The sequence below is a fragment of the Theropithecus gelada genome, chromosome 7a (genome assembly GCF_003255815.1).
Source record: "Theropithecus gelada isolate Dixy chromosome 7a, Tgel_1.0, whole genome shotgun sequence".
NCBI lineage: Eukaryota > Metazoa > Chordata > Mammalia > Primates > Cercopithecidae > Theropithecus > Theropithecus gelada.
In genome coordinates this window covers 47840918-47908751 of record NC_037674.1, presented here as the reverse complement: position 1 = coordinate 47908751, position 67834 = coordinate 47840918, and the positions used below count along the sequence as shown (strand labels likewise).

Sequence of the window (67834 nt, the reverse complement as noted above, 5' to 3'; positions counted from 1 at the left end):
CCCAGGCTGGAGTGCAGTGGCCAGATCTCAGCTCACTGCAAGCTCCGCCTCCCGGGTTCACGCCATTCTCCTGCCTCAGCCTCCCGAGTAGTTGGGACTACAGGCGCCCGCCACCGCGCCCGGCTAGTTTTTTGTATTTTTTTAGTAGAGACGGGGTTTCACCGTGTTAGCCAGGATGGTCTCGATCTCCTGACCTCGTGATCCGCCCGTCTCGGCCTCCCAAAGTGCTGGGATTACAGGCTTGAGCCACCGCGCCCGGCCCCAGCCACGAGTTCTTTATATATTCTGGATGTTAACCTCTCATCTTGATATGTTGTTTGCAAATATGTTCTCCCATTCCAGAGGTTGCTTTCTCATTCTGTGGGTTGTGTCCTTTGATGGACAGAAATTTTTTAGTTTTTTGTTTTTGCCCTCCAATATATCCTTGTTAAAGTTTATACTTTTGATGTAGTCAGTCCAATTTATTTATTTTTACTTTTGTTGCCTGTGCTTTTAGTGTCATATCCAAGAAATCATTGCCAAATCCAGTCATGAAGTCTTTTTCCCCTCAGTTTTCTAAGACATCTATTGTTTTAGCCCTTACATTTAGGACTCATCCATTTTCATTTAATCTTGTGTTTATGGTGAAAGGTAAGAGTCTAACTTCATTCTTTTGCATGTAGATACCCATTTTTCCCAGCCCCATTTGTTGAAAAGACTGTCCTTTCCTTATTGAATGATCTTGTCTCCCTTGTTAAAAATCATTTGACCATATATAAGAGGGTTTATTTCTGGGATTTGTGTTCTATTCCATATGTCTATATATTTATCTTTATGCCAGTACCATAGTGCTGATTGCTATAGCTGTGTAATACGTTTTGAAAACAGGGAGTTTTTCTTCTTCTTCAAGATTGGTGGGTATTTGGAGTCCCTTGAGATTCCATATGAATTTTAGGATGGATTTTTCTATTTCTGCAAAAAATGCCATTGGGAGTTTATAGAGATTACATTAAATCTCTAGATCACTTGGAGTAGCATTGACATCTTAGCAATAGTAAGTCTTCTAATCCATGAACACAGGTTGTCTTTTCATTTATTTGTGTCTTCTTCTTTTTTTTTTTTTTTTAAGACAGAGTCTCACACTATCACCTGGGCTGGAGTGCAGTGGCGTGATTGCGGCTCACTGCAACCTCTGCCTCCTGGGTTCAAGCAATTCTGCCTCAGCCTCCTGAGTAGCTGGGATTACACACACCCACCACCATGCTCAGCTGATTTTTTGGATTTTTAGTAGAGATGGGGTTTCACTATGTTGGCCAGGCTGGTCTCAAACTCCCAACCTCGTGATCTGCCCGCCTCGGCCTCCCAAAGTGCTGGGATTACAGGTGTGAGCCACTGTGCCTGACCTCTTAATTTCTTTTAGCAACATTTTGTAGTTTTCAGTGTATGAGTTTTTTTTTCTTTTTTTTGAGACAGAGTCTGGCTCTGTCGCCCAGGCTGGAGTGCAGTGGCTGGATCTTGGCGCCCGTCACCTCGCCCAGCTAGTTTTTTTGTATTTTTTAGTAGAGACGGGGTTTCACCATGTTAGCCAGGATGGTCTCGATCTCCTGACCTCGTGATCCGCCCGTCTTGGCCTCCCAAAGTGCTGGGATTACAGGCTTGAGCCACTGCACCTGGCCCAGTGTATGAGTCTTTCACCTCCTGGGTTAAGTTTATTCCCAAGGATTTTATTTTATTTTATCATTTATTTATGTATTTTGAGACTGTCTTACTCTGTCACCCAGGCTGGAGTGCAGTGGCTCAATCTCGGCTCACTGCAAACCTCCACCTCCCAGGTTCAAGGGATTCTCCTGCCTCAGCCCCTTAAGTAGCTGGGATTACAGGTGCTTGCCACCTACACACGGTTAATTTTTGTATTTTTAGTAGAGACAGGATTTCGCCATGTTGGCCAAGCTGGTCTCAAACTCCTGACCTCAGGTGATCCGCCCACCTCAGCCTCCCAAAATACTGGGTTTACAGGCATGAGCCACCATGCCCAGCCTCCAAGTATTTTATTCTTTTCAATGCTATTGCAAATAGAATTGTTTGCTTTCATCTCTCTCTTTTTTTTTTTTTTTTTTTTTTTTTTTTAGATGGAGTTCGCTGTTGTCACCCAGGCTGGAATGCAACGGCACGATCTCGGCTCACTGCAACCTCCGCCTCCCGGGTTCAAGTGCTTCTCCTGCCTCAGCCTCCCAAGTAGCTGGGATTACAGGCATGCGCCACCACACCTGGCTAATTTTGTATTTTTAGTAGAGACAAGGTTTCTCCATGTTGGTCAGGCTGGTCTCAAACTCCTGACCTCAGGTGATCTGCCCGCCTTGGCCTCCCAAAGTGCTGGGATTACAGGCGTGAGCCACCGCGCCCAGCCTTTTTTTTTTTTTTTTTTTGAGACGGAGTCTCGCTCTGTAGCCCAGGCTGGAGTGCAGTGGCCGGATCTCAGCTCACTGCAAGCTCCGCCTCCCGGGTTTACTCCATTCTCCTGCCTCAGCCTCCCGAGTAGCTGGGACTACAGGCGCCCGCCACCTCACCCGGCTAGTTTTTTTTAATGTATTTTTAGTAGAGACGGGGTTTCACCGTGTTCGCCAGGATGGTCTCGATCTCCTGACCTTGTGATCCGCCCGTCTCGGCCTCCCAAAGTGCTGGGATTACAGGCTTGAGCCACCGCGCCCGGCCTTTTTTTTTTTTTTTTTTTTTTGAGACAGAGTCTCGCTCTGTCTCCCAGGCTGGAGTGCAGTGGCGCAATCTCAGCTCACTGCAACCTCCACCTGCCAGGTTCAAGACATTCTCCTGCCTCAGCCTTGCAGTCGCTGGGACTACAGGCACATGCCATCATGCCTGGCTCATTTTTGCATTTTTAGTAGAGACAGGGTTTCACCATGTTGGCCAGGCTGGTCTCGAACTCCTGACTTCATGTGATCTGCCCGCCTTCGTCTCCCAAAGTGCTGGAATTACAGGCGTGAGCCACTGTGACTGGCTTTTGCTTTCACTTCATTTCATTTTCAGATTTTTCATTGCTAGTGTATAGAAACGCAACTGATTTTTGTGTGTCGGTTTTATTTCTTGCAACTTTGCTGAATTGGGTTATTTGTTCTAACAGTTTTTTGTGTGTGTGGAATTTAAGTCCCTCCTGATGCCTGTCACATCTGGCCAGGAGACTGCTCATCCTGGCTACTTCCTTCCGTCACTTTCCCCGTGGCTTCTTATGCTGCAGTCGTCACTAAGAGTATCAGGAGAGAGTTGCTTTGCTATAATACAACTATTGCCACCAGCAAGACTTTCTGGGTTGGCGTTTAAACCGAAAAATGGACCAGTATTTTTAGGATGTGTCTGGTAGTTGGTACCCCAAGGCTGGACCTTTCCCTACACTGTCCCTACAATCATTACATTTCACCAACATGGAGGTGATTTGGTGTGAGTGGCCTAGAAACCAGAAACTTGAACACCTCAGGAATTTCTTTGGAGCAACTTGAGGCAGAGGCTCCTTCCTTGAACAGCATCCTGGTGCCCTTTCTGAAGAAGCAGTCTGGACTGATTCTGCTATGATTACTGGGATGTCAACCCCATCATTTGCCGCATTCGAATCCCTGACCTATATGACCAGCTGCACAAGGCAGCTTCATGGAGATGGGCCTCTGGGAGCCTAAGCCACTTGTTTTGGATTCAAAAAGCTTTTGAGGCCGGGCGTGGTGGCTCATGCATGTAATCCCAGCACTTTGGGAGGCCTAGGCGGGTGGATCACCTGAGGTCAGGAGATTGAGACCAGCATGGCCAACATGGTGAAACCCTGTTTCTACTAAAAAATACAAAAATTAGCCGGGCATGGTGGCGTGTGACTATAATGCAGCTACTCAGGAGGCTGAGGCAGGAGAATCACTTGCACCCGGGAGGAGGAGGTTGCAGTGAGCTGAGATTGCGCCATTGTTCTCCAGCCTGGGTGACAGAGCAAGACTCAGTCTCAAAAAAAGAAAAACAAAAAGCATTTGATAGAAGATCAAGCAGTACACATCAGTTGCCAACGGGAAAATGCAGTTATACCATTCAACCATATGGCTTTCCAACTATGTCTCAACTCTACACTGATGCTGCTTTCTAATTCCTTCCAATCCAGGACGGTTGAGCCTCCATGTTTGATATTCCCATCTTTCTAGGATCCTACCCACCACTAATGGGATACTTTTATTCAGACATTTCTGATTTGCCTCTTGTAGCATCCACTCTTTACCAAAATGATAGAATTTGACCTAGAGGAAATTGAATTATTTGGGCTATATCCCATCATCATCTCTCTCTGGAGGCAATGATCAGCCATCAGAACCTTTAGATCTGTGGGTTTGGGGGGCTACTCTTAGGGGTCCAGCATGTACTTCTCTTTGACTGGGTCTCTTAAGAAACTTATCCCGGCCGGGCGCGGTGGCTCAAGCCTGTAATCCCAGCACTTTGGGAGGCCGAGACGGGCGGATCACGAGGTCAGGAGATCGAGACCATCCTGGCTAACACGGTGAAACCCCGTCTCTATTAAGAAATACAAAAAACTAGCCGGGCGAGGTGGCGGGCGCCTGTAGTCCCAGCTACTCGGGAGGCTGAGGCCGGAGAATGGCGTGAACCCGGGAGGCGGAGCTTGCAGTGAGCTGAGATCCGGCCACTGCACTCCAGCCTGGGCGACAGAGCGAGACTCCGTCTCAAAAAAAAAAAAAAAAAAAAAAAAGAAACTTATCCCACCATTTCTGGGTCACCTGAGGCTCATGACCACTGTGACCCAGCTTATCCTCCTGTCAAACACAATCAAGGTCCCTGTAAAGTGTCAAAGACGATACCAGGATTTAAGGTGATACCTGGGAAACAGGAGCCTAGAGCCCACCCCATGGTAGGTACTCATTTCCATTCCAAACTCTGTACATCCCAGTAGTCCAGAACCATAGGGTCAGTACCCTGAAAGAGAAAAGGAAAAAAAAATTTTTTTAGATGGAGTCTCACTCTGTCACTGGAGTGCAGTGGTATAATCTCGGCTCACTGCAACCTCCGCCTCCCGGGTTCAAGCCATTTTCCCACCTCAGTCTCCTGAATAACTGGGATTACAGGCATGTGCCACCATGACTGGCTATTTTTATATTTTCAGTAGAGATGGTGTTTTACCATGTTGGCCAGGCTGGTCTCAAACCCCTGACCTCAAGTGATCAGCCCACCTTGGCCTCACAAAGCGCTGGGATTACGGGCGTGAGCCACTGTGCCCTGTTGAAAATTCTTAACTTGTGAGATTCTCACTGGAAAAGACGATCAGAAAATTTCATGGGTCATGACATGAGTTTGAACTGACCACCATCAGCAGAAAAAGCAACAAGAGGCAGAGCAGATGAAGGATCAGATCATCACTGTCAGTACAAACCTCTTTTCTGTCTTATGGGCTCTATCTCAGCCTGTGATGTCTCTCTTCCTACACAGGGCTACCTGGATTCTGGTCCATGTGGTATGACATCTTATCTGGGTGCCATCACCGTTTTTCAGACCCTACCCAATGACACAGCTCCACTACAAATTAGGGCATTGTGAAGCCCCCCTTGGAACTATGAAGGCCCTAGACTCTTCTCCAGCCTCTCCCAGGCCTTCTGCAACCCAAAATAACTTAGAACAATGGCATGATCTTTTGGGGTTTCATTCTCTGGCCAAATGAGCCCATTTTCCAATGTCAAGGCAAAGCCATCAGGTTGGTCAAGAGACTCATGAAAGACCTTTCCTGTCTTCTCAGGCTCCTGAACAGGATGATCTCAGATCCCCCCTCATACACCAGCTGGAACTCTGTACTCTATCTTCTAGGTCAGTAATTTCAAAGGGCTTTCCTTGGAGCCCCTCTAGGGTGTATTAGGGGAGGATCAAGCAAGACGAACTCCACCCCTCCTTTTCTGGCTTCAGTCACAGCAGTTTCTACTTTTCTCTTACATTTTGAGCTTCATCCTAATATTTATGTTAGAACAATGTATTCCACTGATTTTTCAAAAGGTTGGGAAACCAGTGGTCTGTTCCAAGGGCACTATTCTATGGTCGACACCCGCAGAAGCAAAGCACACCCACTGGGTTGTACTCTCACCACAGAAGGTCAGTGCTGAGACCTTCTTTCCTCCATCAGAATTCCAGCCACAAGTCCATTATCCATCCCCTCCCCAAGGATCATCAGGTAGTACCTCTCTGGACAGAGGGCAGAATTTTGCTAAAACACATTCTGCCTGCCTCTTATGAACTGCAGCCCCTGCCCTCCACACAGACATAGCATTGTCAGACAGACAGACACCTCAGGATCCCCAGGGCAGCCTAGGCCAAACCCACCCACCTAGGCCACCCACACCACCTGGGTGACATATGGACACACACATAGTCTTGTTGGAGATTTCTCCCCTGCTAACTTCAGTCAGTTCTGAACAGTCTGTTCTTCCTTTGCTGTCACCCAGGCTTCAGTCTATGACCCCCCCACTTGCCTTGTTTCCCCTGCACTCAGAATCCAAGGACCCCCATCTGCCTAGTCAAGCTGGTCAAGGAGTAGAACCATTTAGGATGGGTTTTCCTGCACTCCAAGCTCTTGAAGATAAAGCCTGAAGCCAGTTTCCTATCCACTCCTTCTCTCCCAACTTGTATTGTCCCCTACATGATCAAGCCCCATCCCAAATTCAGAGATTTACCTTGGTGCAGAGAAAAAAGCCAGACTTTAACAGCAGGCTGAACCCCTCTACCCCAGGCTCCCAGAGAGTGTTCCTGAGGCCTAACTTGCTGGATGTGCAACAAAACCCTAGTTTCCAGCCCCAGCTCTCCAGTTTTCTTCGAGGTACACAGGCCCAGCATGCCTTTCCTGCATTTCTGCCACTCCCATAAAAAGGGTGGACACAGGGAGGAATCAGACTGGTTCTCTGATGGCAATCCAGGTCTACAGGCAGAACTTTTTCTCTAATAGCATGAACATTTTGGAAGGCATTAAGGGCAAGAGGACAGGGGAATCAGAGGGAAGGATACAGAGACGGCACTAGAAGCTTGCTGAAGGGACAGGGTGGTGGAGGTGGGAGTTAAGGAAAGGGGTCAGAGGTTCAGCAACTGTAGTAGGGAAAATGCTAATGTTGGAGGCTCAGGAAACCAAGGTCCTGCTCTCTGTAGGCCTTTGGGAGGGGCATCCAGGTTGGATGTGGTGCAGAGGTTAAGGATTCATCATGCCAGTGCTCAGTGCCTAAAGATGAGGCAGTAGGATGAGAGGACTGTTTTGTGTGCTGTTTCTAAATCCAGAACCCTCCTTGATATGAGTAGGAAGGGGCATTGATTCTAGCCAGCACTATCAGGCTGACCAGCAAGGATGTACTTCTCTTCTCTGGACCCAGTCTGAATAGAAAGGCTTTCTCCGAGCACCCTCTTCCTTAATACTACAGAAATGGTCCGAAACAGCATTTCCCAAACTCTAAGAACAGAAAGGTCAAACATGTAAAACCATGCATATAGGGCTCTACCCAGTCAAAGAAATCAAGACTGCATCACTCCCCACAAGAGCAGCCCTGAGACTCTCTGGGTTTCCCCAGGACCCAGGTTTTCCTGAGGGAAAGCTGAGCTGAGCTCCCTTCTCCAGATCCTTTCCCCAGATCCTGCCCCTTAATGAAAACCAACCCTGGAAGCCCAGGGCCTTCTCACTCTCTCTGCTTCACAGAGTGAGACTGGTGAGCTACCTTCCTAAGTTCCTCGGGCTACTCTTGGGGGATCTAGGAAGACTTGGGGTCCCCAGGTCATTCCTGGCTTTGTCCCCAGAGGACCGAAAGCTGTTTGTGGGGATGCTGGGCAAGCAGCAGGGTGAGGAGGACGTCAGACGCCTGTTCCAGCCCTTTGGCCACATCGAGGAGTGCACGGTCCTGCGGAGTCCTGACGGCACCAGTAAAGGTGACCTGAGCTGACCCCGGGATTTCCTGGTGACCCTTCCTCACTCTGGGCCACATGACTCTTTGGCCTCTGTGGCCTGAGCCACCCGCTCCCTCTGTCCTGTCCCAGGCTGTGCCTTTGTGAAGTTCGGGAGTCAAGGGGAAGCTCAGGCGGCCATCCAGGGTCTGCACGGCAGCCGGACCATGGCGGTGAGGGCGGATTCCCCGGGCTGAGGGTGAGACCAGTGGGATGGGGACGGGCTTCTCCTTCCCGAGTGTGCTCGGTGCCCCGCGAAAGGACCTGATGGGGAAGGCGCTCGGCCCCGGGCCGGGGCCAGGGTCAGAACCGGTCACCACGGTCTTCCCTGCCCTGCCCAGGGCGCCTCGTCCAGCCTCGTGGTCAAGCTGGCGGACACTGACCGGGAGCGCGCGCTGCGGCGGATGCAGCAGATGGCCGGCCAGCTGGGCGCCTTCCACCCCGCGCCACTGCCGCTAGGGGCCTGCGGCGCCTACACCACGGCGGTAGGTACCGGGCACCTGCGTGCAAGGGCGCGCAGGTGGGTGGGCCAGGCCTGGGGCTGGGAGCACGGGCAGCTGACTGCCCCTTGGCCCTCCACTCTCGCCCATCTTTCCTCCCAAAGATCCTGCAGCACCAGGCGGCCCTGCTGGCCGCGGCACAGGGCCCAGGCCTAGGCCCGGTGGCGGCAGTGGCGGCCCAGATGCAGCACGTGGCGGCCTTTAGCCTGGTGGCTGCTCCTCTGTTGCCCGCGGCAGGTAGGGTGCCCAAGGACTGGGGCGCGCCTGGGAGGGCCGGGCGGGGCCGGGCGGCGTCCTGACTCTCCGACCTCTTCCGCCATCAGCAGCCAACTCCCCGCCCGGCAGCGGCCCTGGCACTCTCCCAGGTCTTCCGGCGCCCATCGGGGTCAATGGATTCGGCCCTCTGACCCCCCAGACCAACGGCCAGCCGGGCTCCGATACGCTCTACAATAACGGGCTCTCCCCTTACCCAGGTGGGCCCCCCGCTCCGCCCAAATCCCCCCGAAATGGAGTGGGGAGCGGGGGGGTGGGGGGTAGGGCCTGGCTTCCCTGGGAAGAGATCTCCCTCCTTCCCTGCTGCCTCTCACAGCCGCCGTCCACCTCCCACACTCCCTGAGCTTCTCACCCACTCCGCTCGCCCGCTTGCCTTCACCGTGGGCCTTGCGCCCCTCTCTCCCCAGCCCAGAGCCCCGGCGTGGCTGACCCCCTGCAGCAGGCCTACGCTGGGATGCACCACTACGCAGGTTTCACTTGGCGCTACGCGGCCTGGGGGAGGTTGAAGGGCCCCAGAAAGAAATAGGGAGAGTTGTGGGGGATTTAGGCTCTGTTCCGAGGAGTTGATCCTCCCATCCCCTCCTACCCCCAGAACGACCTCTCTTGGGGTGAGGGTTATGGTGGACTGGGCTGAATTGGTCAAAAGCGGCCAGACACTTGGGGCCCTGCTTGGGGAAGGGCTCCTGGGGATCACTGCCCACTCCCACCTCTGTCTCCAGCAGCCTATCCGTCGGCCTATGCCCCAGTGAGCACAGCTTTTCCCCAGCAGCCTTCAGCCCTGCCCCAGCAGCAGAGAGAAGGTGAGGGACTGGGGGCTGGAGAGCAGAGCCTGGTGGGGCTGGACTCAGGGTCCCTCCCCTGAACCAGCCTGCTACTGTTCCTGCAGGCCCCGAAGGCTGTAACCTCTTCATCTATCACCTGCCTCAGGAGTTTGGTGATGCGGAACTCATACAGACATTCCTGCCCTTTGGAGCCGTTGTCTCTGCTAAAGTCTTTGTGGATCGAGCCACCAACCAGAGCAAGTGTTTTGGTGAGCTGAGAACCTACCCCTACGCCTCTCCCACCTCTGACTATAAAGGATTCCCTACAGACCCTACGATTGTCCTTCCATAATGCAGTGATTTCCTGAGATTGAATGTATGGCACAAAATGGGGTCACAAACCAGTGATGGGGCTAAGCTTAGGCTAAGAACAAGCCTTGGTCAGGCAGGGTGGCTCATGCCTGTAATCCCAGCACTTTGGGAGGCCAAGGCAGGTGAATCACTTGAGGTCAGGAGTTTGAAACTAGCCTGGCCAATATGGCAAAACCCCATCTCTACTAAAAATACAAAAATTAGCTGGGCGTGGTGATGGGTGTCTGTAATCCCAGCTACTCAGGAGGCTGAGGCAGGAGAATTTCTTGAATCCGGGAGGGAGAGTTTGCAGTGAGCTGTGATGGCACCACTGCACTACAGCCTGGGTGCCAGAGCAAGACTCCATCTCAAAAAAAAAAAAAAAAGGCCGGGCGCGGTGGCTCAAGCCTGTAATCCCAGCACTTTGGGAGGCCGAGACGGGCGGATCACGAGGTTAGGAGATCGAGACCATCCTGGCGAACACGGCGAAACCCCGTCTCTACTAAAAAATACAAAAAACTAACCGGGCAAGGTGGCGGGCGCCTGTAGTCCCAGCTACTCGGGAGGCTGAGGCAGGAGAATGGCGTGAACCCGGGAGGCGGAGCTTGCAGTGAGCTGAGATCCGGCCACTGCACTCCAGCCTGGGTGACAGCGAGACTCCGTCTCAAAAAAAAAAAAAAAAAGAACAAGCTTTATTTCAGGTTTACCTGGGACCACGATCAGGTGTCCACCGGGAATGTGGCCAGCTAGGTCAGAGCTTTGGAGTCTGGCCAGGGCAGGAGGAGTTTGGTTCTGAGACCAAAGATCCCCTCCGACTCCAACTATGTTCTGAGGACCAGAATGGGAGCTGTGGAGGGAGACAGCCAACCCATGCCAGGAAAAACACGGAAACATCCCGATCAACACACTGACCCTGCACACACACTCAGAGTTGCCTCCTATCCTTCCAAGAATCACACCTTTAGGAATCTCAGGCCGTCTGCCTGTGACTCTATATCCATGTGTGTACGCAAATAGTGGAGGGGTATGTGTTTGATGGAACTGGCCGGAGGGGGCTGGGTCAGAGGCCCTGCCAGGCAGAGTTCCCAGCTAATCTCTTTGCCCACACCCTCCAGGGTTTGTTAGTTTTGACAATCCAACTAGTGCCCAGACTGCTATTCAGGCAATGAATGGCTTTCAAATTGGCATGAAGAGGCTCAAGGTCCAGCTAAAGCGGCCCAAGGATGCCAACCGGCCTTACTGACCTGCTCTCACCGACCAGCCACAGAAAGGTGAGTCCCTGATGGACCCCAGGTAGATGAGGCCTGAGTGATGAGGCCCTCCCAGCTTTGATGGTCCTCCTTTTGGGACCTTGGAGGCACCCACCTCTGAGAAAGTCTGGGATAGAGAAAAGAGCTGGGAGCTAGGAGGACTCCTCAGATGGTGACTTTGCTTTTCCTTCAATCCAAGGAGATCAATTAGACAACATTCCTGCCCCGTAGTCTAGGAGACATAATCAGAATCTTTTCTGCCTGGGGAAGCAGTTCTACTCCAGAGATAGCCAATGAGAGTATGTAGGGAGGGTCCGGGAGGCTGGAAAATGAGACTAGAAAAGTCGCTCTGGGCCAGTTTTCAAGAGTCTTCAGGCCATGAGTTTCGACTTTATCCTGAAGATGAGAAAGAACCGTTGAGGAGCTTAAGCAGAGAAAGGACTAGAAGTAAGGGCTGAGATAATGGCAGTGAACATGGAGATGGAGGAAGAGAAGCAAACATGCTTCAGAGGTTGGAATCTGCAGGGCCTGGTGGGTGATGGAGAGAGAGATGGGCCAAGTTCTTCTACATTTTTGGCAAGGTCATGGGTCCATGGGATGCTGCCTGCAACTTTTAGAGATTTTCTGTCTCAGAAGGCCCACATGGCCCTGCCTCACTTTGAGCTACCCCAGGAGCCTTCTGGAGGGGATGTGGGGTGGGGGTCTTTTGCTCAGGACTCAAGTCTGGCTTCAGTGGACTGGGCTGCTGCCTGGGTCCTGCTGCAGCCCTGCTCCTCAGGAAGAGAGGTCCAGCCACTCACCCGAGATGTCACTGATGGGGGCAAGCTGCTCTTCTGGTCTTGCCCTCCAAGGTGATTTTTGCCTTTTTTCTTCTCTCTCTCTTTATCAATTAATACACAACAACAGAAACGGAAGAGTGAGAAGAAAGGAGAGGAAAAGCACAGAAACGCTTGAGCAGCCCTTCCCAAAGGAGCAGCTGCGGACAGACGGAGGTGGATCGGACCCAAGGCTGGTGCCTGGGGCTAAGGCCACTCTAAGGATTGTTTTTATCAAGTGGGTTGTTCTGTGCCTGCAGCATAGAGCGCAGGCTGGCAGAGCAACTAGGGCTGGTGAAGAGTGACTGTCCAGGGGAACCAGCAGAGGGCGTTGGGGGTGCCAAGGGCTTCTCCACAAGGGAAGCCCAGATTCACTTCTTACAAAATCATATCATTCCTTAGAGTTTAGGGACCAAAGGACTATTGCTTTTTTAAGAATATATATATCTATATAAATTAAAACAAAGAAACAAACAAACAAAAAGACAAACAACAACAAAAAAAGACAGTATAGAGTCTCATAAAAGCTGCCTTTAAATATCCCTAGGAGACAGGGTGAAGGAGACCCTTGACAGCCCCAGCCTAGGCAGAGGGAGGCTGTGGAAAGATTGTTCTGTGTCTCATTCCCTCTGAAGCCACTCCCCGACCCTTCCCTTTTAAAAATAATTAAGGATTTGAGGTCTAGGCTCATATGCAGGTAATGAGAAAGTTATAGAAGCAGTGAACCCACAATCCACAATCCTCAAACTCAGAGTGCATCCCGGAAGAGGCCCCAGGCGGAGCTCAGGTCCGCCCTGGCCTTTGCCATCCCAGGAGGCCCCCTAGCCAGCAAGAGTGGGACTGCCTTTCCTGTGGAACCACTGCTTCCCCAGGCAGGAAGAAAGAGGGAGTTCTGGCCACCTGAGCCTTTCCCTTGCCAATCCAGGTAGACAGAGGCCCTGCCTTTGGCTGAGCTGAGACACCTCTTGTTTCCCTTCCCCTTGAACCAGTCCCAATGTCCCCTTGCTCCAGGCTACCTTCTGTCTCTTAGTCTAAGTTTGCCCACCTGTAAAGTAGATTCAGGATATCTGTAGAGGGCTGTGACAACAGACTTGGAAGGTTTGCTACTGTATATACTGCCATTGAGAAGGGGAAATTTTTCAACATGTAGAAGCTTCAGAATTAGAGGTCCCTCTTTACCCCGGACCTGAGAGGGAAGTAGATGTTTTGCCAAAATACTTCTTCATTCCTTTAAAAAGTACATCTTTCCTATGCAAGAGTGTCTCACATGTGCTTAACCGAGGTGCTTCTAGTTGGTGAGCAGTGTTGAGCTTAGAAGTGGTGTGTGCTCTGTCTGTCTGTCTTTGTCTGTCTGTTGTATACAGTGGGTGCCATATAAAGCTGATCAATGGTGGTGCTTCCTGCCTGCTTCTGTGAGATGGGCAAAAGATTCAGCTTAGAACACCATGACTCACCTTGCCTTGGTCAGCCTTTCCTGGGCCTGTAGGGCCTTGCACATATTTTTCCCAGGAGGATTTCCCCTCCACCCCACAGACATGGATCAGCTTAGTCTGAGGCCCCAGCTGTGTGGGGTCACTCTAATCCCCAGATGTTGCTGAGGCTGAAGGCCTCTGATCTGATAACATGTCAGATAGTAAAAGATGTGGGGGTGGGGTTGGAGGACTCCTCCTTCATAACAGTTTCTAAGAAAACTTGTTCCCACCTGTTCTTCTGTCTTTGACTCATTTTTGGAGGGAATGGGAATGAAACATAGATCTGGCAGTAATATTACCAGGTAAGGTGCGATGGACATCCACAAATATTTTCCAACTGAGAGAAGAACCAGAGGGTATATGTACACCAGCACAATGCTGACACCTAGAGTGACCATCCTGGACACAAACAGAGACACACAGTACCTGCACCCTCAAACTGATATTCACATGGAGGCACAGAGTCCTCTCAGGCTCGGTGCTAAGCACTATGCTACATGTTGGGGCTCAGGCATGTTCCAAGTACTCAGAGTTAAGGGGAAAGAGAGACAAATAATCCAGTTACAATGGAGGGCCATAGAAGGTCTGTGCTAACAAGAAGGAGAGTACCTAATTCAGACTTTATTGGTAGGGAAGGTCTGTGAAATACTTTCTGAAGGAGATTAAGAAGGGGAAAAGTCTTCAAGGATGAACTGAGACATTTGGACAAAGCCATTTAGACAGCTCCATCATTTTGAAAAATTATCTTTATTACCAAGAAATAATAGTAATTACCATTTATTCAGTACCTGTTGCGTGGCAGATAATGGGCACAAGATAAGACCCTTTTCCCATTCCTAACGCTACCCTGAACCTTACCATTACTGAGTCATGTCAAGACGCTTGAACCAAAATGATATTTAAAATATCTTGCTTCATACTCTACAGTATGGGCTAGGGACTGGCAGACGGTGTGGTTCCAAAGCTTCAGGGTTGACATGGTCTAGATTAGGGGTTGGCAAACGATGGCTTGTGGGCCAAATCTGGTCTGTGGCCTATTTTTATATGAACTACCAAACTAAGAAATTTCTTTTACATTTTTGAAGGGTCGTCAAAACGAAACAAGAAAGCGAAACAGAGACCATATATGGCCCACACAGCCTAAAATATCTATCTTGTTCTTTAGACAAAAAGTTTGCTGACCCCAGTAAGATCATGGAAGACTTATATAATGTCTGATGAGTTTGAACAATATGGTGTTTGTGTCTCTCTGTGTGCATGTATTAGTCTGGACCTTTTCAGTTGCAAGTGTCAAAAACCCAACTCAAACATGTTTAGGCCAACTGGAATTAATTGGTTTACATAACTGATAAATCAAAGGATGTATCTGCCTTGAATCATGGCTGGATCTAGGGGTTCAAAAGATGATGCCTCCATCTCTTGGCTCCGCTTCCTTCCATATGTTGGCCTCATTAGCTCTAGTTCTAAAATCCCAGGGAGGACTTTGACCAGCTTTGGACACATGCCCACCACTAGGATGGAAGAGTAGGCCACCATAATTGACAACTTCATCAGGACTGTGTGGAGGGGGAGAAATGGGTCCTGAAGGAAGAGATGATGAGCAGATAAATAATATGCATCCACTATATCCCACCCTTTATTGCATCCACCTATACTTTTCTTGACAGACATACAATTTCAAAAAAGTGCCTGCCTGACAATGCAATAATCATAGACCCAACAAAAACCACATTCACCTATTTCCCAATGGGAGATAAAACAGAATCACATCCAATTGCTTTATTGAGTCCTCAGTCCAGGGTCCCTTGGTGATGGGCAATTCTTGCTCAGGTCTGGATATGACTTCTTAAGATTTTGCCATCTATGGGTAAAAGATAAACTTAGCTACCCCATACTTGTCCTATAACCAAGGTAAAATAATGGAGAGAAAGAGGATAACAATTTGTTTTAAAGAGATGGAGTCTTGCTAATGTTGTCCAGGCTGGACCTGAACTGCTGGGCCCAAGCAATTCTCCTGCTTCAGCCTCCTGAGAAGCTGAGACTACAGATACACATGACTGAATAATTTTTAATTCTTTTTTTAAATTAAGATGGGGACTTGCTATGTTGCCCAGGCTAGATTTGAACTCCTAGGCTCAAGTGATCCTCTCACCTTGGCCTTCTGACTAGCTGGGACTATAGGTGCATGTCACTGCACCTCGCTATAATAGTTATTTTAAAACCTTCCATTTGGAATAGGGGAGAGGAGAATACAATGGTCGCTAATCTACAGCATATAACACATCCTTCTGGACAGTGGAGTGAATTTCTTGATCAACAAAACCTATTGTTTTTGGTCCTTTCCACTGGGAAATGTCTCCTTTGTCCATTGTTCTTTATGCACGTTCCTGAGAGGATGGACCTTTGGAACTGAAGCATCCCACTTCCCTTTTGACATGGTTTTGAGTTATTTATTGAGACAGTCTTCCTCTGTCGCCCAGGCTGGAGTGCAGTGGCGTGATCTCAGCTCACTACAACCTCTACTTCCTGGGTTCAAGTGATTCTCATGCCTCAGCCTCCTAAGTAGCTGGGATTACAGGTGCCCACCACCACACCTGGCTAATTTTTATATTTTTAGTAGAGATGGGGTTTTGCTGTGTTGTTCAGGCTGGTCTTGAACTCCTGGCCTCAAGTGATAACACCTCCCTTGACCTCTCAAAGTGCTGGGATTACAGATGTGAGCCACTATGCCTAGCCAGTTTTGGGTTTAAAGGTTGCCGTAGAGATTAAGCATTCCCAGATCCTTGTTTGTCAGTTGTGAGGATTCTGTGATTCGTGGGTTTTTTTTTTGAGCTGGTAACCATCATGAGGGATCCTTGATAATGTCCTGCTCCGTGAGTCTCAATCTAGCTCATGTGGTTTCTGCGTCTTAGCACCAGGTCACACTTTGGCCATTCCCCTACCCCTCAGCTTCATGGTTTCCATAATGGCCTGTCCAAGGTGGTAAGTCAACCTTAATCTGCTTACTACCCCCAAAGAGAGATTACCCATTCAACACTTGGCCAACTCACGCTCCAGTGAGCTTGGTCTTGGCCAGATAGTCAAAATCCCTGAGCAGTACCGGCTTCTAGGCCTCAAGCCCCAAGGAGATGCATAGGACAGGATGGAAGCAACCAGTCAAGTACTCTTGGGCCAGCAACCTGCAGCTTGCTCTACTCCTCCAACTCTGGCCATGGCCCATTATTACCCTGAGGCCACATTGTTGAAAGACTGCTCAGGGGAGTCTATCAGCTGACACTGAATTTTGGGGGCCCTCTGAGAACCTCTAGAACTTGGGGGCTCTGGGCAGAGTCTTCAGCCTCCAGCAGAGCCCCTATAATGAATTTCTTTTGCTGGATGCAACCTGGGTGTCTTGGATGTAGGGAGAAAAGTCCTCTGGTCTGAGATAGGACTGGTGACCTCTGACCTTGAAGCAGCTCTGGTTCTGCTATGTCCTCTGACCAGAACTGGGGGCTCACCCTGGCCTCAGTGGAGCAGAACATGCATATAATACCTTCCAAAGGAGGGTGCTGTGATGTGGAGATCACAGAATCTCACTTGATCCTTTCCAGCTTGGGCTGTAATCTTTGAGCAACCACTGTCCTGATTGCACTTGCCTCCATCATGACATAGCCAAACCCAGCAGGGACTCACAGGCTGTTTCTGGCCTCTGGGCCTCATTCATGGCTAGTATATTTGCACAATTATGTTACACAGCCCTGTATTATTTGGAAGAAACCGCATGAGTTCAGGGAGCTAAGAACCAACGTGGGCCATTCTGCTGCCCTTCCAGCCTGCAGCCTGAGCCAGCTGGGATCTGCAAAGAGGTGGCCAAGTCTGTGCCAAGTGCAAACTAAGAAGGGGCAGAGGGCCACACTGTTTCTCCCTAGCCCTAACTCCAGACACAGCTATTATGGCAACCTCTGCCCTCTAGAAGCCTGGGCTGACCAACGCCTTTAGCTGACCATCTGTAGAGGGGACTTTGAACTTCCAGACTCTGGCCTCCTGCCCTCTAGTTGCCTACAAGAATAGAAACTCAGAAGACATTGCATTGGGAGTTGTACCTGATGTAAATGACGAGTTGATGGGTGCAGCACACCAACATGGCACAAGTATACATATGTAACAAACCTGCACGTTATGCACATGTACCCTACAACTTAAAGTATAATAATAATAAATAAATTTAAAAAAAAAAAAAAGAAAAAGAAACTCAGAAGACAGAACAGGCCACAAGCTTTTGGCCTGGCTTTTCCCAAGGGATATCTTAGGTGCTCAGCAGAAAATGCAAGAGAATAAAAAGAAAGCCTGTGGAATGAGCCTCAGCCTCCTGGGGAGTAGTCCCAAGATGGCCTGACCCAGTGACCTGACACTGGATTCCCGAGAGGAAGCCAGCAGTCTGGGCTGGATTCCCTGCATTTGAGTAGGAAAACTCAGCTGCGTCCTCAGGTCCTTTATGTTACCCCACTGTTGGGACTTCGTGTAGCGATGGGGGCTTTGATTTTGTCTCCGTATCTTAACCCAAGTACTCTAGAAAGCAGACTCTGAGGCAAGTGCTGACATTTTGCAGGGAGGTGGAAGTCCAGGATGGTGAAAGGGAGAAGAGACGAAGGCAATGCAAGATGATGCAGTACTGTGCTGGCCACCACTTCATATGAGCCATTAGGAGACAGCAGGTCCCTTGTCAGGCTTGTTTGCCAAGCACATGGTGTTTGCAAGGAGAAATGGCACCTTGGGGCAGTTCACCAAGGGGAGATTTGAGAAGGAATTAATGCTTCTGTTCCCCTCTTTTCTCCTGTTTTCTGTTGGCCAAGATTGTACCCCACAAGGAGCTAACTCCCCTGCACTTCTCAGTTGCATCATTTGCTCCCTGGGTGGCTGTTGGGAAGTCAGCTCCCATGGTCTGCTGTGTGGCATTTCTACTATAGACGTGGAAGTAGAAGGGCTACTTAGCATAGGCAGGGTGCCAACCAAGAGAGAGAAAGAAGGAGGTGGCTTAGGGAATCCAAGAAGGTGCATGAAGTGCGTGGCCAATACATCCCATTCTCTCCCACAGGATTCACAGCCAGAGTCCCCAGGCACCAGAACCCCCAACACTGTCTGAATTCCAAGCCAAATACATCTTATTTAATTTGGGGGTGTGGAAAGGGAAGGGTTCAGGTATAGCTTGGAGGATCAGAATTCTCCCTTTTTTTTCTGGAACTTCCCAGACCCTAAACTCACTCCAATATCTCCTACTGGATTTTCCACCTCTAGGCCTTTGTTCTTACTCACTTTAGTTTGGGGCAAAGGATTTGGCCTTTATAGTCTATAAGATGCATGATTATATGACCTTTAGCACCCTGGATTGCTGGTCAAAAGCAGAAAAGGCAGCGGGGCGCGTGGCTCATGCCTGTAATCCCATCACTTTGGGAGGCCAAGGTGGGCGGATCACCTGAGGTCAGGAGTTTGAGACCAGTCTGACCAACATGGTGAAACCCTGTCTCTACTAAAAATACAAAAATTAGCCAGGCGTGGTGGCGCGTGCCTATAATCCCAGCTACTCATGAGGCTGAGGCAGGAGAATCACTTAATCCCAGGAGGCAGAGGTTGCAGTGAGTCAAGATCACGCCATTGCACTCCAGCCTGGGTGACAGAGAGAGACTCTGTCTCAGAAAAAAAAAAAAAAAAAGGCAGAAAAGTCAACTCTAAACAAAGCTGTATACTGTTCTGATTCTGCCAGCATGGAGGAAAGTCAAACTGGAGGACCTTATTGAAAATCTCAAGAAGAGGTCAACATACTCCAACATCCAAGCTTTTTTTTTTTTTTTTCCAGTGCATGCTGGAAATCTCCACTTTGATGGATACATGACTTGAATCTCAAGATAAAATAGACGATCATTTAACCAGCTGGTTTGATACCAAATAGCAGGGATTTCCAGTTCCCCAGCCAAGTGGGGATCTCCACTGCTTCAACTTCACTTCAGTGCCATCAATTCCATACTTCATTCCATTTCTGTATTAGGTCTGATTTAATAGCAAGTTATAGGAACCAAGGCAAACCAAGACAAACTTAAGCAAGATGAGAACTGAGAAATGTGGTGGTATTACTGACCTCAGGCAAGGCTGATCTCAGGGGCTCAAACAATGTCATCAGGTCTCTCTCATTCCACTTCTCAGAGCTCTGCTTCTCTTTATGCCTTGGCCCCATTCTCTGTCCTATGGCAGGGAGAGCTGGGTGTCGGCAGCTTCAATCTCATATCCTCTTAGTACATTAACCTCAAAAGCAAGAGAGCTTTGAGCAGAAGATTATGGTTGGCTTTGCTTAGGTCACAAACCCACACCTGAACTAATCACTTTGGTCAGGATGATGGAGTCCTTTGCCTGACCTGATGGGTCATGCATCCATTTGTGTGGAGTAGAAGGGGCAGGAGGTAGCATTGTGATTGTCAGCCCCACTAAGTACCAATACTTACAAAGTATAAAAGTATGCGTCCGGGCGTGGTAGCTCACACCTGTAATCGCAGCACTTTGGGATTGCTGAGGCGGACGGATCACCTGAGGTCAGGGGTTCGAGACCAGCCTGACCAACATGGAGAAACCCTGTCTCCAATAAAAATACAAAATTAGCCGGGCGTGGTGGCTCATGCCTGTAATCCCAGCTACTTGAGAGGCTGAGGCAAGAGAATCATTTGAACCCAGGAGGTAGAGGTTGCAGTGAGCCGAGATCACACCATTGCACTCCAGCCTGGGCAACAAGAGCAAAACTCCATTGCAAAAAAAAACACACAAAAAAAAAAACAAAGCAAAACCAAAAGCAAAAACAAAAAAGTATGTCCTGCATGGCCTATAAGAATGTATAATCTGAGGCCGGGCGCGGTGGCTCAAGCCTGTAATCCCAGCACTTTGGGAGGCCGAGACGGGCGGATCACAAGGTCAGGAGATCGAGACCATCCTGGCTAACACGGCGAAACCCCGTCTCTACTAAAAACACAAAAAATTAGCCGGGCGAGGTGGCGGTGCCTGTGGTCCCAGCTACTCGGGAGGCTGAGGCAGGAGAATAGCGGGAACCCGGGAGGCGGAGCTTGCAGTGAGCTGAGATCTGGCCACTGCACTCCAGCCTGGGCGACAGAGCGAGACCCCGTCTCAAAAAAAAAAAAAAAAAAAAAGAATGTATAATCTGGCCAGGCTGGAGTGTAGGATGCATGTGAGGGGGTGGTAAGAGTCCAATAGGGTCATATCTATAGAAAGGGTGTATTTATCCTGAGAGTAGTAGAGAGACATTGAAGGGTTTTATTTTTATTTTATTTTATTTTTTGAGACGGAGTCTCGCTCTTTCGCCCAGGCTGAAGTGCAATGGCGCGATCTCGGCTCACTGCAACCTCCGCTTTCCAGGTCCAAGTGGTTCTCCTGCCTTAGCCTCTGGAGTAGCTGGGATTACAGGCGTTTGCCACCACGCCCAGCTAATTTTTGTATTTTTAGTAGAGACGGGGTTTCCTGATGTTGGCCAGGCTGGTCTCGAACTCCAGACCTCAAGTGATCCACCCGCCTTGGCCTCCCAAAGTGCTGGGATTACAGGCATAAGCCACCAAGCCCGGCCCATTGAAGGGTTTAATAGAGGAGTGACGTGGTCAGATTTGAGTTCTAGAAAGATCCCCTAAGCAGCTAAGTGGAGAATAGATTGGAGGAATAGATACTGGATAAGGAGTCTATTAGGAGGCAAATGCAATAGTTCTGGTAGGGAGGAATAGGAATATAAAGGAGGGATTGATTTAAGATGTATTAATTTGCCGGGCGTGGTGGCTCAAGCCTGTAATCCCAGCACTTTGGGAGGCCGAGACAGGCGGATCACGAGGTCAGGAGATTGAGACCATCCTGGCTAACACGGTGAAACCCCGTCTCTACTAAAAAATACAAAAAACTAGCCGGGCGAGGTGGCGGGCGCCTGTAGTCCCAGCTACTAGGGAGGCTGAGGCAGGAGAATGGCAGGAACCCGGGAAGCGGAGCTTGCAGTGAGCTGAGATCTGGCCACTGCACTCCAGCCTGGGCGACAGAGCGAGACTCCATCTCAAAAAAAAAGAAAAAAAAAAAAAGATGTATTAATTTGCTCACACTTGTAATCCTAGCACTTTGGGGGGTCGAGGTGGGAGGATAACTTTAGGCCAGGAGTTTGAGACCAGCCTGGGCCACATAGTGAGACTCTGTCTACTATTCCCCAGGAGGCTGAGGCCCATTCCACAGACTTTCTTTTTAGTCTCTTGCATTTTCTGCTGAGCACCTAAGATATCCCTTGGGAAAAGCTAGACCCAGGCTTGTGACCTGTTCTGCCTTCAGAGTCTCTGTGCTTTTAGGCAGCTAGAGGGCAGGAGGTCAGAGTTTGGAAAAAAAGAAAAAGAAGAAGAAGATGTATTAAGATGTAAAATTTAGAATGTTTATGAGGTAAAATTGGTTCCATTTAAATGAGGCTGGGAGAAGTCTAAGATGCTTTCTTCTCAGGGTTCAGTCTGAATAAGTCATAGGTGAGATTTACTAAGTTAGGAACATGAAAGAAATACAATGAGAAGATGTTTGCCTATGTGACATCCAAGTGGAGTTGTCCAAAAGACAACTTGACCAAAGTCAACTTGAAACTCAAGAAGTACAGGATGGAGGCCGGGCATGGTGGCTCATGCCTGTAATCTCAACACTTTGGGAGGCCGAGGCGGGTGGATCACAAGGTCAAGAGATTGAGACCATTCTAGCCAACATGGTGAAATCCCGTCTCTACTAAAAATACAAAAATTAGCCAGGTGTGGTGGCGTGCTTCTATAGTCCCAGCTACTCAGGAGGCTGAGGCAGGAGAATTGCTTTAACCTGGGAGGCAGAGGTTGCAGTGAGCAGAGATCACACCACCGCACTCCAGCCTGGCAACAGAGTGAGACTCCGTCAAAAAAAAAAGAAGAAGAAGAATAGGAGGAGGAGGAGGAGGAGGAGGAGGAGGAGAAGGAGAAGAGGAAGAAGAAGAAGGAGGAGGAGGAGGAGGAGGAGAAGGAGAAGGAGAAGGAGAAGAAGAGAAGCAGCAGCAGCAGAAGCAGTAGTACAGGATGGAAATATACACTTGGGAGTTCCAGTCTATAACTGTGTGTCACTCAGGTGGATTTAAACGAGCCATTTGTTGAAAGGGCACTAGGTGGGTCACGGGATTGCCAGGCAAAAGACCCAAGCTTGAAAAATAGGCAGGAACAATGAGAGGCCAGTCCACCAGAGCACAGGCCAAATTCAGAAACCAGAACCAGTCCCACAAGACCACTGCTGCTGTCATCATTATTGGACATGGGATGTCACCACTACCAGTACCCACACCACGAGAGTCCCTGGGCATGGGGTAAAGCTGACCCTGCTCTCCTGTCACCATTGCCACTGGCATGAATTCTCTATGATTCTATTTCTCTGAATCACTCCAGAATCTACATTTCTGGAAAATGCTTGGCCAGGCTGAGGCTACATGCCTCTGTCTTAGCTAGAGAGCTGGGAAAGCAAAGATCCAACCTCTATACTGTCTGTCATGAAAGATGGGCTCTGCTTACTTCTAAGACTTGTAACATAAGAAGGAGATTCTGTTTCTGGGCAACTCCAAATTATCAAGATCTCATTCAAGTGGCCACGGAGGCCACCAGGAAGAGTAACAGGAGAAACGGGCATAGGCTGAGCTGCTTTTATACTTAAGTAGGGAATGAAGGAAAGGGAGTATAATAAGGATACTACGAAGGAGTCATGTGAGGTGTAGCAAGAAACTGGAAGAGTGTAGCCCATAAGAGCCAACAGAGGAAAGGGTTGCAGGGGCAGGATGATCAACGATGCCAAATGACACCATGTGGTCGACTGCAGGGGCAAGACGATTGACAATGCCAAATGACACTGTGTGGTCATATAAATTAAGCCTGAAAATTCCCAATGGATTTGTCCATTTGTAAGTCCTGTGTCACTTTGGTGAAAGTATTTTCAGTAGAAATTTTGGGGAGAGGTCAGATGACACCAGATTTAAGGAACAACTGAAGACAAGGAAGTGGAGAGGGAGAGTATAGCCTACTCCTAGAAGCTTGGTTGGAGGCAAGAAAAATCAGTAGCATGGCATATAGGATTCAAATTGGATTTTCTTTTTAAGGTTGGGCTAGTTGATCAAGTTTATATACTGAGATCAAAGAGTAAGGGAGAGGAAAAAGTTGAATATAAATGAAAGAAAGAGATAAGTGAAGGAGCAGATTTCCCAAAGAGGCAAAAAGGAATGAAATACAGATCACAGTGAAAGGATTAACTTTGTATTTGAAGACAGACCTTGCCACTTCTGAAACAGAAAGGATGGGAGAGATTCAAATGTTTGGAGGGGACAGAAAATTGAGGCAGTTCCCCCATGGCCTTTTATTTTATTTTATTTTATTTTATTTTATTATTATTTTTTTTTTGAGATGGAGTCTCGCTCTGTCGCCCGGGTTGGAGTGCAGTGGCCGGATCTCAGCTCACTGCAAGCTCCGCCTCCCGGGTTCACGCCATTCTCCTGCCTCAGCCTCCCGAGTAGCTGGGACTACAGGCGCCCGCCACCTCGCCCGGCTAGTTTTTTGTATTTTTTTTAGTAGAGACGGGGTTTCACCGTATTAGCCAGGATGGTCTTGATCTCCTGACCTCGTGATCCGCCCGTCTCGGCCTCCCAGAGTGTTATTTTATTTTTTTAAAAGAGATGGGGAGTCTCTCGTTCCATTGCTGAGGCTGGAGTGCAGTGCCATAACCACAGTTCACTGTAGCCTTGAACTCCTGGGCTCCAGAGATCCTCCTGCCTCAGCCACCCAAGTAGCTGGCACCCATAGCCTTTATTTTTTCTGTGAAGCAGAATGGGGGATGGTGGGAGAGGCTGACATGTGGAAGGGTTGCTGGGTACACTGAGGGCTCTGCTGAGGAGACAGTGAATTTATAGGAGCTCTGTACTGAGCACACATTAAGTTAGCTTAAGCCATTTATTCTAGATAAAAACTGACTCCTAGTCCCCCAAGATCAGAGGGCCTCAGAAAGTGCCTGGGGCAGGGTGTGGGGGCTCACACCTGTAATCCCAGCACTTTGGGAGGACAAGATGAAGGACTGCTTGGGCTCAGGAGTTCAAGATCAACCTCTGCAACACAGGGAGACCCCATCTCCACACACACACACACACACACACACACACAAAATTAATTAGCCAGATATGTTAGTGCATACTTGAGCCTTGGAGGCTGCAGTAAGCTATGATGACACCACTGTACTCCAGCCTGAGTAACAGAGTGAGTGACACCCTGTCAAAAAAAAAAAAAAAAAAGAAGAAACGGGGGGGTGCCTGGGAAGCTGCCAGGAAGCAGACAGTAGTCTCACCATTTCTGGTCTCTGCCTCTCCATGCTTCATTCTGTGTCCCCAGATGGTCTTTTTTCCTTTTCTCATTCATCATAGTAGGTGGGAGGTACCATAGCTCCTAAGCCTATATGTCTCTTTTGCTTAAGAAACCAGTCCAGTTAGAATCATAATCTGTTAGCTCTAATCCCAGATTTTCAGGAGAACATCTGCTTCACACAGCTTAGATCAGGAATCCACTCACAGTTCAATAAACTGCAGCTACAGTGCTAGGGGTCACATAAGATGAACATGGCCCTGGGGCCTGTGGATCCATAGTGTGGGTGTGGAAACTATAATTCCCACAGAATAGGGTTCATGGGCTAAACTAACCTAGATGGTGTCCACTTAAGTGTGCAGGATTTGGTGACGTCCTTTATCCTGGTTTAGGACGGGAGAGTAGAGAAGGTAGATAGCTGGCATGACCAGGGGTGTGATTTTTACAGAGTCAGTGCAAGCATATTAACAAAAATGTGATTAAAAGTGACTGACCAAGGATCTGGACTAAGTAGGAAAACAGGTGAAGCCTGGAAGATACTGATAAACTATGAGGTGGCTGAGATTCATGATATAGAAGAGCTGGTGGTATGCTGGGAATGGGGAATTCTAAAGGTTATTGAATACTGGAGTTGGACTTGTCACTCATGGGCACACTGCTTATGTTCCAACACTCCCATACACACTTGGTTCTCAAAAGCTATTATGGGGCCCTTGATGGTGAGTTGTTTTAGAGAGCAAGCCCGACTCCTTCCCCTACTACTCTGAACTTCTGCACTCTGAAACCGAGGCTATACTGATCCCACACTTTTTTCAGTTACTATAAGCAATAGGTGTAACAAACTCATACTGAGACAGTGTTGTGGCCCAGGCTGAGTGGCAAGGTGAGCAGAGGGGACATCAAAAGGGAAAGGAGTTAGAAAGGAGAGGCTGAGAATGTGCAAATGTAAATCAGCCAACAACAAAAAGTTAACTGGGAAACTTCTGAGACCAGCTTAGGAGGGATAGACATGACATGTTTATATCATTCAGAGCCAAAGCTTTCTTTGTGTGTACAGTGTCCAGCTACAAAGAGGGAGTGAGGAAACAGAGTAGGTCTAAGATAAGCCTTTTCCCATTAGTGCTGATGGAAAAGAGGGTCACGTGGAAGCCCCAAGACTGATAAGGATGAAGGAGGTCTGGCCATGTCTAGGGTTAATAACCATAATAACCACAATTACAGCTTCCATGTATGGACTACTTCCTAGTCCCAGGTACTCTGCTGGTTACTTGACATGGCTTAGTTGGAATCGTATGAAATTGAAGGTATTGGACTGTTTAGAAACTACAAAAATAGCAATTTCATACGGTTCAACGTAACACTATCTCAGTTCATCCTTACCACAACGGCTCCAAGAAACACGTATTACTGTCTCCACCTCAAAGAGGAGAAATCAGACTCACAAAGTGAAAGTCATTGTTTAAGGCTGCACCATCAGTAAGTGCCAAACCTAAGCTTTAGACCCAGATTGACTAGAAGGCTAGGGTGCTTTCCATCACGCTGCAGCTACCGGGGAACAAATAAGTTAAATGTCAGAATTTTTTAAAGCCCGAGGTGTTCGACTTCCACTATCGAACCAGAGAATCCAGCAGTCAGCAGAGCCTCAGGACTTCCCTCAGTCTCTACCTGCCAGCCCCAGCCTCCAGCGAGGGGACTCCCAGCCTACAAGCAATCTGGGTTGCCCTCCCTGCTCGTTCCTCCCAACCACACGGGGCGCTAAATGAAAGCATTCTCCTTTGGAAGGTTCCCCGCACGCCCCCAGAGTCCCTCTTCCTTCTCCACTGCCTCCCCGACCCACGGCGCAGGCGCCACCCCCGATCCGCACCCCTTCCCGACTAGCTGCTGTCGCGCAGGCGTCCCAGGGCTGGCGTCGGCGGCTGAGGCGCGCCCAGGAGCGGGCCGTCAGGCTGTTGGTTAGGAGCGGGCCACGTGCCATGGTGTCACCGCGCGAGCGTGCGCAGAGTGGCTGAGCGCGCCCGTGACGGAACGACGAGGCGTGGGGTGTGCGACCTCGCCCGCCAGGCCCGGCCCCCGCCCCTTGGTCTGCCGCTCCGCCCCCGCGGGGCGTCCCGGGCCGCTCGTCCCGTCGGCTGCGGCCGCGCGCGGCCCGGGGTCGCCGTGAGTACTCGCGAGGCTGGCCTGTGGGGCCGCCACCACGGGCACGGGGCGGTGCGACCGGGCCGCGGGAAGGGTGCGGGGTTCGCCCCGCCTCCGCAGGGGTGGACGAAGTGAGGGGCTTGGACCGGGAGGTTCCGAGGGTCCCTCCTAGGCTGGACAGGCTTCTCAGGCCCGGCGACCGAGCGGCATAGATCGGGCACAGAGCGTCTTCCCTGGGGAGGCAGGTGTTGAGTGTTTTTGGGGTCTTCAGGGGAGCCCCGGAGAACCGGTGTAACTGCTTCCCCGGGAGAGGCCTCAGGGCCTGTCCTGGAAGCACGGGTGCCAGAGAGTGTTTTCGCGGGGTGGGGGCAGCCCTGTCCTCTCTCCCTACTGGGTGCCCGAGATAGCGCTGCCTTGCGGGAATCGCCCCTCAGTGATTCTTCGTAGTAGTCTTTGTTTAGTGGCCTAGTCCTGAGAAGGGAGCACACGGGATGGAGTGGGGTAACCTCTTCCAGGACCACAAAGCCGGGAGCCCAACCCCCATTTTTAACGTTGAGCTCTGAAGCTGCTTTGACTAGACGTGAAGTTGTCACACCCAGAGAAGCGCCCATGGCCTAGGGAAAGACGTTTGTGATCCAGACTTGCTCGTTTACATTTGACTTATTCCCGTGGAAATTCATAAAACGTTCTATATTAGTTGCTGAGTTTAACACCTTCTCTGGACACTCGTCATATAATCTTATTTTTGGCCCAACTTCCTTTGTAAGGTCCCATTCTTTACCTCATTTAGATAAATCAGATAGGCCTTTCTTGCTTGATTCATGAACAACTCAATTATAAGCACACCACGTGAAGATTAGATGTAATTAGGACCTGTCCAATGTCTTTACATCCCAGTCCTTCTGTACTCCTAACCTTAAGCAAATTGCTCAACCTCTATAGGTCTAAGTATTCTGTGAGTAATATGAAAGCTTTGAATTAGGCCACCTTTCCGGCTTGTTTTTTAAAACGTGTCTGTGATTCTGTGAATTCCATGACCCATCACCTTCCTTTTCCAACTCTTCACCTTTTAAATCCACTTTCCACCTCTCCAGAGGAAAGGGCATTGAGAGGAGAGGGAACAAGTCCCTTTCACTAAAGCAGCCTGGTTTGAAAAAGCTGGTAATCTCTGAACTGTCTCTTCCTTGAACGAGACGATCTCCCTCTCAACTACCTTTTTCTCCTTGTGATAGCAACAGAAACCAAGCAGCAACAGCCCTTGGAAAGAGGCTAAATTTTTCTTGACTTCTGCAGCGACAAAGACCGTGAAAAGTTGGCATTTCTGGCCTAACGCTGCCATCATCCTACCCCTCACGCCAGGGCAACCCAGGCTGGACATTTAGTGCCTCCCTCTTTACTTCTCTGTGATCATCCAGATCAGCACTTGACTGTTTATTTTCAAATCTCGCGAACCTCACCCCAAGATCTTCACATTCTGGTTCTCAGCTACTCTTGAAGGTGAATGAAGTTTTGGTTTTTAAAATCATTTTTTGTGTGATTTTTGTCTATGTGTGGAAACATGTAGGTTATTGTATATATCTCCCATTAGACTTCAGTATCCAGCAGAGGGTTCATTCATTCATTCACTCATTCAAGAAATGTTTTAAGGGACTAAGAATGTAGACTGAAAACAGTCAAAGCCTCTGCCACCAGAGTGTATATTCTGATAAACATTTCATGTGTTAGAACATGGTAAGTGGAAAAAAATAAAGCTGGGAAGGGAAATAGAGAGTGCTAGTATGTGGGTGTTGAGTTGTTGCTGTTTCAATAAATAGGATGGTCAGGGTGGCCTTTGAGCAGAGATCTGGAAGAGTGAAGGAACAAGCCATGTGGATATATGGGTGGAAAGCATTCCGAGAAAGGGAAACAGCAGGGACAAAGGCCCTGTGGTGGGAATATGCTTGGGAATATGATGGGAATATGCTTGGTGAATTTGAAGAACAGCAAACAGCAAAATGAGGCAATTGTAGAGCCTTGGTTAATCTTCCTGTTAACATTTAGAGTTGACTCTGAGGAGAGTCCATTAGAGTAGCTTCTGATTTTTTTTTTAACTTTTTATTTTGAAACTTTTCAACTTTACACAAAAGTAGGGAGGTAGGGATTACCAGAAAACCCTCATGTACTTCACTTAGCTTCATTGGTAATCAACATTTTGCTATTTGCTATATTTATTTCATCTATTATCCTCCTTCCTTTTTTTATGTGTGTGTGCCAGGGTAGTATTTTAAAACAAATCTCAGTGATCAGGTCATTCCATCTCTAAGAACTTCAGTTATACTTTCCTTTTGCATGTTGTTTCTGAGAGATCAGGCAACACTATCGGCTGGAAGACTCCTATGCTGGCTCTGCTCTGGCATTGTGCCTTTTGTTCCCATCCTGGCTTAGTTACCAGATTTAAGTTGGTATCTAAGGAATGAACCACAGGTCCTTAGAACACACAAGGATCTAGAACTGGAACAGTGGTTCTCAAATTTTATGCATCGGAACAACTTGGAGGGTGTGTTAAAACACAGATACTGGGTCCAGTTTCTGGAATTTCTTTATTTTTTGCGCAGTTTCGGCTTGCTGCAACCTCTGCCTCCTCGGGTCAAACGATTCTCCTGCTTCAGCCTCCCGAGTAGCTGGGAATACAGGTGTGCACCACCATGCCCGGCTAATTTTTTTATTTTTAGTAGAGACGGGGTTTCACCATGTTGGCCATGCTGATCTTGAACTCCTGACCTCAGGTGACCTGCCCACCTGGGCCTCCCAAAGTGCTAGGATTGCAGGCGTGAGCCTCAGTGCCTGGCCATTTCTGTAGTTTCTAATTCAGTAGGTCTTAGGAGGAGTCTGAGAATTTGCATTCCTAACAAGTTCCTAGATGATACTGATGCTACAGGTCCACCAACCCCAGTCAGAGAATCACTAATCTGGAAACGTGACATTCAGTAGAACTTTATTAGAGACCACCCAGGCATAGTGGCTCATGCCTGTAATCCCAACACTTTGGGAGGCCAAGGTGGGTGGATCACCTGAGGTCAGGAGTTGGAGACCAGCCTGGCCAACCTGGTGAAACCCCTGTCTCTACTGAAAATACAAAAATTAGCTGGGCGTGGTGGCGGGCACCTGTAATCCCAGCTACTTGGGAGGCCGAGACAGAATTGCTTGAAGCCGGGAGGCGGAGGTTGCAGTGAGCCAAGATCGCGCCATTGCTCTCCAGCCTGGGCGACACAGCAAAACTCTGTCAGAAAACAAAAAGAAGAAGAAGAAGAAGAAGAAGAACTGTATTAGAGACCAAGAACACCTCTGTTTGAGGTTGGAGTGTTTTCAACTGAAATATATGCAGAGCTAGTGACTTGCTGGACTAGAGATCAGCAGAAAGCTTTTTTAGCCTGCTCTTAGGATAACTTTGCCATCTTCAGCCATTAAAGCCTTCATAATTTCACAGATGAGTTTTTTGTTTTGTTTTGTTTTTCTGCTATATGTGGAGGCTTTAGTGGGGCTAAAAGTTGCTGGTATAGGATTAGGAGTCTGTGAGATTAGAAGCAAGCAGGGAACTGTATATGAAAGGGCTCTGGATTAAGTGTTTTTCTAAGCATTTTTTTGGATAATTGTTGCATTTTTATTTGGAAAGCAGGTTCCAAGCTGACTCTAGGGCATTATTTTGGCAATGACAACTGAGATCATAACTGGCAAAAGATGTTCAGTGTTGTTGTTGAGGACTTTTTGTTTTGAGACAAGAGTGTTTGCTCTTGTTGCCCAGGCTGGAGTGCAATGGCGCGATCTCGGCTCACTGCAACCTCCGCCTCCTGGATTCAAGCGATTCTCCTGCCTCACCCTCCTCAGTAGCTGTATTTTTAGTAGAGACAGGGTTTCACCACATTGGTCAGGCTGGTGTTGAACTCCTGACCTCAGGTGATCCGCCCACCTTGGCCTCCCAAAGTGTTGGGATTACAGGTGTGAGCCACTGCACCCAGCCGTTGAGGACTTTTTAAGTTAGCTATCATTGCCATATAATAGGTAGTAATACTGATGTTTAAAGAGAGATAATGGCTCAACATGGAGAAATAACTAAGAATAAAGAGTCTAGAAATAATCCGATTCTGAATCTTAACTCTGGTGTGAGTTGGTACTCTGAAGAATTAACGGACAGAGTAAACATAAGCATCTTGTCCTGCCACCATCACTTTTGGCTTTAGGAGTTGTAACATTATGAGCTAGAGCAAGGTCTTGCTCTAATCCCAGCTTTCCAGTTTAAGTAGAATAGCAATATCTTGTATATAGTGCTTTTGTGTTTCATTATCTATAAAGAACTACATGTGCAAGTGTGCATGTATATGCATACAAGCATGTCTTTTTATATGCAAGTATCTGTATGTATAATAAAAGTGTATTTTTTTTTTTTTTTGAGACGGAGTCTCGCTGTGTCTCCCAGGCTGGAGTGCAGTGGCGCGATCTCGGCTCACTGCAAGCTCCGCCCCCTGGGTTCACGCCATTCTCCCGCCTCAGCCTTCCAAGTAGCTGGGACTACAGGCGCCCGCTACCACGCCCGGCTAATTTTTTGTATTTTTTAGTAGAGACGGGGTTTCACCGTGTTAGCCAGGATAGTCTCGATCTCCTGACCTCGTGATCCACCCGCCTCGGCCTCCCAAAGTGCTGGGATTACAGGCTTGAGCCACCGCGCCCGGCCAATAAAAGTGTATTAATGGCCGGGTGCAATGGTCCACGCCTGTATTCCCAGCAATTTGGAAGGCCGAGGCCAGTAGATCAGATGAGGTCAGGAGTTCGAGACCAGCCTGGCCAACATGGTGAAACCCCATCTCTACTGAAAATATTAAAATTAGCTGTGCATGGCGGCGGGCACCTGTAATCCTAGCTACTTGGGAGACTGAGGCATGAGAATTGCTTGAACACTGGAGGTGAAGGTTGCAGTGAGCCAAAATCACGCCATTGCAGTCCAGCCTGGGTGACAAGAGTGAAACTCCGTCTCAAAAGAAAAGTGTATTCATAAATATGTGTGCCTGTATATATACCACCCAGCTATTAAATGGTGATGAAACCCATTGTTTTCTACTTTCCACAGGACAGTGACTTGTTACCACCACAGCAGCAGAGCCTGCCATCCCCAACAGATCTCCAGTTGTCCCTGACATCGTGCCCTACCTTCCCTCCTTTTGTGGTCTCCTAAATGCCGATTTCGTTGACCTTGGTTCGGCTGGTGGTATGGAGGGGTGCTGCCTAGCACTGACCTGAGAGTGTGTGTGACCCACTGACCCAATGGTGAGAACTGACTGCCCACCTCCCCAACTGATTGTTCAAAGGGTGGAGGAGACAAAGTGCAGATCTCACCCTTTCTTGGTATTTTCCCTTCTACCCTTATGGAAGATAGAGTGGCTATTTGAAGTTAAAGGAAAGGGAAGGGGCACAGAAACAGTATTACTTGGTGCGTTTGTGTAGGTGGGTTTTCTTGGGGAGAGAGAGGAGAGTTAAGTACTTTAAAGGATAGAAAGAAAATAATGAGACGAGAGCTTAGGTATGCTTGGGAACTGTCTTAGGTAATGATCCTGGAAGAGGCCAGCTTGTACTGGAACTGAGATATGCTTAGGAATCAAACTTGACATTGAAGTCATTTGCATTTCTCTCCTACTGGCTACCAGAGCCTCTCAATCATCATGCTGAGACTTCAGAAGGCCAAAATTCCCTAGATTTTTTTCCTCTGTCCCACTAAGAGCTAGTCTATGGATATGATCATATCAGGAAGAGACTGAGACTCTCCCAAAGGGTGAAGTGAAAGGTGTAAAGGGATCAGGGCTTCAGTTATTCTGTCTTTTCCCAATCTTTGTGGGAATCTGTTTCCCATCATATCATCCCACCCGCTTCCATGGGATAATAGGGACCTAACAAAGCATGATATCCTTATTTCTCATCACTAGGACATCAAAGGCCAGTTCTGGAATGATGACGACTCGGAGGGAGATAATGAATCAGAGGAATTTCTCTATGGAGTTCAGGTGAGGTTCCATCTCCCAAGACCCCCATGTTGGATGGTCTAGATGTGTGCTGCTCTTTGGATACATCAGGAGTGAAAGAGGTTCTGGAGCACAGATGAGATGAGGTTATAATGTTGGTGTGGTCTGAGCATGGTCTTGTCAGAGCTGATCCCATGCCCTTGCTCTTTCTTTGGAATCATACTTGTTCCACCAGAGTAAACTACATCCTCTGTATGTGGAGACTACCCATATGTTCTTAATTAGACATAATTATTTTCTGACTCTTAACACTAGCCAGTGGGGGTAGTTTCATTCATTAGGGTCACATCTTAAAAGATTATTCTGCCAGCGATTGCTCAATGCCATTACTACCCAGGCACAGCCCTGAGCAGAAATACCCAGACTCTCAGAATACTCTTCATATAGAACCAATCTTAGGAAACCTGTAACTTCAGCTTGTGCTGAGTTGTCATAGGAGGTATCCTGGTCAAGGTCTGAGAGGAAAAGCTGGAGATTTAAGGAAGTGAACTCCAAGCAAAAGCCTACATTTGGTATGCTGAACCTTTTTAAAGTCGTGATGAAATGCAGACCTCTGTTAATGAAATCCCTTGGTAGGGTCACCACTGAGAACCCCTTCACATAAGTGGCTTTCACTTCCCCTATATTACTGTCTGATTTCTCCTGTTCCTGGTGTCTCTTCATATTCTTTTTGTTATCATCTCTCTCTTTCCCTTGTCTTTTTCCACCTCTCTCCACCACCATTTTTGCTACTATCTCAGGGGAGCTGTGCAGCTGACCTGTATCGACACCCACAGCTTGATGCAGACATTGAAGCCGTGAAGGAGATCTACAGTGAGAACTCTGTATCCATCAGGTGGGACTCTGCTTCAGGGGTGGCAGGGGAGCAAGTCACTTCTTTCTGAGTTGTTAAAAGGCTAGAGGTTTTTCTTTTTATCATATGATAGTGGGATAAATTATGAACTTAATGATAGAAAATGCTCAGAATAAATGAGCTTGGCTGACAGTAGAGAGTAGAGAAGTAAGGCCACTTTTCTTAGGAATTCCCTCTTATCCTAGACCCCTCTGGGCCAGTAGTCTCACCTTTCAGGTAAGAAATGCTTTTGGCCTGGGAGAAGACACTGATCATGTAAGTGGTGTAAGGCTGTAGCTAAGACCCTAGGTACAAAACTGTTGTCCACTTTTCCCTTTCTCCTGTCCCCAGGCTAAGTTCTCTTTCCACCTCAGTTTCTATTCCCTTCTTTCTCCCTTAATGAGTCTCACCTGTTGTCACCTGTATCTCTATAGAGAATATGGAACTATCGATGACGTGGACATTGACCTCCACATCAACATCAGCTTCCTCGATGTAAGTGGGGCTAGTACCTGCCAACAACATGTCTAGCTGGACTTGTGGAATTTGTCATGTAGGCCAGGAGTCTTGTTCCCGAGTGCTGTATTTGGAGCATATATTCTTCATCTTTGTCTTTCCTAGACCTTCAGCAGACAGTGGTGTGTACTGTCATGTGCATGTGTGTGTCATATAGGGGAAATTTCAGGTCCATTCCTGTATGTTGCTAAACTGGAAACTATTTCCCGTCTTCTTTTAGGAGGAAGTCTCTACAGCCTGGAAGGTCCTCCGGACAGAACCTATTGTGTTGAGGCTGCGATTTTCTCTCTCCCAGTACCTAGATGGACCAGGTAAAGGCAGTGACTTTGGGCAAGTGGGTGGTCTGAGTGTGGTCTAATCCAAAGCCCTAAGTTAACTAAGGTAGAAAAAAATTAGGAACAAGGTCCTTGGGCTCAATCTGCAGGCTATTGGTAGGGGCTTTTTAGTCCCGTGTAATTGGTGTCTTCAGCCCCTGTCACCTGATAACCATTCCCTAAAGGCCTTCTTGCCTAATGACATTGTTTTCTCTGGTTCCAAGATAAAATTTCTTTCTCCTCCTTTTCTCAACATCCTACTGAAGATAGTTCAGATTCATATGAGAGCTTCTAGAATCTGCCTTCTGCTTCAGATTTTTTTTTCTTCCACCATTACTGTTTAGAGTACCCAGCAGCTATGATCTTTAGAATTTACAGAAGCTCTTCCCCTGAGCTTTGGACTCCAGGAAGTCAAGAGATACATACTTACTAGTAGCCTTCTCTTCTCTTTGCAGAACCATCAATTGAGGTTTTCCAGCCATCAAATAAGGAAGGATTTGGGCTGGGTCTTCAGTTGAAAAAGTAAGAACTTTGGTCTTTTCTGGTCATGGACATGTGAAGGAAGGAAAGAGAGATGGAAATGTATGGATGGACAGGCAGAGCCTTGGATGGAATACCTCCTTCCAAAAATGTCTTTCTGAAATATGCCCAGGAAAAGCTAAAATAAATTTAGGGAGCCAGATTTAAGGTTGTGGAGAGAGAGTGTATGGTTCTTGGGTGTCAGAACCTGAGACTTTCTAGAGGTAAAAGAGGCTTCACTACTTAGCATTTTTACTACCCTGGAATCAGAGTCATGCTATTCATATTTCTCTAGTGGTTTCTTCAGAGTAAGTCTCTAGGGATTTAATTTTAGTTTATTGAATGTGTTGAGCATTAAGCTAAGTATTTGGTATACAAAGAAATGAAGCATATTTTCCACTCTCAGTGAAGTTTCAAATAGAGTCCACTGGATACATATTCTAATACAGGTGAATATGTAAGGTTTAGAAAGGACACTGAAGAGAGACTCTTGTCTGTTGAAAGGGTGATGATTAATAATTTCCTTTTTTTTTTTTTTTTTTTTGAGACAGAGTCTTGCTTTGACCCAGGCTGGAGTGCAGTGGCATGATCTTGGCTTACTACAACTTCTGCCTTCTGAGTTCAAGTGATTCTTGTGCCTTAGCCTCTTAAGTATCTGGGATTACAGGCACCCATCACCATGCCTGGCTAAGTTTTGCATTTTTAGTAGAGATGGGGTTTCTCCATGTTGGCCAGGTTGGTCCCGAACTCCTGGCCTCAAGTGATCCACCTGCCTCAGCCTCCCAAAGTGCTGGGATTATAGGTGTGAGCCACTGCACCCAGCCAATGATTAGTAATTTTCAAAGATGGGTAAGAGTTGTCCATGTAGACAGATTCTGAGGGTGCATAACATTTGCAGGGGCTTAGTCACATAAAGCAGTATATGTGTAGGGAGCTTCAGGTAGTTAAATATTGCTGGTAAAATACAAGCTGGGGGTGTAGAAGCCAAAGCCAGAGAATAGGGAAGGGTTCAAGTTAGAGAGGGTCTTGGACTTTTATCCTGTAGGCAGTGTGAACATTGAAGGGTTTAGGCAAAGAAATGACGTGGTCAGATTAATTTTTAAAAACCATTCTGGTAGCATTGTACAAAATGGGTAGGAGGGGATGAGACAAGAGACCAGAACTAGTGTAATAGGTTGCTTTTGTAAAAGTCAAGACAAGAGATGCTAAAGGCCTGAGCTAAAGTGTGATTATAGGTGAGAATGGAGATGAGAGACAGATTAGAAAGATTTGTGAGGTATAAAGTCAATAAGACTTGAAGACTGATTTAGATGTATTGAATATAGCCATAAGGGCCAAAGAATAGTGGAAAATACCTGTAGGTTTCCAACCTAGATGTATGGGTAAATTGTGATACCACCAATGTAAATAGGGATATGAGAAGGGAGCAGTTTTGTAGGATGAGGATAGGTAATTAGTTCCATTTTTGGCATGTTATTTAAAAGTAACTTTTGGATATGCTGGTGGAGATGCTTATCCGAAATGTCAATTTGCTACTTACCGGAGAAGTTAGGGTTGAAGATATGCATCAGTGTGTGTGGGAAGAAATTACAGCCAGTGAATATGAGATTGCCAAAGGAGGGCATGATAATGGGAAAAGAAGATAGGATCAAGGACAAAATACCCTTAAACAGTCAGACAAAATCTCGAAGAAACCAGCACGGTAGGCAGAGGAAGAAGTAACACTGCAGGTAAGTCAGAGTAATGTAGGAAGAGAAAGGTGGCACAGAAGACAAAGGAGGGCAGGTTCTGCAAGGAGGGCCAGATGCCAGAGAAGATAAGGGAAGAACCTGGGAGTTTCCATTGGATTTAGCATCAGGATGAGAACAATTTTAGTGATGAAGGTAGGAACCAGAATACAGAAATTTGAGAGGTGAGTGGTTGGCAACAACATAGAAACAATGAGTATGGGTTGAGAAATTTGGGTGGGGATGGGAAAGCAACAGGGAGAGGTTAACTAGACTAAGGTGCAGAAAGTTGCCGTTTTTTGTTGACTTTTGGAAAGGAACTGAGAGGAAAGGGGAATGATTGACACATCAAGGTCCCTAAAAAGGCAAGTCAGGGCTGAGATCTAGAGCACAAATCGAAGGACTGATCTTAGGTAGAAGGGTCACCTTACCTCCAGAAAATGGAGGGATCGAGGTAGGGTGGAAATATAAATAGATTTTATAGTAGGGTTGGAAAATTAAGGGAACTGATATCTGATGGCTTAAGAAAGAAGAGGGGTTATTGGTTGTAGATGAAGTTAGTAACTTAAAGAAGGTAATAAGGATTTAGAACAATACCTTAGAGTAATGCTAGAGAGAACTGATCAAGGACAAGTGAAAGGATTGACAAATCTAGCTAAGGGTGTAGCTCAAATTGGAAACCATAAATTTGGGAATATAATTTTTCAATGTCAGTACCCCTTATGTCCCTACTCCCTTTCTTCATGACTCACAAGGAACAAAGTGGTGCTCACCTCCATCCTACCACTTCTGTTTCCCTGTCAACAGTATAGTCATTCTTGGCAATAGATTTCAAGGTTTGCAGCCTTCGAAGACTCACCTTTGAAATCTGCCTCTAAAGGCAAAGCATCTCAGAATTTTTCTGGTCCATTAGGATAGGTATCCTTTAGGGTAAAGGGGTGCTCTGGGGTGGTGATTTTTTTATTTACTAAGATCATTTTAGGGGGTCTTCATATACACATTTCCCTGCCACAACTAGTTTTGTAGTCCCTGGGTCTGAATTTTAGATTATTTGCCTCTCTTAGTCCTTACTTCTTGACCCTGCCTCATCTTGCCTAAGCTCATTCTTTTTGATCCCTCAGGATCCTGGGTATGTTTACATCTCAACAATGGAAACATCTGAGCAACGATTTCTTGAAGACCCAGCAGGAGAAGAGGCACAGTTGGTTCAAGGCAAGTGGTACTATCAAGAAGTTCCGAGCTGGCCTCAGCATCTTTTCACCCATCCCCAAGTAAGTGCTCCCTAAAGCTGATCATCTGTAAACACCTTGTGATAGCCCCCACCCCCCACCTTCTTGATTACATAAACTTTTCTGTCCCCTCTCTTTCCTGAATTCTGTCTCTTTAACTACTGACACCACTCATATGGTCCTGTTCCCTATGTGTCCTTGCCTTTCTACCCCTTACCCAATGTTAATACCTAATCCTTTATGTAAAACAGAATACCTAGCTCGTGATATGTATTTGGAGAAATGTAGGTTGAATCTTCCATCTTTCTTTTCTTTTGTCCTGATCTGTTTCCCCATCCTAAGAGGAAAGTGTCAGAGAACAGGCAGTAATTCCTTGCTAGCTTCTGGAAATAAATATTGCTCCATTCTTTGACCCCAGGTCTACATTTTCCTAAGGCAGACACAAACCCAGATTTGTAGCTTCCCAGGAATCATTGTTGACAGTCAGATAGTCAGTATTAGGCCGTTTGGGATGCAGCTACTTTTTGCCCAGCACAGTGTTTAACACTTAATCTCTCTCTCTTTCTCTGTTTTTCTCTCTCTCTCAGTAAGAAAAACAGGCAGCCTTTCCAAGGGATTATTCCATACTTGGCTTAGGAACATAATAACCTATGCTCTGCGTCTGCCCACCCTCAGTGTCCCAATGTGAAGAACCCACAGATGATGACATAAAAATTTAAATTCATATGTGTGATCTACTTGTTTTAATAGTGTTTAAGATACAATGCAGCTTTCCTCAGATATGAGTTTGTCTTTCTTTGGTTTAGAACTTTTGGCTTAGGGCTCACTTATCTCCAGTACCCTGTAGGGCTCCTATGAAATCCCCAGTTTTATCACTTCTCTTTGCTCTCTCTCTCCAGGTCTCCCAGTTTCCCTATCATACAGGACTCCATGCTGAAAGGCAAACTAGGTGTACCAGAGCTTCGGGTTGGGCGTCTCATGAACCGTTCCATCTCCTGTACCATGAAGAACCCCAAAGTGGAGGTGTTTGGCTACCCTCCCAGCCCCCAGGCAGGTCTCCTGTGCCCTCAGCACGTGGGCCTCCCTCCCCCAGCACGGACCTCTCCTTTGGTACATGGGCTGGGGAGGGTTTGACTTGGCTGTCAGGAGGTTGGGAGTGGAAATGTGGGAGTGTAGTTTCTCAAAATGAGGTGGGGGTATGGTTGTCTAGGCATCATAAATCAAACCTAGGTAGGTACCATGAGTGAGTAGAATGGAACACTTCTTTTTTTTTTGAGACAGGGTCTCACTCTGTCATCCAGGCTGGAGGGCAATGGTAATCTCTGCTTACTGCAGTCTCTGCCTTCCAGGCTCAAATGATCCTCCTACCTCAGCCTGTTGAGTAGCTGGGACTATAGTCGCATGCCACAACTGGCTAATTTTTCATATTTTTGTCGAGATGGGCTTTTGCCATGCTGGCCAGGGTAATCTTGAACTCCTGAGCTCAAGTGATCCACCTGCCTTCGCCTCCCAAAGTGCTGGGATTACAGGCATGAGCCACCACTCCCAGCTGGAACACATTTTTTAACAGTAAAAAACTTACGTCTAAACTGTCTGGCAAGCTTCTCTGATAGACCGTGAAGCAGAGAGTCTGGAGATGGGAATCTCAAGGAGAAGTCATGTATGATTTTATTAGTTTGTGAGGGGGACTGTAGTTAACTGTAGCTGCTGTACTAACATATTCCACCTACTTTGAAGGAGGGTTAAGGAATAGGTAAGCCCTTTTCCAGCACCTTTGGCAAAAATGTCTAAAAGTCTCCTTTCCAGCTTTGGGATTCTGAGCTAAGGTTTAGCTGCTTTAGGAGAGTCCTAGGTGATGGGCAATAGTCAGGTCTGTCTAGGCCCCAGCTTCATAGGAGGTTCATGGGGTCTGTCTTTTTACTCTTACAGGTCAGTGGTCACTGCAAGAACATTCCCACTCTGGAGTACGGATTCCTTGTTCAGGTAATCAAGTCAAAATCGTCACTCCAAAACCCTTTCCTGTTGTCTGACCCATTTGGTCTCCTAACACCTCCCAGCTCCTCAATCAAATACTTCCTGAATTGCTTTGCTTCCAAAACTAATGGTAGAAAGAAAGAAGGCATAGTTCCCATCTTCAGGAAACTGACAACATTACTAGAAAGACACTTACCACTTATGATCAAGTGCCAATGAGGCACTGCCAGTTTTAAGTGTGTGGGTGTCGAGACTCATATGACATGAGATGAGAGTGAGATTGACACTCATTTCCCTAATGATTCCCAATAGCCCTTGCTCAAGTGATTTTTAGTATTCTTCACAGACCCCTTTCACTGCTCAGCTACTACTGGTCATTTGCTTTTTAAAATCTCTTTATTCCCTGGGCATGCTTTCACTTTTGCATCTCTGTTACCTTTGTTCATGTCATTCCTTATATCTTCCTATTGCCATCAAGAGTCAGATGGCACCTTTTCCATAAAATTGCCATTACTCCAATGCATTAACTAGAAGTGATGTCTCCCCTCACTAAACTGTTAAGATTTTTGTTTGTTTGTTTCATATGGCACCTGTGTGTCACATACTATGGGCTGCCTTGAATTGTTATTAATTTATAAACATGCCACATCTCTCCTATTGAAGCTTAGCTTCTGAGAAAACAACCTTTATTTCATAATCAAGAAGACCTTTCACAGAGCTGGGTACATAATGGGCATTCGGTAAATCTGCATTAAATGAATAAAGTCTCTTGCATGTCCTATTACCAGCCTAAAGTCATGTGAAATGGGAACAACTTGATTTATGCACAAAAGCTATGTTAAGACAGGGTGTCACAAAACAAACAAAAAAACACTTCAGGATATTGTTGCATTAGCTCTGGATTTTGCTATCTTCCCAGTACAGAATTGTCTGTAGTTTTGACTACCAGTGGACTGGCTAATTGTTCTAGGTAGTTGAAATGGCTTCTCAGGACCTTCTGCCATCTAATCATGGAATGAATGCTCTCCTGTCCCAGAAGGACAGCCTATAATTACAAGTACTTTTAATAGTTTGATTAGCACCCATTTTGTATTTTTAAAATGCTTTCATGGACATGATCTCATTTCTTGCAATACCCCTATGAGGTGAATAACGCTCTGCTGTATAAACGAAGAAACCAAGGCTCAGGTTAACTGACTTGCTTAAAGTTATATATGCCATTAAGTATTAGAAGTAGGAAGTTAACCCAGGTCTTCTCAATCAAACATCATGGTCTTATTTTTACTATACCATACAGTCATCAGTTTAAGTACACAGCCTAAGAATATGTCCTACCTTAGGCATGGGGCTGGGAGGATGGAGGGTAGCTGGAAAAAAAAGCTGAAATTATTTCCCATATCTGTGTGTGCCAATACTTCCAAAAGACTTAGAATCTGTTCTCTTCCCAGATCATGAAGTATGCAGAGCAGAGGATTCCAACATTGAATGAGTACTGTGTAGTGTGTGATGAGCAGCATGTCTTCCAAAATGGATCTATGCTGAAGGTATAGGTCCCTACTCTGTGACCCTCTTCCTTAACCAGGTCCTCTTCACTCCTCTCCTTTATTTCCTTCTTCCTTGGTCTGTGGTCAAGGTAAAATTCTGTCTGTACACCCTGATACTCTAGAAATCGTTGATTTTTCTTAGAAAACAAATCTCAGCAGTACTGTTTAGAGAGATGAGGATATGAGAATATTTAGGATAGAGTCCACCTGACATTTAAAAATGGGGATCAGATATTAACCAAGATGATTGGATATGATGCTGTCCTCAAGGACTCTTAAGTCCAGATGGGAGACAGACAAATCACAGTGTATGTTAAGTTTATAGAAGAGATATTAGCATTGTTAAAAATCAGGTAAGAGAGCATCTGACATCACAGGAAGATCAGGGAAGGCTTCATAGCGCAGACAGTGTTAACTCCCAAACTTACCAGTAAGGCATTCTGATTAAGACTTTATTGGTAGTTTTCTCCTGATATAGAGGGCCTCAAATTCCTACCCTGTTTCAGAGTTGTCTGAGGGCAGGACTGTCCGTCTCTGCCTACACCTTATTGCACACCCCATCCCACCACCATCTGTTTAATATATCCTTTCAGCCAGCTGTCTGTACTCGTGAACTATGTGTCTTCTCCTTCTACACACTGGGCGTCATGTCCGGAGCTGCAGAGGAGGTGGCCACTGGAGCAGAGGTATGGGGGAGGGAAACGTGGTTGGGGAATTGGGATCAAGAAAGACAGAGGAACCCAACTATTTCATTCTTGGAATTTAACTTCCAAAAATGCTTTTGTGTATAAGATACCCACTGTCGTATTGTTTGTAAAATAAAAAATGGATACAACCCCATCTGTAGGGGTACCAGTTAAAGAAATTACGGGATGTCCTTAGAGTAGACATACTATATAGGTATTATTTATGGACAGAAAATTTTAACATAGTTATATAAAAAAGCAAATACAACAGTATACGTAGTAAAACTTTCCATGTAAGAAAATAATGGGCTGAGCACAGTGGCTCACACCTGTAATCCCAGTGCTTTGGGAGGCTGAGATGGGAGGATGGCTTGAGCTCGGGAGGTCGAGGCTGCAGTGGGCCATAATCACGCCACTGCACTCCAGCCTGGGTAACAGAGTGAGCCCCTGTCTCTTTAAAAAAGAATGAGAGAGAAAGAAAAGAAAATATTTCCATAGGAAAATTATCTGGAAGGATATACGTCAAATTCACTAGTACTTACCTGTGAGGAATGAGATTAGCTTAAGGGCAGGAAGATGGTTTTTTTAATGTTTCTTTAGTTACTTTGGTATTACTCGAATTTTTATGAGCTTGTATTTTCTATTTTAAAAGGCTTAAACATACTTGCTTTTTAAAAGAACATCAGAGAGAAATACTGGATACTCTGTGACTCCCAGTACTGGGAAATCATTTAGCTTCTGCCCCCTTTTTTTCCTTTCCCCTAAGGTGGTGGATCTGCTGGTGGCCATGTGTAGGGCAGCTTTAGAATCCCCTAGAAAGAGCATCATCTTTGAGCCTTATCCCTCTGTGGTGGACCCCACTGATCCCAAGACTCTGGCCTTTAACCCTAAGGTATGTTACTTGAGAAAGTCAGGGCTAAGGAATAGAAATGGTAAAAGATAGTGGGAGACTATAGGCTGACATTCTGGTATATACAGGGCTTGGAATAAGGGACAGAACTCTTAAACTCTGTGGTTTAGCTGTTTCAGTAAATAGCCACGTTTGACACAGAAAGAGGAGAAGAATTAATATTAGTTACATTATGATAGGGAAGAAGGGCTTTCGGAGCCAGACAGACCTGGATTCCATTTGAGGTTCTGCTAGTCCCCAGTTGAAGGGTATTAGGCAAGTCACTTAACCTTTCTAAACTTCAATCTCCTTATCTTGTAGAAAGGGATAATATTTATTTTGCAGATCATTATAAAAATGAGAAGTAATATATGTAAAGTGCTGTTTTAGGGTTTTCCAGAGAAACGGAGCCAATAGGAGATAAATAGAGAGAGAGGAGAAAGAGATTTATTATAAGGAATTGCCTCACATGATTATGGAGGCTGAGAAGTCCCAACATCTACAGTTAGCAGGCTGCAGACCCAGGAGAGCCAGTGGTACAGCTCTAGTCCCAGTCCCCAAGGCTTGAAAATCAGAGCAAGCTGGGCACAGTGGCTTCTGCCTGTAATCCTAGCACTTCGGGAGGCCAAGGCGGGCGGATCACTTGAGTGAGGAGTTAAAGACCAGCCTGGCCAACAAGGTGAAACCCTGTCTCTACTGAAAATACAAAAAATTAGCCAAGCATGTTGGTAGGCGCCTGTAATCTCAGCGACTTGGGAGGCCGAGGCATGAGAATCACTTGAACCTGGGAGGCAGAGGTTGCAGTGAGCCAAGATCGCACCACTGCACTCCAGCCTGGGCGACAGAGCGAGAGACTCTGCCTCAAAAAAACAAACTAACAAAACAAAACAAAACCGAAAAATCAGAGCCAATGGTGTATGTTCTAGTCTGAAAGCCTGAAGGCTCAACATCCAAGAAGAGCCAATTTTTTTTTTAGTTCAAACCCAAAGACTGGAAAAGACTGATAATCCAACTCAAGCAATCAGGCAGGAGGAATAACTACAAACTCTACAAACTCATGGCGGGGTGGGGCAGAAGAGTCAGCCTTTTTGTTCTATTCAGGTCATCGACTGATTGGATAAAGCCTTTCCACATTAGGGAGGACAATTTGCTTTACTCAGTCTGCTGATTCAAATATTAATCTCAACCAGAAACACCCTCACAAACACACCCAGAAATAATGGTTGACCAGATGAGTGGGTACCTCATGGCCCAATCAAGTTGACACACAAAATTAACCGTCGGAAGTACCCGGAAGTACCCAGCATAGTACCTCACTATTACTGTCATTACTATACAGAGTTCTTTATGTATGTTATTTAATCCTCAGAACATCTTTATGGGGGTGATAGTTGTTATCTTCATTTGCATAAAGGGATGCTAAAGATTCTAAGAGGCCAAATAACTTACCCTATTACTCCCAACTGGTAAACATGTGACCCCAGAACTGTCTGACCATTAATGCTCTTTCCATGACATACTGTTGTTTCCTTAGGCCTAGACTTTTTTTGTACATCTAGCCCCTTTTTATCACATCTTACTTTCCTCTACTTTTCTTTATCTGGTTCTTCTCTTCCCATTGATTCCCCACAGAAGAAGAATTATGAGCGGCTTCAGAAAGCTCTGGATAGTGTGATGTCCATTCGGGAGATGACCCAGGTATTCTGCCTTCTCTCTGTCCCCTCTTCTCTGCCTGCCCAGTTCAAGTGTCCTATTCTGTTTGTAATTTGTGGGAGTGGGATGAAGATTTAGAGATGCTACTCACTGTATTTTTTTTTAGTCTTTCCTCTTTAACCTTCCCAATTCTTGTTCTCTGTTTTGTTAGCTCTGTTACTCCTCTTTATTCTCTTTAGTCTTTGTGTCTCAATCTTTACCTTTGCTGTTAATTCCTTTACAAGTTGTTCATATTTAATGTTTTGCCATAATTCTTAGGGAGTTAAGAAGTGAAGGAAGGACCTCTGCCCAGGGTTGGGAGGGTGAGGAGGAGGGGGGCTTGGAGGTAAAGAACTAGACACAGGGGCCTACATCTTCTATCCTTCTAGGGGTGGGGCAGCCACATGGAGCGGTGACCATCCTTTGACTCAAGGCTGTCCCTCACCAGACTTCCCCACCCCTCGTCTGCAATCTCTGCATGAATAGACATTCATTTGTACTCATTTACAGGTGGGCCTCTTCTCAGCAAATCCTGTATATCACAGTTGAGATTTACACATAAGATACACCTAGGAGGAATGATTTACTTGTCAGGAGGACACTTTGCTTTATTTAAAGATTTACTACAGGATTCTTTAGCCTAATCTTCCTGGGACATTGATTTTATTTATTTTTTGATTTACAATCAACTTTTTAGGGCTGTAGGAATTGCATAAAATGAGGGAGACCCACCTGCATGTTGTTTTGTAAGCATCTTCAGTCATTTTCAGATTTATTTATGAGTCTTCCCAGCCTGACTGGGGCTCCTTGAGGGTGGGAACCCTATCTCCTTTTTCCTCTATGTGGCCTTTGTTGCCTACCTTGCCCTGGATCCTAATAGTCACTCTGTGAAAAGCAGAAAGCAGGTAGGCTCCCACCTCTCGGGGAGATAATGTTATGGCCATTGTCTTACAGGGCTCATATTTGGAAATCAAGAAACAGATGGACAAGTTGGATCCCCTGGCCCATCCTCTCCTGCAGTGGTATGGATAGAATGGCTTATCCTTCTTGGGTTACGGGGAGGGAGGGAGTTATTGGACATGGAACCTGTACCTTCTTTTAGTGGTGATTTCAACATCCTGCCCAAGGTTATAGGCAATAATGGCTGCTTTTTCTTGGAGTTTGTTGATATACCTTGCCTTGAAAATAACACATCCTACAAAAAGCCCACAAATTCTGACATGATTTTTCTTTTAAAAAAATTATTTTTAATCTTATTTTAATTGTTTTTTTTTTTTTTTGAGATAGGGTCTCACTCTGTTGCCCAGGCTAGAGTGCAGTGGTGCGATAATGGTTCACTGTAGCCTTGCCCTTCAGTGCTCAAGTGATCACCTCAGCCTCCCCAGTAGCTGGGACCACAGGCATGGGCCACCACACCCAGCTAATTTTTTTTTTTAATAGAGATGGAGTCTCCCTATGTTGCCCAAGCCAGTCTTGAACTCTTGGGCTCAAGTGATCCTCCCGATTGACTTCCCAAAGTAGCTGGGATTACGGCCATGAGCCACGATGTGCTGCTAACATGATTTTTCAAGTTCTCTTTAGGTGTTCCATGTTTCGCAATAGGTTTTGTTGTTTGTTTTCCTTTTTGGTTTGTTAATTTATTTTTTAAATTGACATATAGAAATTATAGGGCCAGGCGCGGTGGCTCACACCTGTGATCCCAACACTTTGGGAGGCCAAGGCGGGCAGATCACCTGAGGTTGGAAGTTCGAGACCAACCTGACCAAGATGGAGAAACCCCGTCTACTAAAAATACAAAATTAGCCGGGCATGGCGGCCCATGCCTGTAGTCCCAGCTACTCGGGAGGCTGAGACAGGAGAATTACTTGAACCCGGGAGGCGGAGGTTGCTGTGAGCTGAGATTGTGTCATTACACTCCAGCCTGGGCAACAAAAGCGAAACTCCATCTCAAAAAAAAAAAAAAAAAAAGAAAATTACATATATTGTGTATAACATGTTTTGAAATATGTATACATTGCAAAGTGGTTCAGTAGAGCTAATAAGCATATGCATTATCTCACATATGTATTTTTTGTGGTGAGAACACTTAAAATCTACTACCACAGTGATTTTCAAGAATATGACACATTGTTACTAACTATAGTCGCCATCAGTAGGTTTTTGTGTCCTTTGCATGTAGGAATTAACACTGTTAATTTCAACTAAGTTTTCTATGCATCCAGAGAGGTCTGTCTCCTCCTGCTATCCCCTTGCCCTGTCTCTGGGCCTCCTTGATGATATAGAATGTCCAGAGCCTTGAGGCACTATTGCTGTGCTCTTCTCCTATCGAAGATTTTGACGGTCCCTGCTGCCTTCCCTTCCTGATCTCGATTTCTGTTGTTTTCCTGACATAGCTTTCCCTTTCTAGTTTGCCTTCCTCTTCCTAATGAGCCTTCAGTACTTCCTCAGTGCACAGCTTTCGCCCTCTTAGCCTGAGGAATAACTAGGCATAGACCATCTGGGGTGGCATCACAAGTACATAGATGAGGCACAAAAAACAAAGACAACAACAAACTGTATCCACCTGGGAGATAGCGCTCTCTTGCTGAGCCCTCAATGTTTTATGTCTGTTCTCTTCTGTCTTCTGTGTTCAGCCTGTATAGAGCTTAGTTTGTCCTTGACTCCTAAAGAAGTTCATTCTAGTTTGTTCTGTTTCTTTTTCCAGCCTAGGCAGTAACTTTTTCTCCATATCTCCCCATTCCTGAGAGCTTTCAGGTTTTCTCTTGAGCTCAGGAAGGATGGCTGAATCTGAGTCTAAATCCTGGGTATAAGTTGTCACCATTCTAATTCAGACCTCTTCTTTCTGTTTTTTCTTTTTCTTTTTTTGTAGGTGACCTCTGTGCTCTTTCTTTTGTTCTACCCTTTTTACTCTCTACTTGTAGCAGCCCTCCTCCCACCCCTTTATTTTTTTCATCCATTGTTTAACTCCCCAATAATTAGCTCGTGTCTAGTTAGTAGCTTCCTTTTTACTTTTTTATTCACAAGCATTATCACCCACAGGAATATCTAGATAGTGACCTTGACATTTCACACAATTTGGACAGCCCAGGAGTCCTTATTCTCCGGAGGGCAGAGGAAGACTACTTGTTCAGGAAGGATAGCTTAAGTACATAATTATTCTATCCTTTTTATTTTTTTCTCTGTTTCTTCCCAGGATCATCTCTAGCAACAGGTCACACATTGTCAAACTACCTCTCAGCAGGGTAAGTGACCATTCTCCTTCTAAATGCTTTAAATTTCTGGTGAGGGGCAGGGAGGGGCTGTAAGCCAGCTAATCATATTGGTCCTAGATCTGCCTACTTTGCTCTGTCCATCAACTTAGTCTTTGGGCCTTAGCATATTTCCCTTGTGTGGGGTTAATGCAAGCCTGATTTTTTTCCCTATCCCCAACCCTTCCCTCCCTGATCTCGATTTCTGCTCTGTTTTCCTGATTCCACCCCCACCCTGGGCAGCAGCTGAAGTTCATGCACACCTCACACCAGTTCCTCCTGCTGAGCAGCCCTCCTGCCAAGGAGGCTCGGTTCCGGACCGCCAAGAAGCTCTATGGCAGCACCTTTGCCTTCCAGTGAGGAGGCTGGGGGCTGGGCAGTGGGGGTGGTAAGGGGGCGGGGATGAGCGAGAAGGATGTCCTTGAGATATGGGTTTGTGTTACATGTGTCCATCAACCAGTCAGCAGATACTTATTAAATGCTATTGTGGTAGGTGCTATAGAGGACAAAAAGGTACATATAACGTGATCTTTATTCTCAAACTATGGTGTAGCTGAGGAAAAATGACATTTACATGTGAAAAGATGTGGCTGAAGAAATAGATTGGAGAAAATAGATCTGAAAGCTACTTTGATGGAAAAATCCACAATTTATATCTAATTGTGAGAGGAGGGAAAGAGAAAGAAAGAGAGGTATTAAAGGGAACTTATAGGGAGTGGTAGAACCGTTTTCTTAAAATAGAACATGAAGTCAGAACTGGAAGCCATATTTGGGGTCAGCGATGAATTTGTTGATTTTCAGATGAATTTATTGAATTGGAAATGTCAGGAGAATAGGCAAATGAAAATACTGAGTTGAGGATTTAGGATGGGAGTAGCTGAAGCACAGAAGAGAGGATGGGACTGGAAATAGAGACGTAGAGTTTAACCACACACATACATCTTGCATGCCTGTGACCGTATCCATGTGTATGTCCATCACTAGGTGTACCTGTCCATCTTCATGTCCTTTGTGGGTGAGAATGGGTGGGCATGACAGTCTTGGGAGTGTTCCTGAGAACCTCATATCATAAGGAGACATGTATTCTACCCTGCCTTACAGTGGGTCCCACATTGAAAACTGGCATTCGATCCTGCGCAATGGGCTGGTCAATGCATCCTACACCAAACTGCAGGTGAGGCTGTGCCCCTTTCCCATTTATTTCTGCCCACTCCCTTCCCTACTCAGTTTTGTGGAAGGCTCCTGTAGAGTGAGCTGTTCTTGCCTCAGTGTCCTCAAGCCTAACCTGTCTTGTGGATTTCCCTAGAGAGGAAGTTAGAACTGTGTGAATAGAGAACGTGGCTGTTGTGTTGTATTTGACCTCAGGCTGCGTTTTTTTGGTGGTTTGGAGAATGGGAATGTACCTGTAAGCAGGAATGTGGAATTGCTGATTGTAGCCACTGTGATGAATTAATATATTAGAGCTTTTCAATTTATATGGCTATTCATTCAAGGAGTAGATATGGGAGACTTGTTTCTATGCCCAGAGAGACTCCAGGGAGTGTGTATTGGCTCTCCTTCTGCCTCCCTGTTCTGTAGTTCCTCTTTTTTGGAATCTGCATATGTACCAAGGCCTGGAGACAGGAAAATGAATGCTGAGGGACTGACTCAGTGGTTCTACCATTTCCCACTCTCCAATGCATCAGTATGTGGTATTTCATAGGCAAGCGGGTTAACCTGCATCCACTTTTCAGCCAGTTGGCTTTCCGAGAATAGGTGCTTAGGGTTACTTGAATGAGAAGGTAGAAGGAGGGACAGAGGGCTGGATAAGCCTTGCAGCTGCCTAATAAATAGCCATGGGAGGGCCCAGGCTCATATTACTCATCCTGGTGTTTCCCTGCAAGCTGCATGGAGCAGCCTATGGCAAAGGCATCTACCTGAGCCCCATCTCCAGTATTTCCTTTGGATACTCAGGTAAGAAATACTCTCTGGCCACCTTGACTCTATTTACATTGCATCCATTTGTGAGTACATGATTTGTCCTGTCTGTTCCTCTGTCATTATGGATACTTGGTCTGTGTCAGCTCTCTTCCCGATCATGGATACATATTGTCTCTCCCTCTCTCTACATTTTGTTATTAGAAATTTAGATTCTTTACAAGGTGAGGCCAGTTACTGTTAAAAATGATGGTTTTATTCATAGCAGGGGCTTGGCCCTGGGAATGGGTGGAGGAATAACAGGGACATAACAAGGTTTTTTGTAGAACACATGTTTGGTATTGGCAATTATAGATTGTGTTTGTGTATACTTGTGCATGTAAATTTACATGTGAAAACATCCATAGGCCTGAAGGCTTGAGTCCTTTCCATTGGCTTATATTTCTAGAGACATTGTTCTTCTCTCTCTCAACCATCTTTTAAAATTTAAACTGTCTATAATCATACACATATTAGTCACATTGAATGCAAGATAAAGCATTTTATTGTAAAAATGAAGTCCAGATTCTAATCAGGAGATCAGTCCAGCTCAGAAAAGGAATCTGATTTAGAGTTCTCTCAGTCTTCCTGGCTCATGTCTTAGTTTCTTTTTAGTCTGCTTTTGTGCTTTTTTGATATAGTCTCTGTACAAGGTATAGCCACCATGTAGTTGCATGTTCACCACATGAAGGGGATTGTGCTAGATTCTTTATAGATTATTACTTGATATCCTCTAGTAATTTGTAACTGTTACAAAGATCAGAAAATGTAGTGCCATCAGGAGGCTGAGGCAGGAGAATCGCTTGAACCCGGGAGGCGGAGGTTGCAGTGAGCTGAGATCACGCCACTGCACACCAGCCTGGTTGACAGAGGGAGACCCCATCGCAAAAGAAAAAAGAAAGTGCCAAAATCAGAGGCCTAAAAACATCTCTAACAACAGAATAAACCAAACAAAATAGAAGAAAGGAGATAATACAGGTAAGAACTAATACCTGTGAAATAAAAATAGGTACAATAGATAGTACCAAAGAAGTCCAAAGATGATTTCAAAGAACTAACCGAACAGATAAACCCTGGTTAGATAAGAAGAAAAAGGACACAATTAAATAATATAATGACCAAGAAAAGCAGTACAACTGTAGATACAGCAGAATTTAAAAAGGTAATAAAGCGGGGCACGGTGTCTCACGCCTGTAATCCCAGTACTTTGGGAGGCTGACGTGGGCAGATCACTTGAGATCAGGAGTTCAAGACCAGCATGGCCAACATGGTGAAATCCTGTCTCTACTAAAAATACAAAAATTAGCCAGGCCTGGTGGCATGGGCCTATAATATAATCCCAGCTACTCGAGAGGCTGAGGCAGGAGAATCGCTTGAACCCAGGAGGCAGGCTGCAGTCGGCCAAGATCAAACCAGTGCACTCCAGCCTAGGCAACAACGCAAGACTGCCTAAAAAAATAAATAAAAAGGTAATAAGAGAGTTCTCTACGCTATGCTAATAATTTTAAAACTTTGATAAAATGGATAAATTCCTAGAAAAAGATAACAAATCTGACAAGAAATAGCTTGTATAGTCATAATACTATAAGAGAAATAGAAATTGTTTAAAAATTTCCACACACACAAAAAACCTCACCAAGCCCAGATAATTTTACAAATTAATTTTAAACTTTCAAGGAACAAATTATTTTAGTTTTATCCAAAGTCTTCCAGAGAATAGAAAAAATGGAATTACAAATCATAAAAGATTGGTGAATTTGACTATATTAAAATTAAAAACTTCTGGCCGGGCACAGTGGCTCACACATGGAATCCCAACACTTTGAGAGGCTGACGTGGGAGGATTGCTTGACCTCAGGAGTTCAAGACCAGCCTGGGCAACATGGCAATACCCCATCTCTGCAAAAAATAAAAATAACCAGGTCTGGCGGCACGTGCCTGTAAGTTCTAGCTAGTCAGGAGGCTGAGGAAGGAAGATCACTGAGCCCAGGAGGTTGAGGCTGCGGTGAGCCATGATCATGCCACTGCACTCTAGCTTGGGTAGTAGAGTGAGACCCTGTCTCAAAAAAGAAAAAAATTTAAAACTTACATTCTTTAGAAGACACCCTAAAGAAAGTGAAAAGACAGGCTACAAACTGACAGAAGACATTTGTAGCACATATAACCACAAAAGATTAGTAATAAAAATGTATTTTTTGGCTGGGCACGGTGGTTCACGCCTGTAATCCCAGCACTTTGGGAGGCCAAGATGGGCAGATCACCTGAGGTCAGGAGTCTGAGACCAGTCTGACCAACATGGAGAAACCCCATCTATAATAAAAATACAAAAAAAAAAAAAAAATTAGCCAGGCATGGTGGAGCATGCCTGTAATCCCAGCTACTTGGGAGGCTGAGGCAGGAGAATTGTTTGAACCCGGGAGGCGGAGGTTGCAGTGAGGTGAGATCGCATCGCACCATTGCACTCCAGCCTGGGTGACAGAGCAAGACTCCATCTCAAAAAAAAAAAAAAAAGTTCAATAAAAAGAGGAAAGTCCCAGAAGACAGAGTGAGACTGTGATGCCTTTTTTATATTGTTCAAAAGCAAACAAAATAAACATTGTTTAGGCATATATATGTGTATTTTGTGTGTGTGTGTGTGAAAACTAAAGGAAAAAAAAACAATAACTCAAATTGCAGGATAGTGATTACCTCCAAAGGGAGGCAGATAGTTAAATGTAGGTCACTGGTAATGTTTTAGATTTAGAATTTAGTTCTTTGATTGGGTCTCTGGGTATTCATTGTCTTATTAAAAAATAATAATGAGGCCGGGCATGGTGGCTTACCCCTGTAATCCCAGCACTTTGGGAGGCCAAGGCAGGCAGATCACAAGGTCAGGAGTTTGAGACCAGCCTGACCAACATGGTGAAACCCTGTCTCTACTAAAAATACAAAAATTAGCTGGGCGTGGTGGCACACACCTGTAGTCCAAGCTACTTGGGAGGCTGAGGCAGAAGAATCACTTGAACCTGGGAGGCGGAGGTTGCAGTGAGCTGAGATCGTGCCACTGTACTCCAGCCTGGGCAACAGAGCAAGACTCCGTCTCAAAAAAACAAAACCAATAATGTGTCATGAAACAAAGATTATGATTAATCCACATAGGGCAGGTGACCAACACATATTTATTGAATATGTGAGTGAATCTTACTCTCTGTGCCTGGCATCCAAAGTGGGGTTAGGGTTGGAATAGTCTTTTTGATTTGTCTAGATTCTTCACTTTTTATCTTTGTCTCAGCCTAAGCATCCTTCTGATTAAGTTCTTTTGTCTTTCTGAGTAGTGAGATTCTCATGGTTCTTGGTGCCCATTGAGATTCTTTCCTGTTTTCTCCCTATCCCCTCCCTTTCTTTCTCTTTTCTCCCCCTGGCCTTTGTTTACTATCAAGTGCCTGAATACCTTTAGTTACCAGATGAAGTCAGAAATCTCTGTTGACCTCTTGTCTTTCTTCATCACTTAACCGATTACATAAAGATATCATAGACACCTTTCATCTCCCTCTCTCAAAGGGTAATTGATTATAGATACAAAATACAATATAATTTTACTATTGGAGTTATAGATCATCTAATTTAATCCCTTATTACTTTACAGATAAGAAAGCTGATATACAGAAAAATTAAATGGTTTTCTCATGGTTACATAGCTATGAGTAGCAGAGATAGGGCTGCAATCCAGGTCTCCTAATTTCTAGGCCATTGTTGTTATCACTATATGATACGGTTTGGCTGTGTCTCCACCCAGATCTTATCTTGAATTCCCATGTGTTGTGGAAGGGACCCAGTGGGAGGTAATTGAATCATGGGGGCAGGTTTTTTTTTTAGATGGAGTCTCACTCTGTCGCCCAGGCTGGAGTGCAGTGGCGTGGTCTCAGCTCACTGCAAGCTCCACCTCCCGGGTTCACGCCATTCTCCTGCCTCAGGCTCCCGAGTAGCTGGGACTACAGGTGCCCACCACCACGCCTGGCTGATTTTTTTTGTATTTTTAGTAGGGACAGGGTTTCACTGTGCTAGCCAGGATGGTCTTGATCTCCTGACCTCATGATCTGCCTGCCTTGGCCTCCCGAAGTGCTGGGATTACAGGCATGAGCCACTGCGCCTGGCCCATGGGGGCAGGTTTTTCCAGTGCTGTTCTTGTAATAGTGAATAAGTCTCATGAGATCTGATAGTTCTATAAGGGGGAGTTTTGCTGCACAAGCTCTCTCTTTGGCTGCCACCATCCATTTAAGATGTGACTTGCTCCTCCTTGCCTTCCACCATGATTGTGAGGTCTCCTGAGCCATGTGGAACTGTAAGTCCAACCCTTTTTTCTATATAAATTAGCAAGTCCTGGGTATGTCTTCATCAGCAGTGTGAAAATGGACTAATACATTATTTTAGACTGAAAGAGTAGGCCTTGCTTGAATGACGGGTCTCTGAGGGCCCTATAGATATGTGAGTATGTATAATGGGATGTTTGGGGAAATGTGTGCAAATGTTCCACTTACTGTAGTTACTCCAGCATTTGACCAGCTGTCTTGTATGTTTTCTTCTACGCTATTCTGCTCTGGTTTTCTGTTTTTTCTTTCTCACACTATCTTTAGTCTAATGGCATTGGGTGCCCTCTGGAAGTGGGGGTTGGTGTAAATAGTGTTCATATATCTAGTAGAGGTTCCAGTGACTTGGCTATAAAGTTCAGGTTGAAATAGGGGACAGTGAAAAAGGAGGTGATATACTCCATCTGTTTGTTTAGTCTTGTTTAGGGACTTCTGATAAGTGCATAATCTGGACACAAAACATGTAGGGATTATTCTAGCCACCATGATCTCAGGGTCTGGGCTCAGGAAATGGACAATCATTGGATCAGTATGGAAAGGACAGTGTACAACAGGATTGAGGTGGGACAAGATTTGGGTTCTATCATAAGGGCCATCTTTAAGACCTTCCAGAGGAATCAGATTGTTCTTTATTATCTTCTTATCTGCCTCCTCTGGAGTATAACCTGAATGGGAATTTTACTTCTTGTCACTGACATACCCAATTTGAGAGAAGGTCATGGTATTTGGATGGAGAGCTGAATCTAGTTAAGGCTAATGGGGAAGGTGAAAACAAAGGGGTTATGAGTATCTGTCCTGTTAAAGGAAGAAATTGGCAATTCAAGCCTTGAGGCTCTTGGTGTCCTGAGTTTTGTTCTGGCCCTACCTAAATCTGTCCTGAGACTTGAATGTGAATGCATGATGAATTGACAGCCTGAGCAGTGAAGAATGTCAGTTCAACAGCTGTCACTCTATTTCTACACCATGGGTATCAGAAAACCAAGAACTAATCAGAGTAGAATTAATAATAATAGAAAGTTCCAGGGTAGAGTGATCAGAGTGCTTATGACCTATAATGATAGCATCATCTCCATCTTCATCTCTCTCCCTGGTGGACACACACACAGGCACCTATGTCCACACATGCATACACACTTTTATCCCTATCTGTGGTAAGATTGGGCCTATGATAAAGCTGAGTACAGAGACTTAACGTCCTATCCTCAAACCAAAAAAAGTGAGGAGTGGGAGCACACAAGCACATTTTCATATCTAAATAAGAAAAGTCGAAGTTGAGTCTATAAATGTTATAAACAGGGGTAAGGAAGGTAGAGAGTTTATGGATTCAGATAATGTGGAAACTAGAAGAAATGGGCACTTCTTTCTCAAGCCTAGGAAAACTTTTTGAAGTAAGATTCTTCAAGGTAGTTGCCATTGTGATTTCCTGTACAAAATTATTCATCACTTAACTGCTGATGAGTGCTTTTCTCTTGAATTACTGGTCAGATTTTTAATGTAACTTTGAGACTAGAGCAAATCTGACTTGCTCTGCTCGCTTCCTTTCCATTCATTTCACTCATCCAGGCACTTGACACCAAGGTATTGATGTCCCACTCTCCTGGGCCCCTCATTCCTGGATGATTTCATGTGCTACTCCCCTATCTTAGAACCCTGCAGTGGTTCCCTAATGTTCTGAGGATAGACTTTAGCTGCCTTAACATGGCCTGCAAAGCCTGCTTGATCTGATCCTAGCTTGCCTCTTCTACATCATTTCTCACCACTCCTGTGCAATTGACTATTCTTTATGTGACTAACACGCACTATCTTATCTTTCCTTCAGGCCTTCTGTATCCTGTTACTTCTGCCCAGATACTTCCTCCCTGTTTATTTAACTCTTCCTGATCCTGCAGTTCTTAGTCTAGCTGCCACCACATGACTTCTTTAAACCCTCAGGCTAGGCTAGTTGCCCTCCTCTGGGCTCACACCATGCTCTATAATCTGCATCACAGCCCCTTACCGTACCGTGTTGTAATGACTTGTTCTTGCCTGTAATTTCCAGCAGACTAAATTCTGTGGGGGAAAATATCTTGTTTGTTTTATTTTCTGCTGTTTTGATGAGCATCTAGCTCAGTGCTGGGATGAGCATCTAGCTCAGGCCCTTTAGTAAATTTTTGATAAATGAACTGGGTGTATTGTTCTGTGACAGGAATGGGAAAAGGACAGCACAGGATGCCCTCCAAGGATGAGCTGGTCCAGAGATATAACAGGATGAATACCATCCCCCAGGTATTGGAACTGTTCTAATGAGGCAGGACCTTTTCCTGGGGCTAATTTAGGCTCCAGAGCTGGACAGGGAAACAGTGGGGTGAGAATGGGTTGGGAAGTGATTTGAAGATCATTTAAAGGAATCAGGTATGTTCTAAAGTGAACACATGTCTGGAGTCATATGTAGCCGAAGTCATGAGTATAAAAGCAGAGGCTGAGTTTAGATGAAAATGTAAAGATGGAAGCTGTCACCCTATCCAGACTGATTATGGGAAAGCAGAATATTGGCGGGGTTGCTGGGAGCCCAGGATATCTCTGATCCCCACTTCCAGTCATCAGCTAACTAGCCTCTCTAGGGAAAGCTGTACCCTGGCTCTGGTCTCCTTTGCCTCCTTCTCTTCCAGACCCGATCCATTCAGTCAAGGTTCCTGCAGAGTCGGAATCTAAACTGTATAGCACTTTGTGAAGGTAGGTAGCTTGCCCATGTCCTATTTTTCTGGGTCTCTAACCTTTGTTTCTGATGTAATTTTGGCACATGATCTGGCCAAGAGTGATGTTAAAGCGGTATGGCTTCCTTCTCTTGCCTGGACTCCATGCCTTAAGCATTGTATCTATGATTTCTGGCCCTCTTTCTCCCAGTGATTACATCTAAGGACCTCCAGAAGCATGGGAACATCTGGGTGTGCCCTGTATCCGACCATGTCTGCACAAGGTTCTTCTTTGTGTAAGTCTCAGAGGGACTCTGGGGATTCCTCGAGGAGTGAGGTTGGGGGTGTAATGGTGTGTGGTTACTGGGAAAAGTGTATTTCTGTTATTTGAGACATGTCCTTGGCTAGCTGAGTGGAGCTGGCACTGGGACTTTACCACTGGAGGATGGGAATGGGTATAGATTGTTGGGATCTATCTAGAGGAAACCAGATAAGCCGAATCTCTTCCACTATGAAGAGTAGTGAGAAAGGGCTTTGACTTCTGGGATGGGATGGCCATACCTTCAAATACAGTTCCACTGATTGATGTTATTCTGGTATTGTTCTCCCTCTTATGCTCACACTTGCCCTATCTTTGGCAGATATGAGGATGGTCAGGTGGGCGATGCCAACATTAATACTCAGGACCCCAAGATACAGAAGGAAATCATGCGTGTGATCGGAACTCAGGTTTACACAAACTGAGGGGGCCCCAGCCCTCGTACCACCCCTGTTACCCCAGGATCCATCTGCCCTTATAAAAGTGTTCAGGTACAGCAACTGAGGCTGCCCTGAGGAATCAAGGGGCCATTACCAAGGGGCAGGAAAAGGATATGTAAGAGGTGGCCTCCATGGTGGAGCTTGACCAAGAACTACTCCACATTTGGATGGCCCAGACTGGCTTCAACCCCTGACTTTCCCTTTGACTTCACCCTGTTTGTAAATAAAACAATAAAATGGAAGGTGCTGTGGACTGGATATGATCACTGTGGTCTGACTAGGTTTGGAGCAGCACCTGCCCCAAGCCCTCACAAGGGGCAGGGGGGTGGGGAGAATGGAATATCCTGTGGGTTGGGACTGTTTATGTTGCATGGTATCAAAGTTGTGTCCATTTATTGTAGTATACTACAGATCTGTCAGCTTTTTGATCAGTGTATTAAAGGGAAACTTACCAGTTGTGCAGATGAAACAAACCGAGAATATGGAATACCGATAATGACTATTAGTCAAAATTTAGAAAGGCCATTGAGGCCAGAGCAGCTAAGATTTACTGCCTTTAGGGCCTATTGCTTTCTGCACAAACCTGCCCAGTCTCCCTTGCTCTATATCTCAGGAACTGAGCCCCTACTCTCTTTCTCCTCCAACCTATTTCTTTGGGGTAAGTGAGGTTAGGGGAGAACTGGTGGGAGCAGGAAGTGGGGTTTATCTCTCAGTCGAAATCTATAAAGACATCCTAAGGGAATGCAGCTTCACTTAATGAAACAACCCAATTTCGCCAAGGTTAGCAAGGTGGTAAAGGAAGGCAGCTCTTTCTAGGAAACCTCATTGTTTTAGTGAATTTTTTCTTCTCCCTGTTGAAATTCCCATTTCAGCATTTTGCTGTCCTTTTCAGGCTGTGCTTCATGTACCCCAAATCCTTAGTTATAAGCATAGATGGCTGAGTCGGACATTTCCAAATATTTTATGAAATTTTTTTTTTTTTTTTTGGAGACACGGTCTTACTCTGTTGCCTTGACCTACCAAGCTCAGGTGATCCTCCCACCTCAGCCTCCCAAGTAACTGGGACCACAGGCAGGTGCCACCACGCATGGATAATTTCCATACTCTTTGGAGAGATGGCATTTCACCATGTTGCCCAGGCTGGTCTCCAACTCCTGGGCTCAAGCCATCTGCCTCTGTCGGCCTCTCAAAGTGCTGGGATTACAGACTTTATGAAATACTAATGAAGAAAAACAGGTGCGGTGATTCTCATCTGTAATCCCAGCACTTTGGGAGGCCGAGGAGGGTGGATCACGAGGTCAGGAGATCGAGACCATCCTGGCTAACTATAAGATGTGAAACCCCATCTCTACTAAAAATACACAAGTTAGCTGGGCGTGATGGTCCAGCCTCCAGCTACTTGGGAGGCTGAGGCAGGAGAATGGCCTGAACCTGGGAGGCAGAGCTTGCAGTGAGCGGAGATCGCACCACTGCACTGCAGCCTAGGTGACAGAGCAAGACTCCATCTCAAAAAAAAAACCAAAAAAAAAAGAAAAACAGGAATATAAGCACAGAGAATACAAAAAGCATTAACTAAGCCTGGCATTTCAAGGATAGGGTTTTCTTAATCTGTTGTAGCTTAATTTACAAAGCCCACTCTAGACTACCTGTTGTCTTTTGTTACGTTCACCGTACTTTAGAGGTACCTTCTTGCCTGGGTACCTTACCCTGGTTTTTCGTTCTGACCTGCTTTAACATGCAAGTACCATTCTTAAGGTCCATCCCTCTAGAAGCTGTTTCTTAAACTTTGCTCATTCTTGATCAACACTAATACGTTCTAATTTACAAGTCTCCTAAGCCCTCTTCTCCTGTTCTGATTTCAGGTCTAGGAAATAACATCTTCACCAAGTAAATGACCTAATCACTGAGCCCACTCTAACTGAAATACCTGCCTCCTGAGAGGACTTTGTGCCCATCTCTGTAGTAGTAGAGATAGCTGACGTTTTCTTTAGTTTTTACTAAGAAGGTGCTGACATTATGCTGAGCACTTTAATAATTTGTTAACACTTTGGATTACTTACTGTGTGCTCGGTATTAAAAGTTTTCTTTTCTTTTTTTTTTTTGAGATGGAGCTTCACTCTTTTTGTCCAGGCTGGAGTGCAGTGGTGCCATCTCAGCTCACTACAACCTCCGCCTCCCCAGTTCAAGTGATTCTCCTTCCTTAGCCTCCTGAGTAACCGGAATTACAGGCATGCACCACCACGTCCAGCTAATTTTTTGTATTTTTGGTAGAGACGGGGTTTCACCATGTTGGTCAGGCTGGTCTCGAACTCCTGACCTCAGGTGATCCACCTGCCTTGGCCTCCCAAAGTGCTGAGATTACAGGGGTGAGCCACCGCGCCCAGCCAATATTGTAAGTTTTCTACATATATTGAGTCGTAATTCTCAGAACAAGCCTGTGAAGTAGGTGTGATTATTCCTATTTTGTAGATGAGAAAGCAGAGACACAGAGCATAAGTAACTTATGTTCCACAGCTAGTGACAGGCTGCCTGACTCCAGACTGCTGTTCTGGTTCTATGCTCTAAAGTGTTCAAACTTTACAAATATTTTTTCATTTAATCCTGACCACAAAGCTGGAAGATAGGTTTTCTTTAGAGATCTTAAATAATGTATCTAAGGCCCCACAGCTGGTTAGTGGCAATGTTAAGTTTTGCTTTTTGGTTTTTTATGAGACTTGGTCTCAGTCTCACCCAGGCTGGAGTGCAGTGGTGTGATCATAGCTCATGCAACTTTGAACTCCTGAGTTCAAGTGATCCTCCTGCCTCAGCCTCTCAAGTAACTATTACTACAGGCATGTGCCACCGTGCCTGGCTAATTTAAAAAAAATTTTTGTAGAAATGGGATCTTGCTATGTTGCCCAGACTGGTCTTGAACCGCTAGCCTCAAGCAGTCCTCTCAAAGTGCTGGGATTACAGGCATGAGCTACCGTGCGCAACCAGTGCTGTTTTTAAATAGATCTGCCCAACTCCAGAACCTGAGTTCTTTTAACCACTCTGTTATCCTAGACCTTCTCCAGGTGTTCTCACTGATGTTCTAGCAACTGAACTTTGGTGTGTGGCTACTCAAATGGTATAACAACATTTCTGTTCAATTTCAAAGATTGTTAATAGATTTTTCTCAGTTGTAAACATTTCTTACAGTTTCTCTGTATCACTGACATCCAATATAGCAGTACTAGCAAATGATGGAATGAGAAGGAACAGATGGTGTATATTACCAGAAAAACTCCAATAGCTGAGCTAGCCTATGGGTGTCACTTAACAAAAAAAAAGCATCTGTCTAATAATCTTTTTATGCCAATAAAATTGTAATAAAATTAAATACATCATTTCATAGTACCACAGAAAAGCAATAGGACTTTTTGGATCTAAGAAGTTTAGAAGCTACAGATGATAATATCTTAATGTACATGAGGTAAAACAAATATAATTAAAACCCCACAAATACAAGAATGCCTTCATTGTAGGGAAACTTGGGTGGGACCCTGAGTTTCTGGAGAGGAATCCTCCCACAGCCTGGAGGGGGAATTGAGGTAAAGTTGCCCCTTTTCTCTGCCCAGGCCTGGTTCTTCTGGAAGTGGGGAAGCTGGAGCCTGTGAAACCCAGGTGTGAGCAAGGCATTATCCTTCACAGGGCCAAGCCTATTGCAAATACCATAAATACAGGTTGACGGGGTCTACCTTTCACATAGTCCTCAGCTCAAGCAGTCTCACTTCATAGACCTGGACATGCTTGGTTAGGACTAGGGTCAGGAAAAGAACTATTTTCTTCATTAGTTCCAGGTACAGAGTAGATGGCTATTTTTTTTATTTTTGTGGGTACATAAATAGGTATATATATTTATGGGTTACTTGAGTTATTTTGATACAGGTATGGAATGCACAAATCACATCAGGGTAAGTGGGATATCCATCACCTCAAACATTTATCTGATTCTTAGGTTGAGAAATTACAAACCCCTGGAGTTTAACCTTCTGTTTCCCTCCTCCTGGTAATTTTCCATCAGGCAGGGTGTGACCATGACTCAGTTTGTGGTGAGGATGTGGCCATCCATTGGGGAGGAGCCTCCTCGATTCTGCCTTTCATTCTGGCTGGTGGGCAGAGGGGAGAAGAGTCTGGTGCTGAGTCATTACTGGGTTTCTTAACCGGCTTCTCACAGAATGGATTCTGAGATGGAGGTTTGAGGGATGCCACAACTTCTGGGACCAATTCAGGAGTGGTATAGAGGAAGCTCTGTGGGTCGTGTAATTCCTCTTAGAGCCCTCCTCCCCCAGGAGAAGTGGGAATAAGGTAGGCTGCAGTTCATTTGAAGATTCATTGGCTCCTTTGAACACAGGACTTGCCACAAATGCATCAGACCTCTCTTCCTCTCACAGTGAGCCAGAGATGCCACTATAAGTTAAAAATTATTTTGCTGGCCAGGCACGGTGGCTCATGCCTGTAATCCCAGCACTTTGAGAGGCCAAGGTGGGCGGATCACGAGGTCAGGAGATCGAGACCATCCTGGCTAACACAGTGAAACCCTGTCTCTACTAAAAATACAAAAAAAATTTAGCCGGGTGTGGTGGTGGGTGCCTGTAGTCCCAGCTACTCGGGAAGCTGAGGTAGGAGAATGGCATGAACCCGGGAGACAGAGCTTGCAGTGAGCCAAGATGGCGCCACTGCACTCCAGCCTTGGCAACAGAGGGAGACTCCGTCTCAAAAAAAAAAAAAAAAAAAATTATTTTGTTTAGGAGAAGACCCAAAGTCTTCTCAGTCCTAGCTGTCCTTCCTGGGATAAGTGGGTCAGATTAGCTGGCAGCCAGTGAGCAAGGGCAGACACAGGTGAAGAGTGGAAGTGTGTCAGGGAAAAAGCAGACTGGTGGAACTGAAGCCAGAGGACCCCTGGGGAGGGAGCCACTTGTTCAGGGCTTCACTGATGCCTTCTTATTCTAAGTGCCAAAGTACACCTAGGCAGATTACTTTTGGGGGATAGGGTCTGTTTATAGTGCCACTTGCATCTTTGGGGGCCTGAGCTCTGGCTACATTTACAGGGGAAAAAAAAGAGCACAGGGCCTCCAAGGGAGTTTCTTGGTGGATAGGATTAGATCACTCTAAGGAGGCTTTGTCCAGTGAACCCAGCGTTTCTGGGCTGGAGAAAGATTGCTGGAGGTCACATTGGCTTCCAGGGTCACCTTGGCTAAGATTATACTTCCATCAGAGTGACCAAGGACTCCTTAAGCTTCAACCCTTCCATTCTAAGCACTGATGAGGTTGCAGGAGCCTGGGGAAACCTAGATACACAGTTGCATTCAGAAAACATTCAGTATTTGTTTACTGTCCCTCCCACAGCCTCCCCCCACAACATGGCCTTCCCATACCCATCTCTATTCTAATCAATTTTCCATGCTTAGCTTGAATGTCTCCTCCATGAAGCATGCCCTTTCCACACAGACAGCCTGTTCTCTCTTTATCCCTAACTCCGAAGGCTAACTTTATCTTCCAGGATTTGTCTGGGGAAACTGATATGCCACCCTCATAGGCCTGGAGAAATTGGAGGAGTTTGAAGGAAGAGGTAGAATAGAAGTTGAGGCCAGGTGCAGCGGTTCATGCTTGTAATCCCAGCACTTTGGGAGGCCGAGACAGATGGATCACCTGAGAACAGAAGTTCAAGACCAGCCTGACCAACATGGCGAAACCCCGTCTGTACCAAAAATAGAACAATTAGCTGGGCATGGTGGTGAGTGCATGTAATCCCAGCTACTCAGGAGGCTGAGGCAGGAGAATCACTTGAATCCGGGGGGTGGAAGTTGCAGTGAGCTGAGATCACACCATTGCACTCCAACTTGGGCAACAGAGCAAGACTCTGTCTAAAAAAAAAAAAAAAAAAAAAGTTCACCTGGGCTTGGTGCAGTGACCCACACCTGTAATCCCAGCACTTTTGGAGGCTGAGGCAAGCAGATCACTTGAGCCTAGGAGTTTGAGACCAGTCTGGGCAACAGTGAGACCCCATCTCTACATTTTATTTATTTAGAGACGGAGTCTCCCTCTTGTCGCCCTGCCTGGAGTGCAATGGCACAATCTCAGCTCACTGCAACCTCCGCCTTCTGGGTTCAAGCGATTCTTCTGCCTTAGCCTCCTGAGTAGCTGGGATTACAGGTGGCCGCCACCACGCCTGGCTAATTTTTTCTATTTCTAGTAGAGACGGGGTTTCGCCATGTTGTCCAGATTGGTCTCGAACTCCTGACCTCAGTTGATCTGCCCTCCTCGGCCTCCCAAAGTGCTGGGTTTACAGGCGTGAGCCACCAAGCCTGGCCCTGGCTAATTTTTAAATTTCACGTAGAGGCTGGGCGTGGTAGGCTGCCCTGGAAATTGAATTGTCCTGAGAGAACACTGCCATTTCAGAGAGAGGCTAAGATGTCACATAACTGATGTAAGGCTTGTAATCTCACCCTCTTCATCAGGGCCAAAGCTTGTCTTTAGGCTCCAGGATTAGGCTCATTATGGTTTGTTGACACACCTACCACCCCTTCTCCAGGGACTCCAAATGATTTTAGAGAGTTAAACCATTAAACTGTAGATTCTGTGGTCAAGAATCCAAACAGAAAACATACCAATTTCCACCTATACTCACACCAAAATCCAGTGAACCTAGCAGTTTCCCCTCCCATCCTGGTCAAGTCCAGGAACACAGTGGAAGAGCTGGCTCTAGGGGAAGAACCCTGTGTCCTCCTTCAGCAACCCCAGTTTCCTGTAGTCCTGACCTGTTACTGGGTCAAAGGAGTGATGGCCCAGAGAAGGGCAAGCTTAAATTCAAGAAGACATTCTGGCTCTGGTCAGAAGGTGTTTGTGGAAAAAACCAACTCAGACTGTAGTTTTCCTCTGTTCTCACACCACCACTACAACAATCAACACAGACTTCTGTGACCAAATATGTGGGGGGTTTTCCCTCACACCAAGCAGGCAATCAGTTCTGCTGCAGGCATCATCTGGGTGTCCTCCAATTCAATTCTGGCACTGTACCTGGCGATAATGTCAGATTCCACAGGTTGAGGTCCCAGTCCCCAAGACTGCCCCTGGTTTGGACATCAGTAGTTAGTATGGGTCTCCAGAACTTCTGTCTGACCAACTTCAATTTGGGATTCCCATGATCCCCTTTTTGGGTTCAGTTAATTTGCCACAGAGGCTCACAGAACTCAGGGAAACACATTTACTGGTTTATTACAAGGGATATTATAATGAATACAGATGAAGAGATGCACAGGGCCAGGTATGGGGGAAGGGGCATGGAAGCTCCATGCCCTCCCTGGGAGTGATACCCTCCAGGAACCTCCTATCTGAAAGCCCTCCAAATCCTGTCCTCCTAGGCCTTTTATGGAGACTTCCCCTTTTATGGAGACTTCCTTGGATAGGCATGATTGATAATCATGTAGAAATGTGCTTGGACCAAAAGATATGATCTCATACTGATAGTCTAGACTGAGTGAGGGAACCCAGCAAGGCCTGTCGAGATTTGTCTTGGCCTCTGTGCAGCATTCCGTCCTCCAAGGTACAGGGCAGGACCCCTTCTGAAATGCGGGTCTTACAACCTACCATCAGAAAAGGTATGACAAATATTTATAGCCAGATCCAAGACACCAAGTTGGGGGAAGATTTCTGCCTTGGGGGAAAAGGAACAGGTCAAAGGAAGGCAGAAGAAGGTCAGAGAGGGAGAGAGAGAATTCTGTTCTCTGAGGCCTGCTTCTGAGCCTAAAGTGCCCCCAACATTATAAACAAAAGACTAACAAGAGCTGTGGGAGTTTAAGCAAGGAACTTTGGATGAAAACGTGTGTGTGTGTGTGTGTATCACACAAGGACAGCCCCCAGGACTAGTCAATTCCCAAAGAAAGAGGATGCCTATTGGGCAGTGTTGGACTCATTCACATACATCATCAAACCCCACCATAAAAGTAAATTGTCCTCAATTTACTTTTGAGGAACTGGACTTCTACACATTAAAAATTACAATATTTGGTCATAGGGCTAGTGGGTGGAACTGGAACTAAGGTATGATGGAACCGAAGCTTGATTTTTTTTTTTTTTGAGACAGAGTCTTGCTGTTAGCCAGGCTGGAGTGCAGTGGCACAATCTTGGCTCACTGCAACCTCCGCCTCTTGGGTTCAAGTGATTCTCTTGCCTCAGCCTCCCGAGTAGCTGGGACTATAGGTGCGTGCCACCACGCCTGGCTAATTTTTTGTATTTTTAGTAGAGATGGGGTTTCACTGTGTTAGCCAGGATGGTCTCGATCTCCTGACCTTGTGATCCGCCCACCTCGGCCTCCCAAAGTGCTGGGATTACAGGTGTGAGCCATGGCACCTGGCCTCCAAGTTTGATCTTCTATACTTATCAGCAAAAGGAAAATTGCCTTAAATTCAGTGTGACAAATTTTTACTATGCACTTATTTATTTTTTGAGATGGAGTCTCGCTCTGTTGCCAAGGCTGGAGTGCAGTGGCGCCATCTCAGCTCACTGCAACCTCTGCCTCCTGGGTTCAAGTGATTCTCCTGCCTCAGCCTCATGAGTAGCTGGGACTACAGGCGCCCGCCTCCACGCCAGGCTAATTTTTGTATTTTTAGTAGAGACGGGGTTTCACCATGTTGGCCAGGATGGTCTCAATCTCCTGACCTCGTGATCTGCCCGCCTCGGCCTCCAAGTGCTGGGATTACAGGCGTGAGCCACCGCACCTGGCCTATTATGCATCTAATGTGAGCAAGGATTCGCTGGATTTGTCTCTGCCAGAGGCTTATGGACAGCATTTCTAGAACTGTCAGATCAAAATCTGCAACGAGGAGTAACAGTTTGCCATCAATTCTACATGTGCATTTCAGTCTTGGGAACATATCTAGATTTAGAACTTTTTTGTTATTTTTGAGACAGGGTCTGTCTCTGTCACCGAGGCTGGAGTGCAGTGGAGCGATCTCTGCTCACTGCAACCTCCACCTCTCGGATTCAAGCCATTCTGCCTCAGTTTCCCGAGTAGCTGGGATTATAGACGTGCACCACCACGCCCAGCTAGTTTTTGTATTTTTAGTAAAGATGGGATTTCGCCATGTTGGCCAGGATGGTCTCAACTCCTGGCCTCATGTGATTCGCCCGCCTCGGCTTCCCAAGGTGTTGGGATTACAGGCGTGAGCCACCGCACCCAATTTAGAACTTTAAAATGCAACATGGTCCAGCATCGGCCAGATCCTTGCCATCCCAGTGCTGTCCATCACTGTTCTTAGTCCTCAGCTCAGGGGCCAAAGAGGGCCTTTTATGCCATCCCTCTTTCTCTGACAGGGAGCAATCTAACTCTCCCTAGGGGAGTATGTCTTTTTTTCTTCTCAACAACTTCATGTTCTTTCACCACCTTAATAATCAAGCATTTCCTTCTCAACAACAGCTAAAGTGACTAGGAAAGGCTTACAGAAGAAAGTGAAAAATTTTTATCTCACTTCAAACAAATTTACTTTTAGGCTGTCACTGTCTCATCCCAGCTTATCTGAGCTAACAGGAAGCGAATGAAGGCCTGTGATTCAGCTGCAGGCAGCGGGTAAGCCTGAGCAGGTCACACTCATTTGGTCTCTTTTACCAGGAAAAGAAAAAAAGAACCTGAGAGAACGGTCTTCACATTTTGAATGCGCAACATTGTATCTGTGAATGAAGGCAAGAGTTAACAGCTGTTTAATTGATAACTGCTCGCATCATTGGTTGCTGGCTAACAATTGGGAAATCGGAAAATGTCTTGTAGAAAAATGTAAGAAAAGTTCCAACAATATTGACTTAAATTCATGACAAGGTGAAAACAGAAATGCTGACTCCTGCATAGGTTATCGGCTGTAATGTTCTGACTTGATATTTCCAGATGCCCAGCTCTGCGCTAATATCAACGCCGTCTATTTGCTTTTTACTCTCAGGCATTCGCTCTGCAGGATTCCAGACCCTACTAAATTATTCACATGGCCCCAGCC

At 46.1% G+C, this 67834-nt stretch overlaps 2 protein-coding genes across 20 annotated transcripts in view; both read left to right on the top strand.

The window, feature by feature from the left end:
* Positions 1-13589, top strand: part of CELF6 (CUGBP Elav-like family member 6) — a 37235-nt gene extending 23646 nt beyond the window's left edge. Inside the window, exons 4-13 of one of the 3 annotated variants that reach the window (XM_025389968.1) lie at positions 7789-7917; positions 8026-8105; positions 8274-8417; positions 8537-8669; positions 8756-8905; positions 9113-9175; positions 9425-9505; positions 9592-9735; positions 10933-11088; positions 11974-13589. In XM_025389968.1, coding sequence (XP_025245753.1) covers positions 7789-7917; positions 8026-8105; positions 8274-8417; positions 8537-8669; positions 8756-8905; positions 9113-9175; positions 9425-9505; positions 9592-9735; positions 10933-11060 — 1052 coding nt within the window. In that variant the 3' untranslated portion in view covers positions 11061-11088; positions 11974-13589. The remainder of the gene's footprint in view (positions 1-7788; positions 7918-8025; positions 8106-8273; positions 8418-8536; positions 8670-8755; positions 8906-9112; positions 9176-9424; positions 9506-9591; positions 9736-10932; positions 11089-11973) is intronic. The other 2 variants (XM_025389969.1, XM_025389970.1) reach the window with 2 other exon arrangements.
* Positions 13590-26785: 13196 nt separating this feature from the next.
* On the top strand, positions 26786-58085 carry PARP6 (poly(ADP-ribose) polymerase family member 6). Of its 17 annotated transcripts, none has more exons than XM_025390029.1 (24): positions 26786-27008; positions 28110-28374; positions 31979-32175; positions 32829-32906; positions 33665-33759; positions 34191-34251; positions 34493-34583; positions 35042-35108; positions 37954-38103; positions 38961-39111; positions 39991-40044; positions 41484-41579; positions 42173-42265; positions 43032-43157; positions 44787-44852; positions 45801-45868; positions 48040-48088; positions 48341-48450; positions 49196-49268; positions 49978-50047; positions 56582-56661; positions 57045-57108; positions 57280-57364; positions 57710-58085. In XM_025390029.1, the coding sequence occupies exons 3-24, from the start codon at positions 32173-32175 to the stop codon at positions 57810-57812; spliced, it is 1833 nt and encodes a 610-aa protein (XP_025245814.1). In that variant the 5' UTR covers positions 26786-27008; positions 28110-28374; positions 31979-32172; the 3' UTR covers positions 57813-58085. The 17 variants fall into 17 exon arrangements, 14 of the variants coding, with proteins under 14 accessions (XP_025245814.1, XP_025245810.1, XP_025245807.1 ...); XM_025390025.1 differs by having other exon boundaries at positions 48338-48450; XM_025390022.1 differs by having other exon boundaries at positions 38961-39171.
* The last annotated feature ends 9749 nt before the right edge of the window (positions 58086-67834 follow it).

Coding starts and splice junctions, on each gene's coding strand:
- PARP6 (XM_025390019.1), top strand. Junction 32,907..33,664: donor AATTTCTCTATGGAGTTCAG/GTGAGGTTCCAT, acceptor CTACTATCTCAG/GGGAGCTGTGCAGCTGACCT. Junction 34,584..35,041: donor CCAGTACCTAGATGGACCAG/GTAAAGGCAGTG, acceptor TTCTCTTTGCAG/AACCATCAATTGAGGTTTTC.